General features: G+C 34.1%; 4 protein-coding genes and 1 pseudogene across 9 annotated transcripts; 4 read left to right on the top strand and 1 right to left on the bottom strand.

Moving 5' to 3' along the window:
* Positions 1-10,774: 10,774 nt before the first annotated feature.
* LOC126708710 (SWR1-complex protein 4) lies at positions 10,775-19,460 on the top strand. Of its 4 annotated transcripts, none has more exons than XM_050408586.1 (17): positions 10,775-11,164; positions 11,263-11,349; positions 12,044-12,109; positions 12,197-12,256; positions 12,420-12,476; positions 14,182-14,311; positions 14,566-14,633; positions 14,813-14,905; positions 15,010-15,057; positions 15,636-15,812; positions 16,118-16,228; positions 16,754-16,849; positions 18,368-18,439; positions 18,539-18,572; positions 18,665-18,733; positions 18,865-18,953; positions 19,141-19,460. In XM_050408586.1, the coding sequence occupies exons 1-16, from the start codon at positions 11,051-11,053 to the stop codon at positions 18,909-18,911; spliced, it is 1,329 nt and encodes a 442-aa protein (XP_050264543.1). In that variant the 5' UTR covers positions 10,775-11,050; the 3' UTR covers positions 18,912-18,953; positions 19,141-19,460. The 4 variants fall into 4 exon arrangements, with proteins under 4 accessions (XP_050264543.1, XP_050264542.1, XP_050264540.1 ...); XM_050408585.1 differs by having other exon boundaries at positions 10,776-11,164; positions 18,699-18,733; XM_050408583.1 differs by having other exon boundaries at positions 10,776-11,164; positions 18,515-18,572.
* Positions 19,461-38,432: 18,972 nt separating this feature from the next.
* Positions 38,433-39,932, top strand: LOC126708711 (alkane hydroxylase MAH1-like; annotated as a pseudogene).
* Positions 39,933-46,666: 6,734 nt separating this feature from the next.
* On the top strand, positions 46,667-48,078 carry LOC126708712 (uncharacterized). Its single transcript, XM_050408587.1, has 5 exons — positions 46,667-47,015; positions 47,133-47,251; positions 47,369-47,557; positions 47,650-47,701; positions 47,784-48,078. The coding sequence occupies exons 1-5, from the start codon at positions 46,746-46,748 to the stop codon at positions 47,904-47,906; spliced, it is 753 nt and encodes a 250-aa protein (XP_050264544.1). The 5' UTR covers positions 46,667-46,745; the 3' UTR covers positions 47,907-48,078.
* Positions 48,079-49,496: 1,418 nt separating this feature from the next.
* LOC126709209 (nifU-like protein 1, chloroplastic) lies at positions 49,497-51,681 on the bottom strand. Its single transcript, XM_050409336.1, has 3 exons — positions 51,284-51,681; positions 50,034-50,167; positions 49,497-49,933 (listed from the first exon to the last, which is right to left on the bottom strand). Exons 1-3 carry the CDS (start codon positions 51,603-51,605, stop codon positions 49,745-49,747), a joined length of 645 nt encoding a protein of 214 aa, XP_050265293.1. The 5' UTR covers positions 51,606-51,681; the 3' UTR covers positions 49,497-49,744.
* Positions 51,682-52,789: 1,108 nt separating this feature from the next.
* On the top strand, positions 52,790-66,607 carry LOC126709252 (DUF724 domain-containing protein 2-like). 3 transcript variants are annotated; one of them, XM_050409400.1, is made up of 10 exons: positions 52,790-53,411; positions 54,616-55,035; positions 56,128-56,604; positions 57,937-58,048; positions 61,392-61,532; positions 63,760-63,947; positions 64,418-64,511; positions 64,592-64,696; positions 65,302-65,460; positions 65,534-66,607. In XM_050409400.1, the coding sequence occupies exons 1-10, from the start codon at positions 52,857-52,859 to the stop codon at positions 66,331-66,333; spliced, it is 3,051 nt and encodes a 1,016-aa protein (XP_050265357.1). In that variant the 5' UTR covers positions 52,790-52,856; the 3' UTR covers positions 66,334-66,607. The 3 variants fall into 3 exon arrangements, with proteins under 3 accessions (XP_050265357.1, XP_050265356.1, XP_050265358.1); XM_050409399.1 differs by having other exon boundaries at positions 52,792-53,411; positions 64,415-64,511; XM_050409401.1 differs by lacking the exon at positions 61,392-61,532 and having other exon boundaries at positions 52,794-53,411; positions 64,415-64,511.
* The last annotated feature ends 5,482 nt before the right edge of the window (positions 66,608-72,089 follow it).

Here is a 72,089-nt window from a genome sequence, read left to right as displayed (position 1 = left end):
AAATTCACACAAATTGTTAGGATCTCTGTATATTAGCGTATTCCATGCCAAATTTACATGTAATTTTTATATTCTAAATTTCATTATAATCATGTACCTTCACCCTCTCCATTTCCAAATTCAACGAGAGGAGATTCAATACCACACACACATTGATACTTTGAGTGATCTTCAGTGTTGTTTGCTGGAAAATCTTGGAGCAGTCTTAAAATCTTTAAAAGATCTTTGAGTGGCCAAGGAGACCTAGTCTTGCAATTGGTGGCCCAATTCACGGATCTAGTAGCTAACAAAAAGAAAAGGTTTAAGGAATCAGTTTCTAGCAAAAGTTGGCTAAAAAAATAGCTAAAAGGGGCTAATCAGCCAAAATTGCCCACTTATTAGCCAAATGGGTTGAAAAGTGTTGAAGTCTTTCCCTTTAAACTTTCCTGGATCCTTTTAAATGCATATGCTTTGATTCAATTTTACTCCATGTAAATGTTAGGAACCCGCTGGTTACTAATAGAAATGAATGGAAATTGTATAGGATTTGACCTGATTTGAGGTAGTAACCCTCCAAGAGAAATGTGCAAAGACAACAACTTCATTGTTATTCAGGACAAAATGGGTTTCTGCCCTTTTCGAGCAAATTAATTAGTTTTTTGCCCTTCTTCCCAAACTAAATAGGGAAATGCCTCTCTTTTGAAAATCGACTTTCTCAAAATCGAGTTAAAAAAAAAAAAAAAAAAAAAATTCCTGGAGCCCTTGTAGGAGGCAAAAATTTGTCAAGCCAATTACAAAATGTCACATCAAAAATTTAGTGACAAATTCCAAATTAATATGTCATTAAATTAATTAAGTCAAATGATGACATGTGTCATCCAAATTGACATCACATTGGCATATTAAAATTTGCCAAATGTCATTCGGCCCACAAGATAAAGATAAATTTTCCATTCAAAATTGATAGATAATTATCTTTATTAAAATAAAATTAAATAGAGATAATTATTTATCTTTATTGATTATTATCTTTATCAAAATATGATATTTGTCAAAATAGATAAATAGAGATAATTATCTCTAAGAAGAATTCGGACCAATCGAAAGTCTGCTACATATTTTCAAGCATATCAATTCGTAGTGGAGCTTATCCTCTGAAATCACTATAAATAGAGGACATCCCCTCTCATTTTCAACACGAAGTTTTCAAGACATCAAAGCTCTGGAGAAATTCTGTCTCAAGAACACACGAAGAACATTCAAATAAGTTCTTTGAAGTTCTATTGGAATTAAGCTGAAAAAGCCTCCATAAACTTCAACAAACCTCAAATCCTTGAAGCTCAACGGATCAAGCCTCTAAAGCCCCAAAGAACTTCAACATAAAAGCCTTCATATTCAAAGACTTGAAGAACAATAAATCTCTAATAAGCTTGAAGCTAGAGATTTGTTGTGGAGACCGTTCAATCCATCTTTCAACTAAAGTCAAGAAGATTCCTTGTTCGAGTCAAGTTCAATGAAGATAGAATCAGAGGTTATTCTTTTGTAAAAGAATTGAAATAGAGATTGTACTTGTTATTCATCAATACAAATTATTATTTGCAAACCATATTTCTTTTCAATTGCTTGATTTTCTACAATTGGAAAAAATTTGTGTTTACAGCCCTATAGTGACGTTTTTAAGGACCTATAGCTATAGGTCCTTAAAAACGTCACTATAGGTCCTTAAAAACGTCACTATAGGGCTTAACTCGATTTTGAAAAAATCAATTTTCAAAAGAGGGGCATTTTCCTATTTAGTTTGAGAAGAAGGGTAAAAGACTAATTAATTTGCCCGAAAAGGACAGAAGCCCATTTTGTCCTTGTTATTCAAGATGATAAAAAGATGCATTATATGGATATATTTATAGATTACTAGCCCTAATCTAATTGACCCACATGGCTCAAGACTATTAATTCATTAATCTCCCATGTACTCTTACTAATATTTTGTTTATAAGAAATACTTGATACATATGATTAACGTTCTTCAAAAAAAAAAAGTGATGTTATATATGTGATAGACTACTGACGAACTCACTATTGTCTATCCCGTTGTAACTAACTGTTAACTAACTTTGCTAATCTAATTCAACCATTGGTATCTCAAATTCTCAATATCTCATCCATCTAAGCTATTCTAAAATTCTCTCTTTTCTTTATCACATAAAATAATAATAATAATAATAAGAAGAAGAAGAAGAAGAAGAAGAAGAAGAAGTCCGAATCAAGTAAGGATGGAGTGTAAAACTCATGTTTTACACCATCCAATAAAAAATTGTCACGTCAGTTTTTTATTTAAAACTCAATACACCTTACCACACATAATAACATATCAATAAACTCACAGTTAAGTTGGATTTTTAAATGAGTATTAGAATTGATTGAGTATGATCGTGCTTATTTTATAATATATAATATGATGATATGACATGTTGGGATTGAAAGGGTAAAATTTGAATTTTACACCATATCCTTATAGAATTTAATTTCTTAAAAAAAAAAATTTCTCTCTCAATTTTTTCCATATTCTTTTTAGAAAGTAATTGCATCAAATTAAGTCAATTTAAAAAATATATATATATATATATATATGATGGCCAGTCATGCTTGACACGCTAATTAATGACACTAGTTAGGCCAATTATATACCCTTTTTTTTCTGTTTTTAAAAAAAAAAAAAAAAAAAAAAAACTCTCTTTTTTTCTAATATATATATATAGGTTCTATCCGTTTTGGTTATCAGTAATGAGGCAACAATACCAGAGCTTCATATTCATATTCACCGCCTTGTCAGGTGTTCTTACAAAAGTTAAAGAAAAGAGAATCGGTAAAGAACAGAGCAAATTAATTTAATAAAAAAGATACAATATACAAGTACGGTATATTCCAGGCTTCCACCCAGCATTTGTTGGGGATTTCATTAAATCAATGAGTAATAATGAAATAACAAAATGAATATATTAAGTAAATAAAAATTAGTGATTTAGCATAATAGAATGTTATTTTTAGACAATATTTGTCCCCATACGCAAGTTGCTAAAAGATTTCTACAAACTTATCCCCAAGATACAACCAAGTTTATTGGGTTTTACAAAATAACAATTTTGGAGAATATCCACAGGATTTCTTGTATTTCTTTAGACTTACTATTTATACCTATGAGGACGAGGATCCCGAGTCTAATTTAAACGGGTAGCCAAGGTTATTTCCGAGGATACACCTTGAACCTTGGGAATGAGCACTAGCTGTGTGAGGCGCATTAAGTTAAAACATCAAAAAGGAAAGAAGGCAGACTTGGCACAGAACATGAGAAGTATGAAGGAAGAAGGGTGTAGAAGCCATCCTCTCCACATTAACTACAAGACAACCACTCCCCTAACCGCGTTAATGAGGAAATGACCATGAACGGTGGTGGCACAACTAAGATTGCAAGGTAAAAGCTTAGTAGTATGTTCCAGAGAAGACAGAAGTTCTAGGAATGCGATCTCAGCCCTCCAAGTGTAAGATTAAGATGATTTGTGCTTAGATATAAAAGGAAAAGGAAGATCCATATGTGGGGGAGGACAAAAAAAAGAGGAAAAGAGAGAACTTTGTAACCAAGAACTGAAACACTTATATAAGTAAGAAAGACATACATATATAAAAATGAACCTTCCTCGGGCTTAATCGAGGAATATTTTTCCTTTTAAACTTGTTGCCCTAGTCATTTCATTTGCTCCCTATCTCATTATGATTAACCTTTAACTTATTGAGTGTTCAATATCTAACCCACTCTCTAACAAATCTATTGTGGTGGGCTTATTGGGCCATTGTCCGAGTCATTTTTGGGTTGTGGATCAATCTACACCCTTACAATACCCATAGGGTTATAACCCTTCAAAAGGTACATATGAAGAGTTAAAATGCTTATAAAATTGTTTACAAGACTTAAAACCTTTTCAAACATTCAGAATAGTTATCAGAAAATTTTACAGAAATTCCTGTTCGATCGATTGAAAAGAACTTTTGATCAATCGAACAGGAATCAAGTACCAATCAAAACAGGCAGAGACTTTAGGATAAATTCCTTCACCACTAAGATCGATCGAAAATTTTTTTTGACCAATCGAACATACTGAATTTCGAATTCCACTTAAAAAATTCCAGAACTTGAAATTTCACTTTAAAATGAATACTTTCTAACATTGTATCATTATTACAACATATCCTTGTATATACCTACATATATAACAATAGTCACAGGAAATCCCCTTTACTTTACTTTACAGACCCAAAAGAACAGTTATGGTCTCTTCCAGTTTTATATTAATTGTATCAAAAAGTTTCTCAAAGTTGGATAAAATGTTTGGGATTTGATAATAAGCCTTGGTGCCTGCATTTCTGTACGCATTGACAAGTCTACAATCAATATCAAATGCTTGATCGATAACAACTGCGTACTGCAACCATAAATATTTCTTCTATTTCGATTATATATTCTCTATAAAATTATATATATATATATATATATAAATATTATAACCCGAGAGAAAATATAAAGTTTTACACAACGACCACTAAAATTTACTCTCAAAATTTATTCAATTATGAATCCTTAACATGGTAATTGTTAGAGATATATATTAAACATATATTAGCCCAATGTAATAGATTCAAACCCAATTCTGCTTGTACTAGTAGTCTAAGATTTAGTCGCCTATATATACTCATGTTAGGGTTCATTGTAACACAGGAGATTATTGTACTACACTCTTATACATAATAAAGATGTAGCCCTTAAGGGATTCCTCCGTGGATGTAAGCCTCGTGTTCTCAGTGTTCCTATTCTATGCTTCCCATTCCGCATCCACTCTAACATACACAACATGGTATAACACATCGCGTTGCTAATATTAATAATTTTATTCAACATGGTATTAGAGCCAAACTTCGTTCTTGGCATCAAACAAACATCTTTACACAACAAAGAAGATTCACACGTGCATACCACCATCTGAAGTCACACATATTTCTCTATTGGATCTAGACTCCACGGCATCTCGCAACCACCATGGCTCTGTGCTGTGTCAAAATCCAACAAACTCAAGCAAACTCGTGACATCAATCTCAGATCCGTGCAAATCCAAGCTTCGCCTGATGAAACCAACCACACAGACGTTCCCCACGGCCTCCCGCGAGAAAAACCTAGAAGTCCGGTCTCCACTGAACACTGCACGCGCCACCACGAGCTAGCGCAGTTTCCACCAACTTCTCCATGCGCTGCCGCGGATTTCACAGGGTCAGATCCTCCTATGGTTACACGCGCTGCCATGACGGCCTCGTAGCTCGCCGATCTGCCAAACCACCGAAGTCCGAGCATCAATCTCCCTCGCACGCGCCTTCGAAAGTTCCAGACACACGCCGGTGGAATAGTCACACGTGCCGAAGAGCTGCTGCTGATGTCATCTGACGTTACCGGATGACGTCACCTGTCCACGTCAACTTGCCACGCACGCCCTAGTCCACATCATCAGCCACGTCAACAATGTCACCTCGTCAGCACCACGTCCCCTAGCTGATCGATTGACCCGGCCGACCCAACCCGAACCACCCAGATCTGACCCGTGAGCACTGACTATTGACTTGACCAGGATCCGTTGACTATGACTTTTTGCGTTGACCTTTGACCAAAAGTCAAAATTTCCGAAATGGCCTATCTTGCTCAATTTTTCGCGTAGATTATGATTTTGGGCTCCGTTCCTGCATTTGAGACTCCGAAATCGGTCAATTGGCACATTCTTCATTATGGTTTCTTCAAAGGCATTCTTCACGACATCTCCAAGTGATCTTCTCATGCTTATTTAACCTCAAGCCTTCATCAAGCTTCCGCCTTGAGTTTGAGGGAGGGTGTTAGAAATATATATTAAACATATATTAGCCCAATGTAATAGGCTCAAACCCAATCCTGCTTGTACTAGTAGTCTAGGATTTAGTCGCCTATATATACTCATGTTAGGGTTCATTGTAACACAAGAGGTTATTGTACTACACTCTTATACATAATAAAGATGTAACCCTTAAGGGATTCCTCCGTGGATGTAAGCCGTTAAGGCTGAACCACGTAACCCTCGTGTTCTCAGTGTTCCTATATTATGCTTCCTCTTCCACATCCACTCTAGCATACACAACATGATACAACACACATCGCGTTACTAATAATGTTATTTAACAGTAATTAGGATTGACTATATGTATTTTATTTTTTTTAATCATTTTAGTCTATCCAAAATTATACTTTTTTTCATTTGTTAAAAAAAAAAAAAAAAAAATCGCACTTAGCGCACAAAGCTCAACTTAAAAACACTTTTCATTCAGTTTTTAAGATGACAAATAAGGATTTTTTAGTATAGACAGAAAAGGAGATGATGAGTTAGGTAAGGAGGGCAATTACTAATTGCTGATTTCTCTTTAAAATAATAACAAGGGTAGCTAATTTAGCACTGGGTCTTACAAGGTCAAGAACTTATAATAGAGGGTACGTTACTAATATCAATGAATAAAGCTCAGGTCAGGTAGGATAGCACCTAACTAAGTTGAGAAAGTCTTTATATATATATATATATATATATATATATATATATATATATTGGGAAACCTCTTGTTTCATCCAAGGAGATTTTGTTTCGTGTGGCAGATTTTCTTTCGACTAATGAATGAAACAACGTACAACCTGCAAATAAAATTAATTGAGGAACAAATTAAGTCAAAAAGTGACAAACAAATAAGTTCAATGGAAAGTGTGTGAAACACTTTCTCACACTGACTCTAGCAAGTAGTAGTGTGTCACAAAATTTAACTGTTATAGCTTGAGGAAGAAACTTCAGCTTGCTCTCTTTCTATGTGAAGTAGATATTTTCTGAGACGGTTCTGGGCTTATTTTTGTTGAAATTGAAAATACTGTAGCAAAATAATTTTTAAATGTATGAATAGTATTGTGGGATCCATTTTAATATTTTTTAAATGCATGAACAGTGTATGCACAGTGTGTAAACAATGCATACACTGTTTATAACAGTAAATGTTGTCTCTCAAAGTCAACAAATGCCAAAAAAAAAAAAAAAAAGAGGAGAAAACGCGCTTTGAAAATGCAGACGCCGGATTAATTGCTATCCAAACCCATACTAAGTGCCCGTTTGTTTCAGCGTTTGAAACCCAAAACGCGCGTTTTCAAAAAAAGCCAGCCGGAAAATAGTGTTTGGTAAGTATAAAACGCAACTTTTTGGAAAAAGTTGCGTTTTATATTTGTGAAGAAACGCGCGTTTGAGTTTATGGAGCTCTGGAGGTCCATAAACAAAAAGTTCATGCGCGTTTTGATTTTGATTCGTTGGGCTCTTTCAAAAATTACCAAATTATCCTTGATAAATCATCAGTTCTCATCTCATCTCTCTGCTCTCCCAACAAATTTCCAAATCCAAACACAAAAAAAATCTATAACAAATTCCCAAATTTGTTAAGGAAAAAAAAATCAATCCCTTGCAAATTAGGATTCCTCAAAATGCAAAACAAAAAAACATCAGAATATAGCAAAATGATAGAATTACAGGACAAAATCGAAGCTGAATGCGTCAACAACACCGAGCTCTGGGTTCGATCAAATCGGCGAACCCCTCCCAATCAAACCCGGACGACTCTGACTCTGACTCCGACTTTGACCCCATTTTCAATCTCCAAGCCCTTCCTTCTCAGCCACTCGCCATCTCCGAACTCCACCGACTCATCTTCGTCGCGCACTCCGATGGATTCTACGTCGCCAGAACCTGAGTGGGAATGCTATCGATTCCGCCAAGAACCAAAAGACGAAGTGCTAAGGAAAAAAAAAAAAAAAAAAAAAGTAGACGAAGAAGGAGAATGTTCTGGTGTTTAGAGGAATGGCAGAGAAGGAATAAAAAAAGGAGGAAAGAAGGATTAAAAAAGAAAACAATACCGGTACGTGTGTGGAGGAGAAATTTAGTGGGAAAAAAAAAGGAAAAAAAAAAAAAAAAAAGAATAAAGAAATGCGGTGTGGAGGATAAAAAAAGAGTGGAAAAAAAAGGAAAAAAAGAATAATGAAATATTATCACAATTTTTTCACAATAAATTTTAAGGGGTCGGTTATTATTAGCTAATATTGGTGAGAAAAAAATAATTTTTTTAGAAAGAGAAAAAAATAATTTTAATAGTATGTTAAAATTAAAATTAGTATCAATTTTTATCACAATATTTTTACAATAAATCTTAAGTGGTAGGTTATTATTAGCTAATATTGGTGAGAAAAAAATAATTTTTTTAGAAAGAGAAAAACATAATTTTAATAGCACGTTAAAATTAAAATTAGTATCAATTTTTATCACAATATTTTCACAATATTTTTATAATAAATCTTAAGTGGTAGGTTATTATTAGCTAATATTGGTGAGAAAAAAAAAAAATTTTTAGAAAGAGAAAAAAATAATTTTTTTAGAAAGAGAAAAACATAATTTTAATAGCACGTTAAAATTAAAATCAGTATCAATTTTTATTACAATATTTTCACAATAAATCTTAAGTGGTAGGTTATTATTAGCTAATATTGGTAAGAAAAAAATAATTTTTTTAGAAAGAGAAAATTTGATTTAAATATGATGAAGTAGTTGATTTTTAAGTATGAACCAAACTCACATAAAAAAAAAAAAAAGTATAAAATAAACTCCCTTATATATACATTGTCTTTTTTGGTAATTTATCCCTCAAACTGCCACTTTTATAAGTGCTAGCCAAACACTCAGCTTTTTCATTATGCACTTTTTAACAGCTTTTACTAAACACTTAGTTTTTTGAAACTCCACTTTTTCATTATGCACTTTTAACAAAATTCCACTTTTTCATTATGCACTTTTACAAAAAGCTGAATTAAACTCACCCTAAGTATCAAAGGTTTTTTCAAGGGCAGGACCCATTAGATCTGCTGCCATGTAGACCCGATTGCAATAAAACCCAGGCCCATAATATGTTATAGTTATAGGATCCATGATGTAAGTAAATATAGATTTTTATCAAAAAAATATTTGATAAAACTAGTTAATATTCTAATGGAGAAAGTTAGGAATTTCAATCTCGCACATTTTCCACTTAATTATAATTGTAACAAATTAAATCACACCTAAAACTAGTTGATATTCCTTACCAAGTCTCACCATAATGGATTCTCAAAAAAAAAAAAAAAAAAAAAAAAAAAGGTCTCACCATAATGAACATGTGGACGGCTTTTCTTTTCGTTAAGTGTACAATAAATTCTCTATATTTCTAAAATGCAAAACTCACTTTTTAAATTTATCCAAAATTCATTTCAGTCTTCTAACTTGACTTTCGTTCATTTTAGTTCTCTAAGTTTCAAATTTATTCAATTAAAGTCTTTTCGTTAACTTTTACTAAAATTTTTTGAAAAAAAAAATCTAGAAAATATCCTTCAATCATTAATTGAATTTTTTTTAATTTAAAATTTTTTAAGAAAATGTTAAAAAATTGAAAAATTAACCACAACATATAACAAAAGTTGATGGAAAAACCTTAATTGAATAAACTTGAAACTTAGAGGACTGAAATGAATTTTGGTGAAACATCAAGGGTGAATTTTGCATTTTAGCCTTTCTAAAACTAGTTTCATAGGTTATAGCAAGCACTAATATTTAATATCTTAAGAATTTAAAGAGTGGGAAGTTGAAGTCTTAAATTCTTAATAATAATTGATACTATTTGGTATATGTATTCCATTTTGGAAAATACTAAAATTATTACAAATTTTAGTATAAGCGGCCACAAATTCTGTGATAAGAATATGATTGGTACCATTTAAACAACATGGTAATAAATAAATTTAAATTAATTTTTGTAATTAGTGACTGGTCAATTTATTAAACTTATGTAGTAAAACTTATAGTATCCTTAACAAGTTAACATCACTCATTACACTCAAAGTTACCTAAGGAGTTTCAACTAACTTATTTTGTAAATTCATTTTGCATTTAGGTTGTATTTGTTTTGGTTGTAAAATATTTTTAACTGAAAATGTTTTTGGAGAAAAAAATTTGTTTTCTAATGTTTGATAGTGTTTTTGAAAATCATTGGAATAACATTTTCAAGTTTTTGCCTTGTATTGAAAATAAAATTTTTCATTAACATAAATTCACCATACCAATAGAAAAAGAGAGAGTGAACCTATTTGGTTTCGGTTATGGTGGTATGATCCAGGGTTTTAAAAATTAGACCGAACTGGTTAGTCTAACTATAAACCGCAAGCCAATCCAGTTCGAAAAAAAGGCTAAAAACCCAAAAAAAAAGGGGTCAAACCCAGGAAAAACCGGTCAAAAATTGGGAACCGGAAGCAAATTTGATTTTGCTCTTGGTCTGGTTTTTAAAACCATGATATGATCTGGTTGTGGAAGGTCCAATCTCATTGTTGATGGTCCTAATCCATGAAGGCGAGTGGGGGCAACATGCAAAGGAGGTTGAGGCTTATGGTAGGAGGGGCCTCGCGAGCAGTCGAGTTGTGTCTGTAGATATAATAAACAACTATTTTACGCCCCAAGTATAAACCATTTTCAACCATACCAAAGTAACACCTAAAATTGAAGTTTCCGTTGAAATAAACTCGACTTGGTTAAACTTAAAAGTTAAAACTAAACTATCTCTAAAAAAAAAAAAATAATAAAAAAAAAAAAAAAAAAAAAAAAAAAAAAAAAAAACTCATTGAATAATCATCATGAAGCGGTGCGGTTAGTCACCCGCATGTAAACGAAGCAAACCGCAAACCCAGTTCATCGCTCTGGTCTGATCCAAACTTTGGCGCTCGAACCGAAAACGAGCCCTAACTAAGCAATTCATTGATCGAATCTCTCAAACAAAAAATTCCCCTAATTCCGCATGCACTGTGAAATTTGAATTATCAGCGAATAAAGCCTCTCACTGAAAATAGAGAGCTAGCGAAGAAGAAGAAAAACCCTAATTTTATTTTCTGGGTTGGGGTTTTTCTTCAACAATGGATGCCAAAGACATCCTGGGCTTGCCCAAGAACTCTCTCCCTATTCCCCAAGAGAAAAAATCTAGACCCCCAAAGGACTCTCAGCGAAAGCCCGATGGCATTTCTCGTGAGGTATCTCTATCTCTATCTGTGTGTGTGAATTCTGGTTTTCTTCGCTTAAATTTGTTGAATTAGATTAGATTTTGTGTTGGGGTGTTTTGGAAAAGTAGGTGTATGCACTTACGGGTGGTTTGGCGCCTCTAATGCCCGCGATCGATTCGTCTCAATTGAAAAAGCAGCCTCCAAAGGACGAGAAGGTAAATTTTTCTGTTGTTTGTGTAATTTTTCTATAGGTTTTGGTAGTTATGTTGAAGATAATGTGTTGGGATGAGCTTGAATATGCTTTTTTGTCAAAGTTGAGGTGTTGCTTGCTTTAAAGTTAGGTTTTTGTTGCTTATTAAATGCTACATTGTTGGATAGGTTATTTTCGTCTTCTTTTTTAATATACTGGGTTTTAAGATTTTACTTTTGGTTGTTGGTGGTATTAAATTTTGATCTAGAGTTGAGGTTTGCCAGAGCAGCTCCTGAGTTTGATGTGATGTTTAAGTTAGCATGTTCATGGGAAAATTTGTAATGGAAACTTGGGTGATTATGACTTTGGTTTTAGCTGTTAGTATTACTTTGTAGAGACTGAGCTTATTTCTTTGTGTCCGGGTTGCTTAGTTGTACATTCATAACTAGAAGGTGATGCTGTCTTATCTTTCAGATTGATAAGGATAAGTATAATTCAAAAATTGCATATTGGTTCTCTGCTCTTGTCAATTGATAATAGATGTACAAGAATGTTTCCCAGTTGTTATGGCTTTTCCGTTCTGATATTATTTGTTTACTTTGGGTTGATCTTCTGTTGATATATTAAATTTGGTAATTTTTTATGATATACATGGTTTTCGTTTATTGAGTTTATAATATATGATATGATTTCTAACAAATTTGGGATTCTGCCTTCAGATCACTTGGCAGTGGCTTCCTTTTACAAATTCTGCTCGAAAAGATACTTTGCAGCTTTATCACTGGGTAGGTTTGTGTGTGTCTGGATATTTGTCTAGTGCATTGTTATAAGGGGAGTATTAAAGATATTTTCCCGTCTCTTTTACTTGGCAGGTCAGGGTTGTAAATGGTGTTCCACCAACAGGTGACTATTCCTTTGCCAAGTATAACAAGGTATACAAGCATACACTCTTATCTTTGTGCAGCTAAGCTAAAAAGAGTTTACTCTGCTCTTTTGTTGTTTTTTACCCTTTCATTAGTTTTCCTGCTATACATGTACCATTAACCCCATTCTCTTCATTTGATTGATATATTTAATTTATGTGATGTGGAGCAGTCTGTTGACATTGTCAAATACACGGATGAGGAGTATGAGAAGTACTTGAATGATCCTGTAGGTATCAATTTAAGGTTACATCATTTTAATTTTCTTTTCCTCTACTTAATAGCAAGACATCTTTTAATTAGGCAGAAAAGGCAAATACATATATATCATTGCGCACGTCATGATTTTAGTTTTAAGCACTATAAAAGTATTCATTCATTTGCAAAGTTGTGTTAAAATTGCAGTATTTGGATTTAATGTTCCAGTTATACACCATTTTTCATACATTTTCATTTACATTATCATCTCTTGATTGTAGTTGTGCTTCTTTTTTTTTTGATAGGTAATAAGACTTTTATTAAAAAAATTGAACATCATGTTTACGATGGTGAACACTTTGAACAATGAAACAAATACAAGAAGATCAAGAGCTAAAAGAAATAGAAACTAAAAAATCAGCTACAGCAGTACAATTCGTACACCCCCAAATACGAGCCCAAAGAAACAGAGTATTGGGAGGTGTAGCCGTAATAACACCAGTTTTTATATGTCTGTTGGCTTTACCTTTTTTTAAAAGTATGTATGTGTGTAGTTCAAGTTTTCGCCCTATTCACCAAGGAATTTTTTGGTTGCTTTTGGCGGATTGCTTACTACTAGGTTGGATCGGATGTCAACCTGTGGAGGCACCATTTGTTACTATTGGACAAATTTCTCCTTTTGTTTTCTTCTTGTTTTTTGCCATAACGCCCATTCTGGGACGAGTTGGAAGAGGAATTCCTAATTCTTACACGGATGAGACTGATCACACCTGATCAGTGAAAAATTCTGACACCAATCATTTACTTCATATTGATTTGTGACTAGGTATCAGCATGTATTATTCCATATTGCAGCTGATAGGAATGTAACAGTGGCAGATGATATAGGTTATTCTCCTGGGCATGTTACTTGGTCATCTAGATTCCTTAGGTCAGGATAATATGGTTCGCTTATAGAACAAAGGAATTCATGGTTAGGCCATATTACAGTGTGTTGAGAAAAGTAGACTAGGAACTATCTTTTCCTTGGTACAGAATCTGGCAGGTGAAACCACTGCTTAGAGTTGCATCTTTCACTCAGGTGGCAGCATTGCAAAATTTTTAAACAATTGACAATCTAAGGGAAGTATAATTATAAGACATTGCTGTTGTATGTGCAAAAAAGGCAGTGAGACTGTGAATCATTGACAATTCCATTGCTCCATAAGAAGAGACTTTTGGTCTTCTGCTTTCTCTATTTTGGTGTCATCTGGGACATGCCATTCTCTGGTAGACTTGTTGGCTTGTTGGGGAGGTCAATTGGGGAAACACAAAAAATATGATTTGGAATATTGTGCCATTGGCTCTTATGTGGTGTATTTGGCATGACTAAAATTCTCAAAAAAAAATTTAGGATGAGAAATTGCAGTTTAAGAAATCAAGCTTTTGTTTCTTAGAACACAAGATGATTGGATAACTGCAACTATTGTCTAGCTTTTTCTTCTGTGAGATTTTGTAGAGCTGCTAAACTTTAGATGTCTTAATTGCCATGTGTACCTCTGGTGTGCTAGGATGGTGTACCCTTTTTGTGATTTTTTCTTATATGTTTATTATTTATTAAAAAAATCAGTATGTATTTTATGTTTCACAGGACTGATATTGTATTGATGTAGGAATATCCTGTCAAAGTGTTTGTATCTTGTGGCATTATGTTTGGATTAAGTACCTAAAGCTCTGTCATATTTCATCTTTGTCAGGGATGGACCAAGGAGGAGACAGATCAGTTGTTTGACTTGTGCCAACGATTTGATCTCCGCTTTATTGTGATAGCTGACAGGTTCTCATCATCTCGGACCGTGGAGGAATTGAAGGATCGTTATTACAGTGGTATTGATCACTCTCTGTTACGTTTATGCTGCTGATTTTATGGTTCAAATTTATTGAGTCTTATACCAACGAGCTATAGCTCAATTGGTGCTTCCTCCTCACATAAAAATGGGATGGAGGAAGAGGTCATGTGTTCAAGACCCACTGGTTATGTATGTGACTTAATGATCTATATACACATACATATAACATACACACACACACTCACACATCTGACTGCTTTTCTTCATAACTGTGGCATTTTCTGTGTGTAGTTTGTCGAGCCATAGTGGTTGCTAGAGCTCCAGCTCTTGGAGACATTTCTGGGAACCCTCTTGTTAAGGTTTGATAGCTTTGTTAATGCAATATACACTTGAATATTTGTCTTTTAGGTTAGGTTCCCAAGTTGATCATAAATTATTATTTTCTTTAGTTGACTGTATACTGTTTAAATTTGATGTCTGCTATATGCCTGTATTTCAACATTCTTCTGTTTTAGTATCTGATTCCTCGTCAATGTAGGAACCTTACAATGTTTCACAAGAGATAGAACGCAAGCGAGCATTATCCATGGTCCTCTCTCAAACAAAACATCAAGAGCGAAAAGATGCTGAGGTCTAAGCGAATAAATGCATTGCTAAAATTCTATCTATGCATTTCTGAGTAGTTGAATTGTTTAAGTAACTTGTCTGTTGGATATCCACTCTCCCTTTCCCCAGGTTCTTGCTGAGGCAAAAAGAATAACTGAGTCACGGATGGCTGCAAAGGTAAGGTGTTGATTATTTATGCCATTTTGTTTCTTTTAAGTTACTGGTGACATTCAAAGTTATGCATGAAAGAGGAGACATATTTAAACTTAACTGGCTCTAAGGATTAGTTCTAATCTTTTTAATTTTGCATCAACCCTAATTTGGTATCAAACTGAAGGTGGTAACTTGAAGCTCCCATGTTGGGTGAGAAGTTGGTATCTCTGTGCTTGTAAGTTCTAAAGAAGCTGGCTTTAAAGCTGTACCATCAATGACTTCTTCAGTCTATACTCCTTTTCTTTTTCAGAGGCTATCATTTTAAAATGTTTCAATTGTATTTCCTCATCTTTGGAACCTGCACTCCACACTTCTGCCACAAACTATTCATGGAATACAGCATCCAATTGCTTAATCATCTTTGTTGTCGTTGTTAATAGAAGTATTGTGAATGGTTATTAATGAGTTGTTAGCTATCATGTTGTGAGATTATAATTTATATTATGTAATTATAAAGGAAGGCATGAGTTACTGTGTATTGCACGTGTTATTGTGTATGTGTTCTACAGATTAGTTTATTTGCTTCATTTATGTGTTTTCAGGTAGCTGAAGAGTCTGAATTGCCTGTCCCATCAAATGCTGGTCCAGAAAGTGCTGAGAGAGCTAGTTTTCCGGGTGATACTGTATCACCTTCATCCAATGTTCAGCTTCCCTCTGCAACAATTGCATCTTCAGCATTAACAGCGGACAATGCCTCTACTCTAGCTTCTCTTCGCATGGTACAATTAATAGTCTGTTTGTCAGTTATGTGCTGTGTGTGCGTGCACGTGTGTTGGCATGTGTGTGCACAATCATGTCAATACCTCTCAATTTACTTATAGTTCAACTTTTTGTTTCTGATATTATTTAATTAACTGTTTTGTATTTGCTTCTCTTTCTCTTTTATTTTTTACCAATAAAAAAAATTGAGTTTAATGTGCCTCACCTTAAAATGTTTTTTTTCCAGAAATTTGTTCACCTTGAGTCTATTGCCAAATTCATCTGTACTTGAAAACATGCTCTCACTGATTGTGAAAATTTTCAGCTTCGAGTGTATTTGAGAACATATGCACTTGACCAAATGGTGCAAGCTGCAAGCTCATCTGCTGGACTTCGGACAATAAAGCGGGTTGAGCAAACTTTACAAGAACTTGGGGTTTGTTTCTGCTCCCTGAACTATTAGTGCTGTAGATATACTTATTTCTTGTCATATCATGAGTTGGTGGATAGTATAATATCCATGTGACCAGCAAGATTGAGGTTTTATCCCATTAAAGTTAATTCCTTTTCTTCATTTTTGTTTGTGTAATATTGTTATTGCAGGTTCGGTATCATAGATATTTTCAAACATAACATGTTCATGCAATTGATATTATCTTTTAAGAAATTATTTTGAAAATGCGAAATAAGACAAACAACATATATCTTGATATTTATAAAGACCCAGAAAAAAAATCCAAGGACTACCATGTATATTCATCCTTTTTTCTTTTTAATATTTGGTATTCTAAGAGCAACCAGACTCTATCCTTAATTTACAGGAATATTTCTTATGGTTAGATACTTTTTGAATTGCTAAATCGTTGTTTCACTCTATGAGCAATACTCCTGTATCTTTTTCTTTTTTTTTTCCCCTAAATATTATGAAAAGGGTATAATACTTTGTCCTTATCATTTACAGGTCAATCTAAAACCAAGAGTTCCAACCAAATCAGTTTGTGCAGAGCATCTCGAATTAAGAAAAGAAATATTGACTCTGCTGAATCTTCAGAAACAGGTATCACAAATGTTTATTCTTTACATTTAAAATAATTTCTTCTGTCGACATCGTCTTCTCTGTATTTATTTATTTTTTTAAGGTAGCAAACGTTCCTCTCTTACATTGGTCATGTGCACATGTTTATGCATTTCTTCCTTATCAAATGAATTGAAATCTTGCTGTTTTGTCCAATTTGAATTTCTTAGTGTTCTGGACAAGCATCTTTATCAAGTTCATTTGCCCTCTTATTTTTCTTTTCATTAAGGCAAATTTGTAGTAATTGTGGCTCCTTGCTTCTTTATGTATATATCAAGCTTATGTCAAGTGTAAGTAATTCAGCCAATAAATATATATATATATTTTTTAAAGTTTATCTCTGCTTACTATTATTGCTTGGTTTGTTAAGGTTCTACAATTTACTAAATGACCTTTACCAGATCCTTTAAATTTCAGACATAATGCGGGTTATTCATCACTCAGGAAGTGATTTGCTGATTTAAGGATGTGAATTGAAAACTACTTTTGGAAACTGAGGCGCATGTCTATCTGGATAGCAATGCCTCCTAACCAACTGCATCCTTTGGGGGGCAGTTGGTCATAACCCTGGTTATTTTCCATGTTTTGGGCAGTCATATTCTTACTGAATTGATGGCTCAATATCCAGTTTCAATTAACATTCCATGATGAAGTGATTAAAGTGTGGACCAAACTCTGCATTTATGCCCCCCCCATTCAGGCCGAAGCATCTGCCATTCTCTGGGCAGTAGAGCTTGCTGCCAAAGAGCATTGGGACTGTGTTATCTTTGAAGGGGATGCTAAAGCATGCTACGATCCTTTATCTTCCAATATCACCCCTGACTGGGCTATATGTTCTATCATTAGTGACGTTAAGATTCTAGCTAAGGATTAGCAAAAAAAAAGATTCTAGCTAGGTCCTTTTTGAGTTCTTTTGTTTGGGTCAACAGAAAATGCAATTCTGCTGCTCACGCAACTGCTAAGTTTGCTTTAAATTCCTGTTTTTCTGTCTGTTTTAATAAGGCTAATCTTCCAAGTGCTATCAAGTCAGTTTGTAAGGAAGATTATCCCCCTTGTTTTGTTTCCTTTGTTTAATTCCATTGCAGATTATCAAAAAATTAATAAATAAACATTCCATGATAAATGTACTTTTCCAGTTGCTGCTCAGTCATTCTAAATATCTCACACAGAGGGAAATGCTAGATGTTTGGGTTATGTTTCTTGTTTTAACATGAATTTATGAATTCCTGAAATATAAGCAAGTCATACTTATCCCAAAAAAATGAAAAAATGAAAAAGAAAAAGAGAGAGATATAAGCAAGTGGCTTATGCTAGGGATATAGAACTACTTGGGAAGGGTACGACAAATATTTTTTCATTTACTCTGTCAACCTAAATGTATTCTCTCAACCTAGTATCTTGCACTTTTTTGTAAATATATAAGCATGACAATACAGAGTAGTGTTTCGCATTCCTCAATTATTGATCTTTGACATTTTATCTTGAATGTTTGATAACCAGTTGCAATATAAGGAGGCAGAAGGTTCATCTTTTCGTGATTGCTCATATGCTGATACACCAAGCACGCCTAAGGTAGTAAATTATTTTCTCTTCATTCCTATGGTTTTGTTTCCAAATCTTGAGATTTTGATTCTCAAATGCTAACAGCGTTCAAACCGTGGTGGGGATCAGGATAGGACCTTTGTTCCTGACATGAGTTTTGGAGGTAATATTGGACATTGTATCCCTCGTCTTTGCATTATAAATGCTAGACTGCATGGTTTTTTGTTTTCTTATTGAGGTAAGTCATTTTTATAGTAATACTCAGAATCATGTATTATTGGTATATCAGGAGAAAGAGTTGGCAAAAGGGACCAGAAACGCAAGGTACACAGTTATCTACTTCCTGTTGTTTAATGGTTCCCCCCCCCCCCCCCCCCCCCCCTCCTCTCCTTTTTTGCTTCTCTGCATTCTTTGCTGAATGTAATATAATCTTTCTTTTTAATTGTAACTTTAAGGCACCTGGAAGGTTATCAGATGCTCCATCATCGCCAGCTCAGTCTAAAAGGCCCCGAAAATTAAAGGCGTCAGATCTATGAATCTAAAGGTAAGGAAGCAAATGAACTTTCAAAAAAGTAGAATGCAGAATACACCTCCACAAACCACCACCCCCCCCCCCCCCCCCCAAAAAAAAAAAAAAAGGTAGAATGTAGAGTTCATTGTGGTTGTGTTATTGTAGAATGCAGAATATATACTGAAGGTAACTATTTTGGTTGCTGAACCTTTCTATGCAGAATATCGAGTATGATGTTTTGTGGCAGTCAGAAGTAGAAGCACTAACTCATGACCAACTCATGTTCCTTATAGGGAAGTTTAGTTTGTGTAACTTACCTAAAAAATAAGTTTAGCTCAATTATCATTCTTACTTTAGTTAAGTTTATGCCGTGATGTTTGTAGCAAGGTGGGGAAATAGCGAGCTCTGTGAATGATGAATTTCTTGTACATAAGAAACTAGTGGTTGACCCGTGTGAGGCATGGGAATAGTTCTTGTAGAAGTTTTTATTTTTTTAGTACAATTATACAATGACTTATATTCAAGCATACTAATTTCTCATCTACCCTGAATATATGATTTATACAAGATTCTGAGAAAGAACAGCTTAGCCAGATAGTGGAGACTTGAGAAGTCACCGGCATGATCATAATTCGAAGGCAAAATGGGGAAAAGATCAAAACCTACTTTATACTATGTATCGAGCCTTCAGTTCCGGAAATGAACTTTGTCTACCTCATAAGAAAATGTCCAATCTCAGGAACTTTGATTACTTGCAGCAATTGATAGCTTGATATACAAGTCTGAAGCCAACGACCGTGTTGGTCTAATGGCCACTCCTAGGTTGTGGGGGTCTTGGTTTGAGACACGGGGTGGCGTATATTAGTAATTATATAAATTTCTAAACGAAGCTCTATATACACACGTACACACACAAGCCTCAACCTCATTTCCTCCACCCCTTCAACGGGGGAATTTTTGGAAAAATGTCCATGAATCCACCGCCCACAGCGCACTTGAATCCACGCTCAACTTCATAACATGTTTGGACGTTAATTTGTGATTGACTTTCAACACTTACACAGAACCATGACAGGTACTTGCTAGGGGGAAAATTAGGTGAACTAATTACAAGGTGACACCTAAACATATTGTGGATTTGGGTGTGTCTAACCAATAAGCTTTCATGAAACCAATAGTTGTTTGGTAATCCTCCTTTTATTTCATTTAGATTAGATTAGCTACAAATTTTAGATTCTAGTTAGCTCAATCGATGAAGCTTTTTATCATTGAATAAGAGATTTGGGATTTAAACTCTACCTATACCATAAACCAATTGATATCTTAGCAAGATAATAAAGAGCAATTATTAATAAGTGGATGTAATAAATTGTAATTTTAATGTATCTATATTTTTAAAAATTACTACAAATTTAAATGTGTCCCTTGCAATATCATTATAATGTACAATGTTATATTTTATATTTATATATCATGAAATTGTGAGAAAATGATCCATTTAGTGCCCGTTTGGTTATCACATTTTGGATTTTAAAAAAAAAATTTATGTTTGCAATTTCAAAATGTAATTTAGGGTCCGTTTGATAAGAAATTTCTAGTAACGTTTGTATTTTTTGAAAATACATGTGAGTGAAAATGTGTGTGAAAATATATGTAATGTTGTTTAAACACTAAAAACTGTTATTTAAACAATAATAACAAATAGGCCTTAATGGTGTTTTTTTTTTTTTTTTTTTTTTTTTTTATAGGATTAATGGTGCTTTTTGTGTCCTTTAACGTGATTTTTTTTCCCACTTTTTTTTTTTGCATAGCATTAAACTCCCAAGTGCATCATCAATTATATACACACCTATGAATTTTGAACCCATGATCTCACCTTCCACTTTACAAGGGACTAGACCATTCGTTCAATGAAATCTCTCGGAAAACAACCAAGTGCTTGACGAAAAACAAGTTCATGATAACATGAGGGCTTGAAAGTTGAAAACTACCAATTCATATGATATTAGTAGCAGAAATGTATTAATGACGCCCTAGTACAAATAATTAGCCAATTGAAACTAAAAGAAAATTAACTTTAAACTTGTAGTAGGGAAATCTGTTTATCGTGCGCTTGGGCTGGGATCAGAGTCAATATAATTCAAATCGAAGATTTTAGAGTTGTAGTAGAGAAAAGGGTAAGGGGCTGAAAATTAACTAAAATTGGATAAGATTTAATTATAGCAAACTCACTTGAGTTTTTACAAAATGACATTCTTCTCCACACGTGTTATGAAATGACACTCCCTTTGAAGTTATTATAAATGTAAACACCTAAGTTTTACTAACATAATATTCCTTAAAAAAAAAAATGATATAAGGAAGGTGTGTCTCAGCTTTTAACTAATCCTTACACGAGACACCTAGGAAGCCTCATGAAAAATTCAGAATAATTTATATATAACTCAAGAGGATGCAGTGGTGGCTCTACATGCAAGCCAAGGTGGCCACAGGACCACCCTGACTTGGGAAAAAAATGTATATATATATTTGCCAAAAAAATATTATATACTAAACTTACTTATTGTGACTACCTTAATACAAATTTTGAACACCCTGACTTGAGAATTACAAAAATTTGAGTTCAACAAAAATAAGAGTAGTGCTACTATATTCACAACATTTTCACAATAATTTCACAAAAAATCTAATGTGATAAGCTATTATTGATTCTAATTTAGGCCAAGTACTAATATTATTTTTTTACCCACCAATAATAGCTTTTTGCATAAGATTTATTGTAAAAATGTTGTGGACATAGCATTACTTCAAATTAATTCTACCCCAAACATAATTCTTAATCCTTTTTTTAAAAAAAAAGCTTAAATAACAACAAATATAAACCAAACAAAAACAATACAAGACCAAACAACAAGAAGTGAAAAAATTATTCAACAAAAAACCTATTATAAAAAAATCTATAAAATTTGTTACTTGTTCAACCTATTTAGTAAAAGTAATTTCTAATTTCATTTATTCTTAAAAAATGGTACCAAGAAAAATAGTGTAATAATTTAAATTTTTTAATAACCACCTTAAATAAAATTCTTAAAGCCGCCACTAAGAGGATGTGTGTCATTCATACAAGCCTCACGGATATGGGTGTCCATAATTGCCAGATTAGACTTCTATAATTGTTATGTAGGGACCCATATGTATTAATATTTATTTCTTTAAATTAAAAAAGCTCTACTAGTATACTTTCTTAGCATTATTTTCAAGACATCATTTGTTTAATTATAGGTTCTTTCCTTTTTATTGCAGGCATGCAAGTTGAGAAGTTGGAAGCATATGAGAATTAGACTAGCGTTTTAGTTTTTTTTTTTTTTTTTTTTTTTTTTTTTTTTTTAATTATTTATTTTGAAAACTTGGAACTATCTGAATACTTGAGAATTAGATTGGTGTTTTAGTTTTTATATAAGAATGGTGTTCAATTTGGAATTGAACAATTGTGTTTATGTTTTATTTTGATCTGGTTATTAAATTTTGATCAACACGAAAGAGTGCATCCAAATTTATTTTTTTAAATGAATACTGTGGGGATAAATGAGCCGAGTAGGAATATTGGGTCGTGGGCCTTGTCCGAGGATGTAGGATAACTCGAGGAGGGTTGAACAATAAGATAAGCTTGTACAGCAAAGGGACGAGGATAAGAACAAGTAATGACAAACAAGGGATGTCTCCTGAGGATCCACCCCTCCTTGGGAAATGTCCTAGGGGGATTGAAGCTCGGTTGCCCAGAAGATACCGTGCAAGAGGGCATTATACCTCTAACGATAAGCTTCAAATAAAAGAGTCAACAGTGAACCAGTAAATATCTGAGAAGAAAGCTACTACCACCACATTAAATATTCCACACCTAACCATCTGGCTACATTTATGTAGAAATGATGTCTGAACAGTGACATTGAGCCTTACAGCGGTATACAAAGGTTTCATGAGGGCTCTGATGGGACAAGCATCCCTGATCACTTACACGATCAACAGATGGAAGGCTAGGATTGAAAAGGAGTAAAACTATATAAAGAAAAGACCCCCTTGAGAACTAAGGGAGGTAATCACAGAGAAAGAAAGAAAAATTGGAAGAAAGAGAGAGAAAGAATATCTTGTACTTTAAAAAGCTTGAGTGAATATAAGAACAGTGGATCCTTGGACTTGATCGAGGAGCATTATTCCCTCTTTAAACTGGTTTTCTTATCTTTTTGGCGTGAATCCAATCCCTTGTGGCCCCTACATGATTTGCTAAGTCTTACCTGTAAAATCCACTCTCTAACAAATATATTGTTTTGGACTTGTTGGGCCTTCATCCATTGCTAGTAGGCCGAAGGTCTAACGCCAATCCTTACAAATACTTATTTTAATAGTTACAAACTGTTGAAATTGATCTCAAGACAACTTTTATCAACGATTGAGTGCATGTGGATAAAGGAAATAAGCATACTATACTCTCAATATTTATGTGCATATATTTCAATGGTTTTTAATAATAGTTTAACATTTAATAACCATTGATAAAGGTAGAACACATTTTTCAATGGTCACATAGGTTGTAGAAAAAAAAATCTCAACATAGGTTTGAGTGACGATCTCAACGGTCATTTTTACCGTTGAAAATACTTTTTTCAACAATTTATAGTACTTTTTTCAATGGTTTCTACAGTTGAAAATAACAAAATTTCTTGTAGTGTAAAATCGTATAATCATTGTGATGCGTTACTCTAACTAATTCAATTAATCACATAGTTTTTTTTCCTTGCATATATAATGGATGATGAATAAAAATAAAATAATATAGTAAGTGTGATGAGTTCACTTTTATAAGATGTTATATTTACTAATTTAATTGTTAAATTTATTTTTTCTTAAATGATAATGGAAAAATTTTACTTCTTATATACTACTAAGATACTAGTTTTGAGTCTTTTGACATAATAACGGCACATAGTAAAGTAAAAAAAAATTAATTTTTATATCATCTCATTTTTTTTCTCAACCAAGCAAAATAAATTCATATTAAACATACTAAAAAAATGAAATCTTTTTCATCCTTCCATTTTTCTATCTTCTCACATATTTTTTTAATCCTACCATCCATATAATTCCTAAATATCTATCTGTGGGGACCCGAGGATCGAGGAAGACTAAGAATGCTCTGACCATTATTTGTTCATTAGGAGAATGCACCTTAAACCCGAGGAGTGGGTTTGCACGCGAAGAAGGTGGGAAGGGACAAAATATCTCCTGGAAGCCCGAGTGGAGAAAATGGCATTGAAGGAAAGGGTCAAGATATTTGAAAGAAATTTCCTGTGAGAGCCTACTTACTACCTCCGCATTAAATGACCGGCAACAGCTTTATTAGCTGCATTGATGAGGAAATGACACATGAAAAGTAGATTGCTAGCTAAGTAGCCCCTTCTAACACCTTCAACAAGAGTTTAATGGGACAAGTGTCCTAAGGAGAACATAGAAGGATGCAAATGGAGGGTTAGGATGCAAGAAGTATAGAAGTATATAAAGGAAGAGAACTTCCAGATGAAGGGACCAAAAAAAAGGAAGAAAAAGAGATTAGAACAAGAACAGTAGGGAGAAAGAGAAAAAGGAGAGTGCATATCCTTGTGTAAGAATTTGTCCTCGGGCTGGCCTGAGGAAAACATTAATACTACTTGATTTTCGCTTCTAACTCATTCCTTTTTACTTGAATCTTCGGACTTGAACCCGGACCTATTTTTCCCACTCTCTTTATAAATTCTATTTGTTTCGGCCTAATTTGGTGGTATAGGCCTCACTATTCTAAGTGGGTTTGGGCCCCAAACCTTTAAGTCCCTACACTATCTATTAAAACAATAAATATATGCATGAAAGAAACTCTTTGTATAAGAGCATTCCCATTAGGGAATGTAAAATCCATATAAATGTATTTTAGATGATATTGTAGTAAAAAATCACCAAAAACACACCTACATGATTCAGTGCTTTATTACTGTTCAAATTTATAAATGACATTGTAGCAACATCTAAAAATTAAAAACTTATATTTTATTCCATCTCAAGTCTCTTTCTCCTCTCAGGTCTCTCTTTGTGGCAAAAGAAGAAATCTCTCTCTCTCTCTCTCTCTCTCTCTCTCTCTTTGCACGTTAGAGCTTCTTGTTGTTAAAGAAGGACGAAATCAATGGAGCCAAGTTTAGGTATGTTCTGCCTTCGTTGGGTTTGGGTTTGGCCTCAACAACATTGATCCCAAATTGGTTTCAGTTTGGGTCTCAAAGACTAGTACGTTGTTATGGTGTTGATTGGGTTTGTGTTGATGGGTTTGAAAATTAGGTTTTCCGTTGATGAATTTTTCGTGTTGTTGACCAAGTTTGATTTGGCTTTATTTTTTATTTCCATTAATGGGTTTTCCATGCTTCCATTTTTTGACCAAGTTTGATATTAGGTTTGGGTTGTAGTTGAAATTATACACATTTCAGGTTTGAGAAGTACTTTAATACATATTTACAAGAACAAAGGGGATATTCAAAACTATACAAGTTATCGTGGAATTAAACTTATTAGTTGCATTAATGAAAATTTGGAAAAAAATGATTAAAAAAAAATTTAAAACATGAAACAACAACATGAAAGAATCACTTTTGTTTTATACCATGATATACCATGGAAGCTATTTTCTTACTTAGATGTCAAATCAAAAAATATAGATAGGCGTATAAAGTTCTCCAAATGGTGTTTTGATCTAGAAAAAGTATATGATAGGGTCCCTAGAGAGGTTATGTGGTGAGTTTTGGACATGAAATGAGTTCATCTAAAGTATATTAAGTTGATTAAGGATATGTATCATAGAGCTATAACTAGTGTGAGAACAAGTGAAGGCATCGGAGGTGAGTTTCCTATCACTATATATTTGCACCAAGGATCAGAATTAAGTCCATAGTTCTTTGCACTAGTGATGGATGAGATCGCTAATTCAATTCAAGAGGAAATCCCTTACTATATTTTTTTTTGTATATGATATAATTTTTGTGGATGAAACTAGATATGAAGTTAATGCCAAGTTTAAAATTTGGCAAAATGCTCTAGAATTAAAGGCTTTTGATTAAGTAGGATTCAAATAGAGTACATTTTTTTTTTTTTTTTTTAAAGTTTAGTGAAAGCAGAAACAAAGATCAAGGGTCAATAAGACTTGATGGTCAAAAGTTACACTAAAGAGCAAGAATTTTCAATATCTTGGAGTAATTTATAAAGATGTGGAGATGGAAGGGGAATCATAAGATAAGAGCATGATGGATGAAGTGGAGAAGCACATCAAAAGTCTAGTGTGATTGTGGAATACCTTTCAAGTAAGGTTAACTTTTATAAGATTATCATAGACCAATTTCGCTCTATGGTACTAAATGTTGGGCTACTAATAAACACAATATCAAAAAATGAATATAGTTGAAATGAGAACGTTAAAATGGATAAATAAAAAATACACAAAAAATAGGATTCTAAATGAGGAAAGTATCTTAAAGATAAATGTGTTCCCTATTGATAGAAATATGAAGGAGAGTTGCTTGCATTGGTTTGGTCATATTTAGAGGAGAGTGATCAATGCATTGATGAGAAAAAGTGAGTTTATTCATGTTGAGAGAACAAAAAAAAAAAAAATGAAAATGTAGAGGAAGATAAAAGTCAACATTAGTAGAGTAGTGGAAAATGGCATGTCAATTAAGAAAGTAGTAGAGAGTATGACTTTTGATATAATAAAATTGCGCAAAAGAATACACATAGTTGACCCTAACTAATTTGTTGAGGATTGATAGCCAACTCCAAAAATTTGGGACTAAGGCTTGTTGTTGTTGTTGTTGTTGTTGTTGTTGTATGTGTACATGTATAACAACATAAATAGATTTGAGATTAGATTGTGAAAGTTTGTAATTAATAAGTTCATAAGATATGAAATTATTATTTGTAATTTATTGATAATAGAAACAATCAATTTCAAGTTAAAATTATTAACAATACGAGTTTGGTGAATCTTATTTTTATAATTTAATAATAAAAAAAATCACGTTATTTAATTGACCCTAACTAATTTGTTGAGGATTGATAGCCAACTCCAAAAATTTGGGACTAAGGCTTGTTGTTGTTGTTGTTGTTGTATGTGTACATGTATAACAACATAAATAGATTTGAGATTAGATTGTGAAAGTTTGTAATTAATAAGTTCATAAGATATGAAATTATTATTTGTAATTTATTGATAAGAGAAACAATCAATTTCAAGTTAAAATTATTAACAATACGAGTTTGGTGAATCTTATTTTTATAATTTAATAATAAAAAAAATCACGTTATTTAATTGACCCTAACTAATTTGTTGAGGATTGATAGCCAACTCCAAAAATTTGGGACTAAGGCTTGTTGTTGTTGTTGTTGTTGTTGTTGTTGTATGTGTACATGTATAACAACATAAATAGATTTGAGATTAGATTGTGAAAGTTTGTAATTAATAAGTTCATAAGATATGAAATTATTATTTGTAATTTATTGATAATAGAAACAATCAATTTCAAGTTAAAATTATTAACAATACGAGTTTGGTGAATCTTATTTTTATAATTTAATAATAAAAAAAATCACGTTATTTAATTGACCCTAACTAATTTGTTGAGGATTGATAGCCAACTCCAAAAATTTGGGACTAAGGCTTGTTGTTGTTGTTGTTGTTGTATGTGTACATGTATAACAACATAAATAGATTTGAGATTAGATTGTGAAAGTTTGTAATTAATAAGTTCATAAGATATGAAATTATTATTTGTAATTTATTGATAATAGAAACAATCAATTTCAAGTTAAAATTATTAACAATACAAGTTTGGTGAATCTTATTTTTATAATTTATTAATAAAAAAAATCATGCTATTTAATTAATTAAATCAAACTTGTTCATGAATCATGGTTTTACATGTAATCTAATTTGGCATTGATCTTAAGTCTAGCTCCTATTTTAAATAAAAATAAATGAATGAATTCTAAAATTTTAATGCTAAGCTCAAATCAACTCATTTTCATTTCTCACGTCTATGGTGAGAGTATGGACTAGGGCCAACCCCAACGTTTCAGAGACTTAAGGTGAAATCTTCAAATGGGACCTTTATATTATCACTTAAATAATATTTAAGTAGCATTTTATATATATATATATATATATATTTAAATCCTTTCTTTTTACATTTTAATATGATTTTTTCTTTTTGAGAAAATGCAAAAGTTATAACAAATTTTAGTAGAAACTGATGTTGTAACGGATATGATTAGTGACATGAGGCTTACAAAAATGCCAGAGATACTATAAAATTTACAACATGAGAATTACAAAGATATATCACCAATCACAAAAATTCATTCAAAAATGCATTTAATAGTTTGTTGAAGTCCACCTATCATATTCATTGTCATATCAAATTATAAAAGTTATGAAATAAAATTTATAGTAATTTTAACATTTTTCTATTTAAATTACTTGTAATTAGTAACACGTCTATTTATAAGACCTATTTATTTAAATTTGTCTTATATCTTTTTCTAGCATTACTTAATTCTTTGGGTCTTCTTAATAGTTAAAAAAAAATGTAAACTAAATTTTTTTTAATACCTCCCAATTTTTTTTTAAAACAATTCCCCCCCCCCCCCCAAAAAAAAATTTGGGCCTTTCTCTAGTAGAGGTACCCTAGGCAATGGCCTACGTGGCCTAGGCCTAGGGCCAGACTATGGACCCTAGAGATCCAATGGTGGTGCAGTTTTTGTTGACAGTGAGATTAATAATTGGAAATGAGTTTTGCAATGACAACATGTGGAAGAGGGCAATAGAAAAAGAAACTACTGAATTTCATTTAAGTTTGTATTCTAGTGTTAGCACCAAAAAAATAAATAGACATAATTTTTCAAGGACAAAGTTTAGCTACAAAATTGGGCTACAACCTTACTCAATATATTTTTATTGGATATGAATTTTTATAAATTCACCATTGAATTATATTTTCTTCTTATATACTTCATGCTTGCAAAATTTCTAGAAAATTAAAGATAAATAACTATGTCATCAGTAAATTGTTTAAGAATGTGTATTAAAAATGTAAAAAACTTGCAATTCAACGGTTAAATTTTCAAAATTTGTAGTAATATTTATTTTATTGAATAAGATTGTAGCCTAAAGCTACAACCAGTTTTGCAGCTAAATTTTGTCTATTATTCAATTCTAATATCTTACATTCTTGGAAATAGATTCATATTCATCATTTACATCATAATGATTAATGACCAATAAAAAGAGGTAAAATATAGTTAACATCCTTTAGATTTGGATAATGCTAACCAAGTCTAAGATATTTCAAAATTGACTAATTTGGTCCCTAATCACCGTGACAGATAACAAAAAAATGAGTAACGGTTTATGGATCAAGTTAGTCAATTTTGAAATGTCTTAAACCTGGTTGACATTAATCCAAACCACATAGCTGTTGACTGTATTTACCTATAAAAGAAAGAGTTAGCAATCATTTTTGTTTTGAAATCGGTTATTCACATTTATAGTCATATTATCACTTTGTAAATTTTTTCTAATAAAATCAATATATATATATATATATATATATGTGGTTTAAAAAAAATTTTATATAAGAAAACAAAAACCTCATGATGTGGGAGAATTTGTCGATCTGCCATGTAGCTCTTTGTTAGAGTAATTTTTCAATTAGCTTTCCACCTGACCTTTTTTTAATATATTTTGGATTATAATATTTCTATTAGTATGATATTACTATTTGCATGAAGTGTTTAACCTACAACTATGTTTTTCAACAACATAAATGTGATATCATAAATTTTCTATGATATTTCTATAAGACAATTAAACATTAATATGGTATTAAAAAAAAAACTATACTAACTCCAATCCATTAAAGTAACAAAAATTATGATTAAACAAACAATCAACTTATTACACCACATCTTTCTCAAAAAACTAATTTCTAATTTACTCTATAGTCTAAATTCTTCATCCCTTTAATTTTGTATTTTATCATTAATTTAACAAAAACTTCTTCTTGTTATCACAACATTTGTTGATGTTATTACTTTAAAATATTTTGAATATTCTATATAACCTTCTCACATAGGATCTTACAGCATTATCTATACATCGCACAGACCCATTATTGGTTTAGCCTAAAAGCCAAGATGTAATCCATAAAATTTGCCAACTAAGCGCTTTTGATCCCTAAAGTTTAAAGTGAGCACTATTGGTCCCTGTAGTTTAAAAAATGAGCACTATTAATCCCTCCATTAACCTCTATTGGTTTTTTTGCCTATGTGTCTAACGGAGCAATGACATAGCATGTTTTAAGTAAGGTGGCCACCGTTTACTACTAAAAAAAGGTACACATCACAGCAACTTAAACTAATCAAATCCCAAATTCGCAATTGAAAGCTAGAAAGCTTGCCCCTGTTTTTGCTTTTTGGCACAAGAGATACTACTGCAGATTAGTAGGAGAAAGAAGAAGAAACAAATGGACGTGAAAATGGAAAATTATCTGTCAAACCCATTCCAGTCGTTTTTCATCCAAGGCTGCAATGCATTGAAACTGAAAATTTCTAGAGAAAGAAAGCAAGGCTCCATTTGGTAACGGTGTTTAAACAACGAAAACTATTGTTTAAATATCATAACACGTATTTCCACACACTTTTTCATCCATACGTATTGAAAATCTTTTACCAAATGCCCCTCAAGCCTTTGGAAATTCAATCCTATTCTCCTCTATAAAAAGCGGATTCCCTAAAATTTAAAAGACCTTCCTCCTTGGAGTTCTTTTTTCTCTTGAACCTTTGAAGATTCAGCCACAATAACTGCCAAATCTATAAAGATTCTTTTATATATTGTCATTTGTTTTCCAATTTATTAATGGCGTAAATGTACTTTTAGTCCCCACATTTTGGCTTTTTTCCCCCACATTTTGGCTTTTTTCCATTTTGGTCCCTACATTTTAATTTTACCATTTTTAGTCCCTAAACCAATTAACGTGTGTTATTTTCGTCATTTCCATCGGTCAACTGACAAAAATATCTAAGGTGGCTAACGGAGGAATTAAAATATTATAAAAAATGCCACATGACACATCAGCATATAAGTTTAAAAAAAATTAATTTATTAATTTCAACTAAATAAAAAAGTAAAAACGGAATTAAAATCCAAAATTTACATGAATTAAGATCTGAAAGTTTCTTGAACATGAAGACCAACCCAAAAATTTTAAAACCCAAAAAATTAACATAAGATCCAAACCTGAACATTATTCTCAAATCGGCCACACACTTTTTCTTTTTTTCATCTCAAACTCAAACTCAAACTCTATTCTCTCATCTCAAACTCAAACTACACGGCCACACACTATTCTCTCATCTCAAACTCTCTCTTCCATCTCAAACTCTCTCCTCTCATGGCTCATACTCGAGCTCTCTCTCCTCTCACGGCCGATCCATCTCATAGCTGAAGACCCATGGCCAAACCTCATGGTTGAAGACCCAAAGACCCATGGCCGAAACCAATGCCTATCATCTCATTCTCTTTCTCTCTCTTCTCTCATCTCTCATCTCAAACCTGGGCTCTCTCTCTTCTCTCATGGCCAATCCATCTTATGGCTGAACCCCATGGCTGAAACCCAAAGACCCATGGTTGAAGGCCCAAAGACCCATGGCCGAAATCTCATCATCTCTCTCTTTGGCTAGGATCGTTTAGAGGAAATCAAATCTGAAATTGATGAGGATTGGCTTGTGTTTTGGTATTTTTTGGTTGTGTTTTGATATTTTTGGCTTGTGTTTTGGTATTTTTGGTTTTGGTCTGACTGGTTTGGGTTTTGGTATTTTTGGTTTGTGCTTTGATTTGACCATGGTTTGGGTTTTAGTATTTTTGGTTGTGTTTTTTATCTAACCATGGTTTGGGTTTTGTTAGTTGATTGTGTTAGCATTGCTGAGTTTGATCATGGTTTTGTAGGTGTTTTTGTCTGTTTGGTTGCTAAGAAAATGCAAGAAAATAGAAGAAAATCTTGAATTTTTTAATTTTCTAGGCAACCATGTTCTTGGAGAAGAACATGAAGAACAATAAAATATTGGCGTAAATGCACTTTTAGTTTGTTATTGTGTTCTTTGTGTTTTTAAATTTGAGTTTGTGTTTGGTTCTGGGTTTGTGCTTTTATGTTCTTGTGTTGATATTTAAATATGTGATCATGTTCTTGTGTGTTCTTGTTCAAAATGAATTAGATCTAAATTTATGTAATTTATTGTTTTTAATTTTCTTTTTTCTTTTTTTATTTAGTTAAAATTGATACATTATTTAAAAAAAAAAAATTAGATGCAGATGTGGCATTTTTTATAATATTTTAATTTCCCCGTTAGCCACCTCAGATAGTCGGTTGACCGACGGAAAGGACGAAAATAACACGCGTTAATTGGTTTAGGGACTAAAAGTGGTAAAATTAAAATGTAGGGACCAAAATGGGAAAAGACCAAAATGTAAGGATTAAAAATGCATTTTCACCTTTACTAATTACAAGGTACAATATAGATCTAATATTACAATTTATTACCTTTCACTTTTGGTCAGGAAAGCAAACAAATGAAATAAAGAAAAGGCAACTACGACAATATTCCTGTTGTTTTGGAGATAGATCACGAGATGTTCTTAGCTCCTGTTAATGGACTTATCTCTAGAACAATCCCATTAAAAGGTCTTTTTTTTTTTTTTTTTTTTTTCTCTCGCACAGTGTATCTTCAAGGCTTTCAACCAGAAACTAATTACTGTTCGCACCGGGTGGGCCCACGAAGGGGTAAAGTGCTAGCCCAAGAAATTCTTTTCAAAGTGCAAGTAGCAGGACTCAAACTAGGGAGCACACCCAGTCGAGCCCAGCACAAGCACCTTGAGACCGAGAGCCCAATCAACTCGGCCAACCTCCTAGGTTCCATTAAAAGGTCTCTCTCTCTCTCTCTCTCTCTCTCTCTGGTTAGATTCGTTTCTAATAAGGGTGTTTGGTATGTTAAAAGACCCATATATTTGGGATGACCAGTTTCTGACATGTATATTCACTGTATTGTGAATATGTGATACTTACTTTTTTTATATAATAAAATGGTGGCCACCCTCAATAAAACATGCTATGTCATTGCCTAATTGAAGTTAATTGAAGGATCAATAACACTCATTTTTTAAACTTCAAGGATCATTAGTGTTCACTTGAAATTACAGAGACCAAATGTGCTCAATAGGCAAACTTAGGGACCATTAAAGTAGTTTTACCATTTATATATCCACCTAATTAATGAGTAGTATTTCTTATATTAAAAATGAAACTTCAAAAGAAAGAATCAAATGGTAGTAGATCAATGCAAATTGAATATATTAAAAAAGAAAGGGAAAGAAATCATAGACTGGGCAAGGTAGCAACCCATGAAGGCATGCCCTACTTTCATTGAAAATAATGTTCTATTTGTTTCAGTATTAACGTTTTCTGGAAAATAGGTTATTTTTCGAAGAACAGTTTTTTGAAAACTATCTTATTTTTCAGTGTTTGGTAACGATCTTAAAAATGAGCTTGAGAATGTTTTATGGTGTTAGGTATGCACAAGTTTTTCGTAACATTTCTTGTATAATATAAAACATGTATAATATGAAATTTATGTAAATCCAACTAATGTAATCAACATTAAAAAAAAGAGTATGAATTTGGTTTTCAAACTAAAATTTTCACAATAGATATGGACCGTAACGTACAATATATATATATATATATATATGACCTATATAGTTCTCATATATATAAGCTCCATAAGCTCATAATTCAAAATATCCATACTTCTCATAGTTCAAAATAACTATAAGCTCCATTTTAAAAGAACAATACCCAAAGCAATGACAAATGTAGCTGCCCACATTATGGCAGCCGGAAGTGATGGGTTATCCATCTACATTCCCCCAAAAAAAAAAAATAATAATAAAATAAAATAAAATTGATGATTATGAATTAAATGTGTACTTAAAGAAAGCACTCATATATACAAGAGCACCAATTATCAAATAGAATTTGGAAGAGAGTAATGAAAAATCTTGGAAGAGAGGAATGAACATATATACAAGAACATGTATTATCTAATATACAAGATTGAACACCAATTACACATTAGACTTGAGTATGGACGCATATCACTTTATTACACATGTTTCAGACGGAAGGAAATTTGTGCTTGCACAGCAAATGGCACAGCTTGCTCCGGTTTGTTGACCAAATTTTATTAGATGATTCTAAGGCCTTTGGAACAAGAAATCAAGCTTAAATATGCCTGTGTCATGCATACATGGATAAAAAAAAACATAATTAAAAGCTATATTTTGTCCATAAATGATAGGAACAGAGATTCATCCCAGTATAATTTGGAATTCATCCTATGACCTCCTAATGGCTTACATCCTAATATTTAAAGCTAAAAAATTATCTCTCAATTGGATACTTATTCAGCAACTAACTAACAAATCCTAGTAGTATGGTTATAACAACGATAAGAGCAACTTTGGTGGCAACTTCTCACGTATGGCAACATAAGAGCACTAGACTCATCATATGTGCTTTGCACATGTAATAATTTTCTTATTTATTTATTTTTTTTTTTGGTTTAGTGTTATAATGTTTAAAAGTGATATATAAATAACCGTGCGTATTTGGTTTTTTTAAGGTAATATAGAATTGTAAGGACACAATTCGTAACGACCCGTAATAATGTTGGGTTCGCACGTGAAAATGCCCAAACAATATCATTTATAGAGCGTGGGTTTGAAAGGCTAGGCCTTGGTCACAAGACAGTGGTTTTTTGGTGGTGTTCATGCATAATTAAATCGTGTTCGCCCTAGGAATCTTTCTCCTGGAGGCGGGCTGGGAGGCTTTGGTTTTTGGCCATTTTTCCCAGCCCCTTTTTCCGGATTGCTTGTTCCTCTTTTTATATTAGCCTGTATTCCTTATCCTTCGTCCACGTGTAGAATCGACTTTTCCAAGACTGATACTTGTCCCATCAGCCCATACCCAGAGTGGTTGGGGGTGGTTGTGAAAGTTTAAGAGCATGGTTCTGTCAGGTGCAGAATATTGAATGGCAGTAAGGGCAGCTTTCCCTTTGTCCTTGGTCGTTAAACTATCCAGCGTATCCTTCCCTATTGACATAGATATTTTTAGATTTTTTCCAAACTGTTCCTATACCGTTTTTGTCCTTCCTTCCAGGGGGACCTCGAACATGCCGAGGACTGAATCGTCCTCGGCTGTGTCCCAAGACTATTTTGTACTTGTATTACCTATCCTGGGCTATAATCTTCCTCGGCTCGGGCCTTGGGCCCCAATGAATAAATGGGTCAGGGCCACAAATTATTGGGCCCCACAAGAATGATGTTTAAAAATAAGATAGAAATAGTGCCCTAAGTTTTAGGCTAAATGGAGAAGATAAAGGGAAAAACATAAAACTTAGGAAAAGTAAATTACTTTTTTAACCAGGTTGTGTTTTTTAATTTAAAATTATTTAACTAAATGATAGAAGTATTTAGAGAGTTTAAGAATTTGTATGAGGGTATTTTAGTACATAAAAAGTTGAAAACCAAACCAAGAATCCTATTATTATTATTTTTTTATGGGACAAGAATCCTATTATTAATAGTATAGATTCTAATCAATATAATTTGATAACATCCTAATCAACATTGGAGCATTCTAAATTTCTAATCAATATAATTTGACAGCCACACTCCTAATATTTTGGTGGCAACTTCTCATGTATAGCAACATCCTAATCAATATATTTTGACGATACTAATTTGTGGGAAGAGAAGAGACGAGGCAAAGGGAGTGACAGTGCAGTGGCGGACCATCACAAGGACTGAAGGGGGCCTTGCCCCCCCCCCCCCCCCCCCCCCCAATTTTTGAAAAAAATGAATGAATATTTTTTTTTTGAATTATCCTAAATAATTTGAAAATTTTTAAAAGAACCTTATCATTTTGGCCCCCATACCCAATAATATACATATATATTTAAGAAAGTCTAAAAATAAACATAACTCTCATTTAAATAGAAAAATAATGCTAGAGATACAAACTATTTTATAAAAAATATTACAAATGGCAGATGTGATGAGTAGTAATTGGTAAATAAAAAAGTAATATTAATGCTACTACAGTTTTGTGTTTACAACATAAAAGTAAAAGTTCAGTGTAACTAAACTAGACAAGAAAGAGTGAAAGACAAATTTGAAGCTTCCATAGGCTCCTTACCCATGTATAGTGCTCTTGTACGTGTTCTTTACTTTTTATTTGCTTTCTTTTGATTTATTTACTTTACTTTTCATCTGCTTTCTTTTTTATATTCCTTATAATACATTATTTGTTATTATAATAATTAATATATTATATACCGTATGGCATTATAATTTATAAATGTACTTGATTAGTTTGATTAAAATATAAAGTATATACTACCATATTAACACGTATTTAGCACTTCAAAAAAAAAATTAACATGTATTTAATTGTTGTTTATAGCACATATTGAGTTATGAAGTATTGTACATTACTATTTTAGATTTCATACACACACAAAATTTTTTATAGATTGCCCCCCCCCCCCCCCCCCAAAGATAAATTCCTGACTCCGCCATTGTGACAGTAAGGTGTGAGAAGAGAGAAAAAGCAAAGGAAAGAGAGAATAAGTGAGAAAGCTTACCGTGAGAAAGAATGAAAGTGCCAAAAAAATTATGTTCCTGCGGCAAAGAAAAAGATAATATTTAGAGATTAAATTTAATAAGGACTTGGTGCAAAAACCTATATTTACACCCTCCAATCATTTCCTGACACATCAAATTTGTCTAAAGATTATAATAAAGTCTAACACATTGGATCACGTGAAATTATTGTATACTTTCAGAATACCATAAATATGTACTCAATTTTCTCACATGAATGGTAGGACCCATCATTTATGTAAGAGAGGGGACTACGCACTTATGGTACTCCAAGAGTACCTAATAATTTTCCTTGGATCACAATCTCATAATCTCATTAAAAAAAAAAAAAAAAAAAAAAAAAAGACAAAAACAAACAACTAAACAAAGAAAAGAAAAACAGTTTACGCCAGAGAGAAGGGAAGTGACAATAATCTTCCGACAAGAATACTAAATCTGAACCCACCATTATTAAGGACTTTGTTGAATGACTTTGTGTTCCATTCCAGAGTACCCAGAAGGAAATTTCTTCAGAAGCAAATCTTTTCCATCAGATCCATGGTGGCTAACTCACTGAGTGTTTTGAAACTACTAATGTAGTGAAAGTGAAACACAATACTCCTCTAAACATAATTAACACAACCAAAAAATGCTTTCTTTTGTCAAGGAAAGACAATAAAAATACCTAATTATGTTTTGGTTGTAAGGATGATCTTAAACTTCTTATTATAAGGAGTATAAGATATTTACCCTTTAATTTTTCATAAACATACACAAAAGAAAATTGATGATGTACGCAGTTGAAGAAATAACATAAAGGAGTTTGGAAAGGAGATCCGTTATTGTTTGGTACGATGTCTCCGATGTCGTATCCGCTCCATCTGGACAATTTTTTTTTAATATTCGGATTTCAGAGTGTAGTGTTAAGACTGTGATCTAGTGGTTTAGGCTATATTCTTACTTTTAAGCAAATCTGATGTGGCAGTATTTACTTGAAAGATGTAAATATAGGCTTTTACATCACATTCTTACCAAATTTGCACTCAATATTTATAGGAGATGTGAACGTATGGGAGAAAGATTGTTTTCCGTCTTTTTTTTGGAAAACAATTTATAGAAAATAAACTTTATTTTATTAGGGTTTTCCGTTGACTAAAAATAGTTTTTCGTTGACCCATTTTTTATATACTACCAAACATTGAAAAATATGAAAAATATTTAGAAGATTTTCCAGCGAAACAAATTAATAACAACTACACTTATTAATTTATTTGACTTTTTTTTTTAAAACATGCCATTTTGCCATGTGGCACTTTTTTTTAGAACTCTATCGAAACATGCTCATTTTATCATTGACTAACCTATGAACGTTTCACACAGGTGACCTTTTCTTATTCTAATTAAATAACAGGTGATGGTATTGATAGGCCTTAATTGCTTTCTTTCCCTTTTTTTTTTGGTCTTCTTAGATTGATTTCTATAGGTAATGGAGGACTTTCATTCCATTATGGGACGATTGTTTTCTATTCTTGAATTAATGTTAGTACCACAAGCCTAACCATCCTACAATTGGCTGTAAAATAAATACACCCACCGTTAGCAATTTGCATGCTTATAAAAGCCATCCACCTTTGGGAGTCTGAGACTTTATGAAATTAACCACAAAGTTTCTATCAACTCCAATGGTCACGCTACTTTTGACTCTAGAGATACTTGTAACAATATTTTTATGCTTCCTTTTTCTTTGTCAATGGAGATGGAGCAAAGCCCAAACCATCACAAATTGGCCTATTGTCGGAATGCTCCCAGGCCTTCTTCAAAGTCTATCGAATGTGCATGAGTATTTTACATGGCTCCTAAAACATAATGGGGGCACTTTCGAGTTTAAAGGTCCTTGGTTCACTGGCATGAACTTCGTGCTCACTAGCGATCCCATGAATGTCCACAACATTTGCAGCAAAAACTTTTCTAACTATCCAAAAGGGTCAGAGTTTCAAGAGGCTTTTGAATCTTTGGGAGATGGGATTTTCAATTCTGATCATGACTCGTGGGGATTTCAAAGGAAGCTATTTCATACATTGTTAAAGGACAACAGGTATAAGGTGTTCTTTGGGGAAGCTGTCAAGGGAAAGGTGGAAAAGGGCCTCATTCCAATTCTTGATCACGTTTCAAGTCTGGGAATTGAGGTCGATTTACAAGATGTTTTCCAACGATTCACCTTTGATAGTGTTTGCTTAACGGTTTTGGGTCACGATCCAAATTGTCTCTCCATTGAATTCCCTAACGTTGCACATTCAAAAGCGTTTAATGAAATGGAGGAAAATTCGTTTTATCGACACTTTGTGCCAAAAAGATGGTAGAAGTTACAAAGAAAGCTTCAGATTGGATCAGAGAAGAAGCTATTACGTGGTTGGAAAGTTTTGGATGAATTTGTATACGAATGCATCTCAACCAAGCGAAAGGAAAACTTGAAGAAGGAGGAACTAAAAATGGACTTGTTTACAACTATAGTTATGGAGGAACAAGAAGGAGAAATGAACAGTAATATTACAAAATCCAACAAGTTTCTAAGGGACACTGCATTTAATCTCTTGGCAACAGGGAGAGACACCGTAAGTTCTGGACTCACGTGGCTTTTTTGGCTTGTTGCAACACACCCATTAGTGGAAGCCAAGATTTTAGAAGAAATCAAGGAGCATTTGTTGGATAACGGAAAGTTGAAGGATTTGAACATAGATGAGCTAAGTAAGCTAGTATATCTCCACGGAGCGATATGCGAATCCGTACGCCTTTTTCCACCTTTACCTTTCAATCAAAAAACTTCATTGCAATCTGATATTCTTCCTAGCGGTCACTCTATCAAGCCAAGTACAAAAATGGTTCTCTCTTTATACTCAATGGGAAGGATGGAAAGCATATGGGGTCAAGATTGCTTGGAATTCAAGCCAGAGAGATGGATTTCAGAGCATGGAAGAATAGTGCATGTACCATCTTTCAAGTTCATACAATTTAATGCAGGACCGAGGACATGTTTAGGGAAGGATATGACCTTCATTCAAATGAAAATAATTGCAAGCACCATCATTTGGAATTATCATGTTCACATAGTTGAAGGTCATCCTGTTTCACCGAGTTTTTCCATTGTACTTCACATGAAACATGGTTTGAAGGTAAGAATATGCAAAAGAATTGTTTGACAAAGAAAGGGAAATGATTTATACACACATCTTGTTACATACACATTTGCATACACATAAAAATTGCACTAGAATCGCGATTTTCAACTTGAAAAGAGCGACTTCAAATCATGTTTTCAGTCTAATTTTGATGTGTGTGCAAGCAAATGTATGTTTAATAAGTTGTGTATAATAAATTACTCACAAAAAAAAAAAATATAGTACTTTCTAAAGTACATCGGTGGCAAAGTAGTTCTCCATGTCATCCAATAAATATTGTTGAAAGTATTGTTTCCGAATAATTATAGTTGCATGAGATACTTGGATTGTGCACTTGCAATAATTCATTAAGCACTTTGTGTAGGAGCCACATGCTTTGGGTTAGATGGAAATTTCAATAAACTCTTTCACAACGTTTCTACATTCTTTCATATCATATGTAAATTGCAGATAATTGGTATGAAAGTATGACCATTCTAATAAACTTTCTAACTCCAAGAGAGAGAAACAATAATTACCCAAATGAAAATATTTGCAGGGGCAATTACTTAAGACTATCATATTCAAGTGGTTGAAGTCAAACAAGATCCTTTATATTTCATTAGAATTGAAGAGAGTATATTTCAAAATTAAAAATTTATTTGATGTAGAAGTCCATACACTTTTTAAATTGTAATATTTAATATGAAATTATGAAAGATCCATTTCAAATGGAGTTGATTCATTTTCAGTTGAAGCAATGTTGTTAATTCCATATCAAAGTTCGTTTTGAATTGATATATAACTGAAATAAAATATTTTGATATTGGTGAATACTGAGTACTAGTATATTGCCAATAATTTAATAAGTATTTGTGATTACTTTAAAGTTGTTAACGTCTAAAAGTGATTGATTAATTTTAAGAACTAAAATAGCTCATAAACTAAAATTTTGGAATGAACAATGGATTTTGAACTTAAATTTTTTGAAAAGTAAGAATTCAATTTTTTATTGTCTATTTTTTATTTAATATACATATAAAAATTCATTCTACCTCTAAAATAGAAAAATAATTATTCTTTTACCAAAGTTTAGTACCCTATCTCTCTCACTCAAATAATTCCTATATATTTCAAGGACTAACGACCAAGGAATTCAACTACCAATGTCAGAATATTCCTTTTTCGACCAAAACTTTTGGCCTAAACTCCATTACCCACGACATTTAACAAGGAGCAACCATTCTCGAATGTAGAACCTATAATTTTAAACAAACATCACAATCGAAGAAGGAGATATTAACTTCACTAGCGGTGTTAGAGTAGACAATACCAGTGTGATCGAAGCCCTTGGTGACAACTCTTTTATAAGTATGAGTACAATATATGTAAAATTCATTTTCCGTAAATATCTTCCTGAGCGTAAAAATAAATAAGACAGCCATAGCAACATCATGCCCTACAATATGCCATAATTTTTGAAAAAAGAAAGGCAACATACCATCAGGTCCCGGTGCTTTGGATGGGTGCATCTAAAAGAGGGCAGTCCTTATTTCTTCTTCAGTGTAAGGCCAAACCAATGATTGTGCAATTTCCTCTGTCACCACATGGCCCACTGCCTCAATCACCTTTTCCATCTCCAAACTGTTTGAGGAAGTGAATAAATTTTTATAGTACCCCTCCACAATGTTGGCCACTTCATCGATCCCCTCTTGTTTGCCATACCCCATCATTATTATGCAGCCCCTCAATATTGTTCGTCCTTCTTCTTTGGCTTGCTCTTTGGTGGAAAAATTTTGTGGTTTTATCCCCCACCGGTAGCCAAATATCTTGATCTTTGTCGCCAAAAAACTTCCTCCTAATGTAGTAGTTCCCTTATCTCCTTCTTCACCCCATTTATTCTTTCCACATTCTGCCCAAAACCTCCACGCAACAAGTCAGCCAACTCTCTCTGCTTGGCATCCAACATGGTTCTAGTATTATCAAAGGTTCGCCTACTCCATGCTATAAGATCCAACTAGCACTTTTTTATTTTTTCAAAGAGGCAATACATTGGATTGCCACGTGGTTGAGCTTGACTCCATGAATCCTGAATTATGTTTTCGCAATTGGGATGTGTCACCCACTTCTCCTCAAAACGTTGGATTCAATGACGTCGGTGTTGAGGGTAGGTTGCTGGATCCATGTCCAACAATATTGGGTCATGATCGGAATAAGACACAGCAAGGCGGTGCACTATGGCCTTAGGAAACATCTCTCTCCACTCTAGTGTGGCAACAAACCTATCCAATCTCTCCTCCATAAATGCTACCCTATACCGACCATTCCTCCAAGTGAACCAATAGCCCCTGAAACCAAGATCAGCTAGCCCACATTGGAGAAGAGTGTGTCGAAATGCTAACATAGGTGTTACTTGTCTAGGATTACCGCCTTTTTTCTCGTTGAAGGACAAAATCTCGTTAAAGTCTCCTAGGCATACCCATGGTAGTGTCCCACATGCATGGAGGTGTCGCATAAGCCTCCAAGTTTCAACCTTTCACTCCTTCTCTAGATGCCCATAAACCCCTGTTAGCCTCCATGGAGGTGAGTTTTGTATACATATATTGGCATCTATGTGGTTCAGGGAATAAGTTTGTGTGTCGACGACCACCTCAGCAGCCCAAAATAGAGCTAAACCTCCCTTTCTTCCTTCACTTGATACAGCTAGCATGGAGGGGTACCCTAACTCAGCCTTTATAAGTTCCATCTCACGAACAGAAAACTTTGTTTCCATGAGAAACAAAATTGTGGGAGCTTTCTGCCTCACCAATTCGGCGAGCACCTCAACTGCGAAGCAGTTCCCAAGCCCCTGGTAGTTCCAGCTTAAGACAATCATTGTGTTTAATGGGGCTAAGCATCAGCCTCCGCCGTTGGTGCTGTGGTTTGTAAAGAATCCTCCACGGTCTTGTTCCGCTTGCTTGCCACTCTGTTCTGTATTCGGTCTCCATGTTCATTAGAGTTGTAATGTCGCTCTGCACCCACTGTTTTCTGACCCACAGAAATATCCATGCATGCACTGGTGGGGGTGCGTAGCAACCTGGTCCAAGTGGGCTTGGGTGGTGTGTTTTTCCTTTGGTCACGTCGACATGGTACTAGGGTTTTGATATATCTCTCACTTGCACCATAACTGGTAGGTATCGAAAATAACTCCTCTCCATGATTCTTGGCCTCACCATAATTCTATATTGAATTGAATGTTTTTGTAACCAAGACATTTATATCATCCAGCTGTGGTGCACTGACTGAGCTTTTAATGCGGTTTTTGGAACGTATTTGATGTTCTGGAATTATCGGGCTGTCCATATCGGGTGCATGGGATGTATCGAACGTTGACTGGGAATCGGTTTTTTTGGTATCGAGTTCCATTGCACTGCTCGATTCAACAGCTAGTGGTATGTGGTCTCGGTTTTGTTCTTCACCGGTGCTGGTCCCTGTTCCCATCGTGGTTCTAGTTCTTGTCATGATTGTGGCTGTCCTTCACTCATCCCGTCCTGTCGCACCCAAGCACCTACTTTGAGCCACTCGCCATACGATTTCTCCCCCAGTTCGTTAGTGGCAGGTGATGCGTATTCCTTAAGATCATGGCTGAGCATCCTGCATTTGAAGCACCATCCATCCAACGAGACACTCGTACCTAAAAGCCACATGCACCTCATCATCTTCAGGACTAATCACAGGACCACCTCGATGAAGCGGCTTATTCAATGGCACTTCCACGCGAAGCCAAAGGAAATAAGCTTACTTAGTTTGGAAGGCTTTGCAGTCCACCTCCACTAACTTCCTTAAGTCGTAACCTATATTGCTCCCTGCCTCTTCAGTTATTAAGTCAAACGGCAAGCCCCATACTTGAATCCAAAAAGGTTGGTGCTTAAAAGTAACGGACTTGACCATTATTCCTTTTTCCCATTGTCGGAGGGCCAAAAGATGGTTGTCGAAGCACCATGGGCTATTGTTCCAGACCCACATTAGCTGACTTTCCAAAGTGAACTTGAATTGGAGGAGTCCATTGCCTACCTCCACTATCTTCAAATCTCTCCCTAATTTCCACATGGCCCTTAACAGGTTCTTTACCGCCCTAATATTGATGGTTTTTGACGTGAGGAAACGTCCAATCAAGCTCAGTGAGAATTCCTCCAGCACTTTGTCCCACCTTACTGGCCGAATTGCCATGACCTTGTCTTCTTCCATTGTTAGCTTCATACTTTGGATATGTTCAAGTACCTCCGATTCCATAGTAATATCTGATGGCTAAGTTTTGAGATGAATATGGGAGCACTTAGTAATGCAAAGAAAGATTCTTACCCTTTCCAAAATTGGAGGTGAAAAGAGAAGAAAATGATAGATCACACTCTGTGAGAAGAAATGCTCCTACTAGGAGGAGAAAAACTGCTATCACATTTAGTGGTAACAAATTCGAATCTCATTCTTTGTCTTTATAAGTATGTGAAGAATTATGATTTGTGGATCAAGAGCTTACAAGTCTAATAAGGATTATCTAGGGCTATAAATGAACTAAAGCTATTGATGAATACCTAGAGCTTGTTTCAAAAAAGAAGTTTGTTTACATATATATATTTTTAGTAGAAATGCAAGCTCAAGCATTGGTTTAGAACCGACTACTAAATAAGTCAAGCCCAAACATATATTTATTTTAATGAACAAGCTCTCAAATATGAGGTTTGATGATGAGTTTTTGAAAAAAATAAGATTGGTGGTATGTCAAAAAGAATTTCAAAATTGGTCTCTCTCCAATGAATTTTAATTTCTTCCAAGAACACTCTATTTTTCATGGTTCTTCATCTATGAAGCCAAAGACACATGTTGTGTGGGTGAGAAATTTTTTCCTGAAGTGAGTGTTATTTGCTTTGTCCCTAATTTAATTCTTTCATTTATTTAGTGAAATTTGTAATTTTCAATTTTTGATTTGGTTTATTTTCAGTTTGTTTTGATTATTCAGATATCCAAAACATTGAAAATTTTCAAAAAGACAATTTTATTTTATTTTTTTAATTTTCACCTATTGAGTTCAGAAGTAAATATTGGGCTACTAAGAAGCAAAATATTCAAAAAATTGGTGTGGTTAAAACAAGAATATTAAAATGGATAAGTGAAAATACGTGGAAAGATTTAATTTAAAATTCCCTTAAAGAAATGAGTATTCCTTATTGATGGAAGTATGAGGCGGGAGAGTCACTTGAGATAGTTTAGTCATGTTTAGATGAGAGTGATGAATGCATTGATTAGAATGAATGAGTTGATTCACATTGAGGGAAAGAAAAAATGTACAAAAGGATGAAAAATAACATTAATAGAGTAGTAAAAAAAGACGTGTAGATTAAGGAAGTAATAGAGGATATTACTTCAGATATAACAAAATGATAGGAAAAAAAAAAAAAACGTGAGGCTGACCCATACTAATATGTTCAGGATTGATGGCCAACTCCAAAAATTTGAGACTAAGGCTTGGTGGTGGTGGTGGTGGTTAGGGGTGGCTCTACATGTATCTTAGGGTGATCACAAGACTACCCTGACTTGCCAAAAAATATCTATATATACTAAACTAACCTATTTTGACCACCCTAATAAGAATATTAATCACCCTGATTTCAGAATTACAAGAATTCTGATTCAATAAAAATAAGAATAATACTACATTTACAACATTTTTACAATAATTTTATAACAAATTTTATGTGATAAGAAGAAATCAGCTACTAATTCTAATTTAGGTCCAATATTAATATCACTTTTTAAACCACTAATAACAAATTGTTGTATATGATTTGTTTTAAAAATGTTGTAAATGTAACATTACTCCAAAAATAATTCTGTCCTCTTATGAAAAATGTTGTAGTCATGAGTTTTTCTTGATAGTACCGGTAGTTATGCTTTTTTTGGGTTTGCAGTGGCAATAATTTTGTTTTCTTTAATGACTCAGCTCACAGCTGTAGCAAATATCATCCATTTTTCTTTCTATTTTCTATTATCATTTCAATTCTTTTACTTTATTACTCTTATCTCAACATTCTCAATCCTCACTTTATTTCTTATCAATCCTTTTTTTTTTTCCTCTTTGTTAGTAGAAAAAAAAATGGTAACACTTCATGTATTTTCGTGTTTTTGTTGTTGTTGTTGTTGTTGTTGTAATATTGATATATTCAAGTTATTTCTTTATTAAATTTTGTATAATTTAAATTTCTCAATGACCACCTTAAAAATAATTCCTAAAACCGCCATTGAGACTAGTTATTGTTGTATGTATATATATGCATACATGCATATTTGTGATTATTTCTAATAATTATTAATATAGTATTTATTAAAAGATATAGTTTTTACTTTTATGTAAATGTGTGACAGAAAGTAAAAACATAATTATTATAAAAAAAAATAAAAGTTATATTATTAAAATAAAAAATAAGAAACAAAAAACAATTAAGCTGGGATCAAAGTGAGTAGCAATAACTAAAAAAAAAAAAAAAAACTGTTTTTTAAAAGCACAATTAAAAAAAGCTAAACCTAAAATTAACCTTAGTAAAGATAGAAGAGCATTTGATGTAGGTAAGAGTTTGTGGTGACGGAAGAACCAAGGTAACACGTCTGCTATTGATTGGACGTAGTGACATAACATGATTTTTTTTTTTTTTTTTTCTTTCTCCATCTTAAAGTGGAAAAAATCTCAGCCATGCATTTTGTGGTCTTGGATTAATGGGCTTTCCAAACTTTACTGGAGAATTAATTTTGGTACTGTCTTCTTCTAGCCGATATTATAGAAGGTGTCTGAAACTATGAATGTCCTAATGTGAGGATAGAAGAATGCAAGCCTTTATTGCTTTTGGGTCCTCTTCCTTTTTTCACAATGCCCCTCATCAAGCTAAGTCCAAAAGTTTTCTACCTAAAACTTATTGCTGCATGAGAGAGCAAAGAAGAATAAGCCTTAGAACCACTTGGCCTTCCATTTCACTCACACTTTTGGGTTCAGGTTTCTTCTTGGGTCCCCTTATTGATGGACTCCATTCTAGGGTGAATCTTGTGGAATACCAAAGTGGCTCAATAGATATTGGTCCTCTCCACACAGACATCTGGGTAAATTGAGTTTCTGAGCACTTTTTTCAGCCCTCTTATTTTTGAACTTGTTTAAAAGTCTAACAGATGCCAGATTATTACAGCCTTACATGTTCTTAAAATGCTTAATGTTGCTAGGTTCCTTTCTTGCTTGGATCTTTTTATTGCACTATTGGATTGCTTCAACTCTTCTTGGATGAAAGGGCCTCCTCAAAGAAATCAAAGGGGACCCCAGAGAAAGCAGCTTTTTCACTGATGTGAGTAATCTTTGATCTCCAAATCGTAAAACAAGTCCAAAACTCAGTGAATGCATGCTTATTTTCCAGTTTGTGACATGTATTACCTGATAATAACTATGTCCTTGTTTAACTCAGAGCACTGGTGCTATTTATTGAACTGAGTGCTGTGCTTTATAAAGCTGGAGTAGCAGACAATGTAGAGGCCTACATATTATTTGCAGCAGCAGAGTTCATCTGGTTTTCCCTGGAAAGGACATGGCTTGGGTTCACCCTAGCATGCATTGTTGGAATTGGTTGCCCACTGGCTGAGATTCCCTTGATGAAGTAAGGCTATCTTCTTTCTCAATGGATTCAGCATCAATTATTAACTGAAAAATCTATAGGTGTTAAAGGATTTGTCTGATGTTTGCATTCAGGTTCTTCCACCTTTGGTATTATCCACAAGCAAACATAGAAATCTTTGGCCAGGTAATAGACCATAGAACTGACTGAGTGCAAATTTCCTTTAAATCTTCAATTTTCTAACATTTGAGACTTCTGTTGTATGCAGGGATTAGTCAGCTGGACAGTTACGTGCTATTTTGTTTACACAATATTTTTGATCAATCTGTCGCGCTGGTTGAAATCAATTAATGCTGCTGCTGCCGTTGACACAGACAATAAGTCTGCCTAGACAACATATGTTTAGTCAGGACTTAGTGCCATGGCTTGAGCCAAAGTTTAAGAAAAGGCAGCCAAGTCGAACTGAATAGAGCTAATGATGTAATCTAATGTGTTTAGTAAGTGAACTAAATTGTATTGATCTACCATAAATGAAGCTATCTTAGAAAAGCATCTTATGGATCCATTAGTGTTTTTTTTTTTTTTTTTGGCTGTGTCCGTTAGTTTTGGTTTAATACATACTGTAATTAGCATTTAGCAATAGCTGAAATAAAGCTTTCCACCAGTTATAACTAAAACAGATCTTTCCAAAGTAGCAGCAATCTACACCAAGAAGATATACAAACAATTTTTTAAAGCTAAATCTACACCCAAAAGAATCAATGGGGATAATAATTTTTACCCAAGGCCAACAATGAAAAGGGTTATTCATCCTGAAAGCTCGAATTTGTGTGAAAACACAAGAACTGTTTAGACTCTCAAATTAAAATTACGGCTTGGTTGATTTTACTCTAACTTAAACTAAGTGCGGAATAAAGTAAATGCGAGCGGATAAACAATATAACTACTCTAAGCTATATTCAATAAATCACAACTTCAAAATGAAAGCTAAAAGAGTAGGGAAGAAGAATGTAAATACAAGATAACATGCCGATGTGTTATTAAAAAAAAAACCGAAGAACTCGGCGAAAAACCTCTCCGCTGCTCTCCAAGCGGTAAATCGATCCACTAGAAAATAAGTTGGAGTACACGAATAACAAAAGACTCTCCAATCCTAGTCTACCCCATGTACTCGAACCCTCCAAGCTCCTGCTACTAACTGACTTAACAAAACCTTATCTTTTCTAGCTATCCGAATCACACAATTCAATCCGATTGCATCTACCAAAAAATGACTTCTTCCAATACTTCTCAGCAGCACCAAAACCTCACTTTACACTCAGGATGAGTGTGGTAAGTGTTTGGACTATCAACCTCTCAAGGATTTAGAAATGGAGAGGTAGGCGTTGAAGAAAACCACAATGAATTGTGTAGAGAATTATTGATATGACAATCTCTCACTTTCAAGGGTAATGACTAGGGTTTTATCTTTGAAAAACACTCCTCAATATATGTGGGTAATGTGGGTATATATAATGTGGCTAGAGACCTGGTGTATCAAATATGACAAATTGGCAAAACAGAATGTTTCGCGGGTATCTCGCGAGAAGGCCTTACTCGTGAGACACTCGCGAAAACCAACTGTCACCATCTGTCATGACTCTTTACATTCCAGTCATGTGCTGAGCACATGCTTCACTTCACGGGAAGGCTTCTCACGAACTACCAGCGAAAACTTCTTTGGTCTTCAATTTGCCTTGAGTCTTCACATTCTCTCACACACACAATCCTTACATGAAATCCCACATAAAATACAGGGTACAAAAGATTAAATAAAATTACAATCAAATTTGGCACGGAATTAAAGCCAACACAAATTAGTTGTAGATCACAACTTTACACATTGAGAACAACATTCATGTAGAGATAAAAAAAAAATGACAAATCTTCTACCCCAAAAAAAAAAGATAAATAAATGACAAATCATCTAGTGAGCAAGGAATATTTGAACTGTGCACTCTGAGCCAGAGGAGCTATCTATTCAAATTATAATATAAGATACATAGTACAATCCAAGACACAAATATGCATTGCATTACATGTACTGCCTTAGCTCATTCATATATGAATTACTTGGACAAGTTGGCTTCAGAAGTTGCAGCTCAACCATGTTCGACAAAGCGATCCTTGTCCCAATGGAAAATGCAGAATATATAACAAATTAGCTGAATTTCTAAAATTATGAACAAACTAGTCAGTAAACACAACATTCACAATATCAGGGAACTTTTCTTTAATTGCTGCTTTAACTCCTGATCCAATGGACTCCGGCCCCATGTACTTTACAAGGCAATCCCCACCTTCAACAGACAACACTTCCACATTCCCACCAAAGTTCTTAATGGCTGGTCTCAGTATGTCAAGATGAGCATTCACTGCCTACAATGGCAGAGCATATAGAAATGTCATGATCACTGAATAAAATTCAACTAATTTCTTATTCTCTTTCCTTATGAGCTAATGTCAGTATAAAACTCACCTCAACATTAGTCTCCTGTACTTCATCATATACTTGTTGAATGTCCTTGACTGCATCTCCAAACTTCTCCTTCAGTACTCGTTCAATCCCCATCGTCATTGTAGTTGTTGAGCTAGGACAGCTCCCACAAGCTCCTGCATATTAGTTCAAAGCCACAGAAATATCAGCTGGGTTTAACAGAGTTACATGTTTGCAACACATACTTAAAAAAGACATAAGAACAAGAATTATATATTTTGTGGAAATGGAAATGAAAACCATTCACCAAATCAACCAATATTGTTTTCCTTCCTGTCTTTTCTTACTGATAATTGGAAAATTTAAGGCTTATCATATTAATCCATCCATCCAGAATAGAGATAGACAACAATCTGCATGTGCATCACCCTATCAAGCAGGGTTAGGCAATGATCTGGATGTACATCACTCTATCACGCAGAGTTACCAGATTCCCCCTTCCCTCAGAAGCGACATCCAATTCAGGTGTCTCAGTATATGGTCTGTTCAGGATCCGATTCCAGTGGTGCCAATTGTGAAATCTTTCCTAATTGTCGAATAAATAAGGGATATTTGGCAAAAAGCTTCAACATCTAGTGATGCTTCATAAAACATAAAAGTTCGGACAATCAGAACAACATGCAAATTGGTAGCCTTGAAATTTACATATTTTACATCAAAATGTTTGATGAAAGCAGCAACACAAGTAATCCGGCAAACCAAAATCCTTAAAAAAATTACTTTGTAGGATAACAAATCAATCAAATTATGAGTTCTAACAATTATGTTAAGTTGAGTAGTAGCACAAACACATTGAAACAGCCACAGAATTTTGGGCTCTTTCTTTCACTACGAACTCCCAAGAAATTTCATAATGTTCCAAGCTTTTGATCCAACTTCCTTTCATTCATTACATGTACATCTATTCTATACCACCAATCACCAATCCAAGGCAACAAATAAATGTTCCCCAATTAACTTGACTTGTGGGTTCAATAAAATAAACTTCAAATGGAACATTTCATGAAACATAGATACAGAAATACTGCTTGTAATCCTACATGATTGATCATACCAATGGTTCATGAGCTAACTCCATGTTTTAAACAACAAATATTGTAAAAACAAAACCATTGAAATTACTTGAACTACAAGCTACACAATAACAAAACAAAAAACACCCCAATACTCAATAAAAATTAACAAAATTATTAAGCTTAGCAGATTAAAAAAAAAGGGGGTGATATTTGCACCTTGGAGTTTGAGAGAAACGACACCATCTTGAACAGAGACAACATCGACATTTCCACCATCAGAAATGAGGTAAGGCCGAACATCCTCGAGAACCAAGTCCACGTTTTGAGCAGTGAGCTCGAATTTCTGGGCAGAGTACAATCCTGGCGAAGAAGAAGAAGAGCTAGTTGTGCTTTGGTTCGAGGCCTTAATGGCTAGAAGTAGTTTTTGGTGGGGTTGTTTTAGAGATATGGATTGTGGGTATTGGTGGGATTTGGATGGGATTTTGGGGAAAGAGGTTGATGGGGTTCTGGGAATTCTTGTGCTTGTTAGAGACGCCATTTTCGGACTTGGAAGTTGGAGGCGTTGCAATTGACTTTGATAAAAAGATTTTATGAAGTTTTGGGAGCTTTTGGGATTTTGAGAAAGTTGAGGGGGGCCGATTAGCTGTAAAATATGAAAAGTAATACAAGTGGACTGGTGTGTGTGACTGTCACTGTCTGTCTCTGCACTGCGTGGTGTTGGAGGAACATTGGTTCACAATCAACTTTACCCTACTTTAGTTTCGATTACCCAAAAAAAAAAAAAAAACTTTACCCTCCTTTTACCATAGGTAAATTTCAATTTTGTTTTGTTTTTAAAATGTTAATTTCGTCAATCAGATGGATAAAACAAAATTAAAAAGTTAGGATAGGAATTCAAATTTTTAAGAGTCAAAATATAATTTAGTTTAAATTTTATCTTAATATAATATTAGTATTCAGATTTTTTTTTTTAATTTTAAATTTGAGGAGAGAGACTTGTATACAAAAGTCTCTATTTGTTTTATTGAACATTATATATGAGATGATTCTCATTGATTTTAATTTGATAAAATAAATGTCATTGGCTCATTGCTTTTCTATAAGAAAAAAGAAAAAAAACCCATAAATATAATAACAATATACATATAAAAAGTATATTTTACCTGTACCAAGTAAAATGGTATAACAATTACTTATTTATTTTAAAGTAGGCTTTAATACTATTATGTGCAATGCTTATTTTCATAATTCATTTACTCACTATCAAACATTGTTTTTCTAAGTTCATAATATTTGCAACAACTTCTTGAAGTTGTGAATTGTGAGTGGTGGATAGTTATTTTCATATGAACATACTCTTTTTTCTTTACCATTTATAGTCGACTATCTCACAATTACGACACACATTGTGTTCCTAAACTTTCTTGATAAAAAATTTATAAAGGCATAACTATAACATGGTTTGTATAATGTATAGTGGTTTTTAAGATCTTGAATCTCTTATTGGATGACAAAAGACTCAATGAGTTGAACTAATAAATAAGATGGAGAAAAGAATTTAAGTATAATTATTAATTAGAGTTATCTTATGTTTAATGTCTATAAACTTGTAGTTGAATTGACGCATGTATTAAACTATAAGGGAAAAGAAAAGAAAAAAAAAAAGAAAAAAGAGAGAAAAAAAAAAAAAAGGGGTTAGGGAGTGAAGTGAGTCTCACAGCTTTGACCGTAAAAAAAGCGTAGATCCCCGAGGGTTTCTCTCTCTCTCTCTCTCTCTCACTCATGAGTCATGACTCAACCCCACCCTACTTGTAATACAACCAAAATGGGGAGCTTCGGAAGTAGCAGCGAGTCACAGCCACAGCCACAGCCTCAGCCTCAGCCACAGCCACAGCCACAGCCACAACCACTGCCACATCAGCTTTTTACAGTAGGCACAGAAGTCGAGGTGAGCAGTGACGAAGAAGGGTTCAAAGGCTCTTGGTACATAGCCACTGTTCTTGAGTCCTCTATTTCCAAGAAGCACAAGAGAGCTCGGGTCGAGTACAAGACTTTGCTAACCGAAGATGGGTCTGAGCAGTTGAAGGAGGATGTTGATTTGTCCTACGTGAGACCTTTGCCTCCCAAAGACGACGTTGCTAACACTAAGAATTTCGTTGAAGGTGAGATTGTTGGTGCTTATTGTAGAGACGGTTGGTGGACTGGTGTGGTTAAGAAGGCTTTGGGAAAGTCGAGGTACAGGGTTTTCTTTGAGAACCCACCTGATGTGATTGAGTTTGAGGTTAAGGATTTGAGGGTGCACCTTGAATGGCTTGAGGGGAAGTGGCTTCCGCCTGCAAAGCAGGTATTCCATGTGGCTTTTAGGGTTTTTGTTGTTGTTGAAAATGGGTTTTAATTTGTGGGTTTTTGTTGAATTGGTCTTTTTAGTTGGTGCATGTGCTAAAAGCTGTTGTCTTTCTAGGTAATACTTTTGTGGGTTTTTGTTAATTTGCTGATCTACATGTGGTTAACTTGTATTCTGAAGGATTGTCTTTTGTTTTGATGGTAATATGGTGTTTTTTTGTTGCTATATGTGCTAAAAGATGTTGTTTTGAGTGGTATTCATTTTGTGAGCTTGTTATATTGCTGATCTACATGTGGTTAACTAGTATACTGAAGAACTGTTTCTTTGTTTTATGGTAATGTGGTGTTTTTCCTTGGTGCATGTGCTAAATACTGTTGTCTTGATGGGAAATACTTTTGTGGGCTTGTTAAATTGTCGACCTAGATGTGCTTAACTAGTCTTCTGAAGGATTGTTTCTTTGTTGGACAGTAATGTTGTGTTTTTTGTTGGATTATATGCTACTGTTATTGTTGTTTTATTTTTTATTATCTGTATTAATTTGGTTGGCTTGTTAAACTGCTGATCTTGGTGTGTGTATTGTATGTTTGTTTAATGGTAATATGCTTTTGATTGTTCAATTGCTTATCTAGATATGTTATGTGGTTAATTAATATTTTGGAGGGATTTTTATTTGTTTGACTGTGGTATGGTCTTTCTAATTGTTTTGGTGGGTGCTAATCTCTTGGGTTTGTTCATTTCATGAACTAAGTAGTACTTTTGATATAATGAAATGGTATGTCAAAAGAACACACACACACACAATTTTAACTGTGTTGTAGTGATTTATGAGCAGACAATGTTGTCTTGAATCTCTTGATAGAGTTTTGTGTGTGAATTATATGGTATCTTCATAGTACTTAATGTTTAGTACTAATTTTACTTGGTGTCATCAGATTCTAATTTTTACTAATTTGTTGAAATGTATGCACTGTATTTATACAAATGGTTAGGGATGATACTATTTATACAAACGTATGTATTTATGATACTATTTTTTTTTTATCCTCGGTTTTAGTGTGTTTCAATTTATCTATTGAATATTTTGTTTGTATGTTACTGAAGATCCCCTATTTCTATTTTGCTTTCTCTTCGTTTATATAGCTACATATCTGTTAACTGTTCAACTTTTATTCCATACGGCTGATTGGGTATTTTGGTTCTAAAGAAAAAGGCAGAGTCAATTTTTAGCTCAGGAACGGATGTGGAAGTGAATATCAAAAAAGAAAATTTACGTGATGCTTGGTTCCCTGCAATTGTCATTAAAGAAAACGAGGATGACACATTCATTGTGAAGTGTCAGAGCTCGAGAAATGGTGATGAGGCTGGGCTTGAGAAGATTACTGTAGATTTACTTCATATTCGGCCTCGTCCTCCACATCCTCCTGTGAACAAGAGATATGACGTGTTGGAAAAAGTGGATGCATTTTGGGACTTCGCTTGGCGGCCTGGTGTGATTGTGAAACTTTATACTGATACAAGATATCTTGTCTTTTTCAAGCTTGCGAATGAGAATAAGATAATTAATCAGTCAGAAATAAGACCCCATGTGGAATGGAAAGATGGAAAATGGGATACAGGATCAGAGGTATGGTCTCTCCCTCTCTATGGTGGCAATGAATTTAGGTTTGCTATTGTTATTGTGGCTGGCATTATTATGCTCTTGACAAACTTATGTATCTCTTTCTCTATTCTTCCAAAAGAAAGTGTAAATGTCATGCTGCCCTTCTCTATTTAAATGATCTTTATGTTTTCATAGTACCTGTGGTGGATAAATCATTCCTTAGAAAGGGGACAGAAATTAAATTCTTTTATACTACACAGTGCATAGGGCCAACATGAGAATATCTTTGTAGGATGGATGGCTTGATTGGATGAACCCACATCTATTTTATTGCTTTTGATAGTTATGAGAGAAGCATGGGAAGTGGCCATAAAAATAAATTCATTAAACAATCAATAATGTTCTTGAATCTCCTTGGAATCATAGTGTGTGTTTGGTAATAGCTTATAAGTGAGCTATTTGCTTTTTAGCTTTTATGTAAAGTTTTTTAAAACCTCACTTTTTCAAAGTACAAGTATATTTACCACACTTTTAGTAAAACATTTTCAGCAAAAAACTAAATAAGTTATTCCCAAACAGTCACATAGTGTCGGACTCATCTAATGCTAAAGTTAATGTGCTAAAGAGTGGTTTCCCAACCTTCATCAGGAAAGGGACAATTGGAAGATTGACTTGACACGTAAACTAAATTAATTTTTATGACATAATATTTGGTGGCATTACTATTGTTTAACATGTGTTTGTTGGTATGAGGTATATTTAGTAACAGGTTATATAATAAATTTTCTAGACTTATCAAAAAAAAAAAATCTAGATGGTTATTGTTTTTCCTAGGAAGTTACTTCCAGCTGCATCATTATTAACTATTTTGTTCTTATAAAGATTCAACTTTGGTGCATGACTTGCTAAGAGATGCATACAAATGACCATGCCTAGGCAATCAAGTATGTTATTAAGTAGGTCTTTAGATAACAGAGATGAATTTAAATTAAAAGTTTAGTGGCATGCATGAGATAGAGTTATTAAAGTTACAATCACTTTTTAATGAATACTTTTATAATCATAAGGTGGTATTACACATTTATTGGTAGCTTAAATAACAAGAGTTTGTTTCAGGAAGTACTGCCTGCTTCAGATGTTCAAGAACGGTCAGGACATGCTCAAAACAATACTGGTAGCCCTGTGATAACCACTCAAATTGAAAGTTCAGGTGTTGCAAAGGATAAAATTGAAAATAGAACCCCTCCTTCTACAAATTCTGTGAAGAGTTTGATGGAGCAGCATCCTAACGAAGGAAAAGAAGTTACTCCTGCCTTGACCCCAAGCATGAAGACTATAAAATTTAAAGTGCCCACTCCTAATGGTGATGCTACACGGACACCTCCTTCAAAAAAGTTGAAAACAGAGAATGCTGCTGAGGCCCCATTATCCATTACAGCAAGTCAGTCAAGGAAGACGCCAAGCAAAGTATCAATGAAAGTACTTTCTGGAATGGCTACTCCAAACAGTGGTGGTAAAGGATCAAAATTATCAGGTGTCATTGGGAATCAACCTTCTTCTAAAACTGAGAGCCTTGGTAGGCAAAGGAAACCTGTGAGTTGAATCTCTTCTTGAAATCATTTTAGTTGTTCAAAACCTCTATGCTGAATTTTCAATCAAGATAAACATGGATATATTAATGTAAGAGCTTTTTTAGGGGAAAGGAAATCTCTCCTATTAGTCCTTCATTTATGCCCTTGCCATATACAGTATACACTCAAATTTTAATCCGAATCAAACGTGAACATATTGAAATAAGAGACACCATCAACCTTCACATGATTTGCAATTCATGACAAAGTCTCACCTTGAAATCTTATCAATTAACCCCTTGTCCCATCCATAATGAGTACTTGTTCTCTTCTCAAAGTTTCTACTCCAAGTTAAGATTGCAAATTCAGAGGCAGAATGTACTCTTGAACATTAGCAAAGCTAACATGGGATTCAGTTATATATCTTACATTTATAGTCTATTTTGCAAGGTAATGTATTTACCCTTGGTTTTTTTCACAATTCTTCTTTTAAAAAAGGGAACCCTGTTCTAGGATTACTTTAGTAATTTTACAGATATGGGTTGTTTGATCTCAAAATGTTTTTGCTTTTAGTGCGTTTTAAATTTTTTTTTTTTTTTTTTAAATGGAAATTGTATCATAGGATTATTTTAGTACTAAATTAAATATATAGTTGCTATACCCAACCCAACTCTTATGGTTTATTGAATTATATGCTAACTTCCAGCTTCACAAGTGTGTGCACATTCCTGCTATTGGTAATTTTCTTCTCTCTTTTTAAAAAAGAAAAAGAAAAAGAAAAAAAGAGTGCAGCCTTCTTTTCATTTTTTATTTTTTGTATCAATTGGTTGCTGATTGATGTCAGCAGATGTAGGCCCCATAATTCGAGATCCTTAAAAAATGAAAAGAGGGGGTGTTGGGGGGGGGGGGGGGTGTGGAATAAAGAATTAAAGAAATTATAAAAAGAATAAGAAGATATGTGGGCTTTGGTGCTGTGGACTATAGTATTAAGTATTCTTATGTGTGCTTGCATATGTCTTGAAACAAAACTTGCTGACATGATTTCTTCCGAATAGCCAAAGAGAGAATTGCTTGTTGAAGTACCACTTAAACAAACATTTGTGTATAGCTTGTAAGACTGTTAATGAAAACCTCATCCATTTGGCTTATGTGGGGTGGATTCTGCTCAAGAAGCAATTTTGTGTTAAAGGTATCTAGTGAGAACACCTTGATTTAAAGTAAACCATTCTATATGATTTTTTTTTTCTTTTCTTTTATCACATTGAAGGGCGATGATAATCACTTATCTGTGCATCAATTTGTTTTTTCAGTGACCTGATATGGCTAACCAGGGCATTTTCCTTTCCTTGTGCAGTGGACTAAGCAACGGGAGCTTGGTAAATTGGACAATCCAAGACCAAATCCTGTAAATACAAAAAGAAGATATACAAAGACACCAGTTAAAGACCCACTGACTTCAGCATCAGGTATATATAGTCCCACATGTACATTTTATGGATTTTTTTTTTAGTTATAAACTTTGGAAGATTAGGGTTAGATGAGAAGGAAGAGAAGACTGAAGGAGATATATTAGAAAATCGGTTTAGGGCTTAATTTTTCAGTCCCTCCACCATAGCATATATTTCTATTTTATCCTTAAGCTAATACAAGACTAACAAGCCAATTATAAAATAACCACATAACAACTAATGCTAACACTCCCTCAAGCTGTTGCATATGGATCAAAATATACCCAGCTTGGAAGATAATCGTGGGAAGGAGGCACTAGCTAATGGATTTGTAAAGATATTACCTAGCTAATCATTGGAGCGAACATTGGGGTGGCAATTTGTTTCATCATCAATAAATCTTGACTAAAACAACAGTTTGCATCAATATGTTTGGTGTGATAATGGAAAACGAAATTGTTGGCAATGAGGATGACAATCTTTTTATTACACATCTCCGTAGGAAGAGGAACACCACCACCAATATCTTGAAGAAAAGAATGAACCCATAACATCTAGTAACAAGGTTACTTTCAACCAAGGTACAATAGCAGAGGTAGACTTCCTATCAGAGCTGCTACTAGCCCAATTAGCATCATTGAAACCAATAATAAACGGGGAAGCAAAAGGCTTGTAGTGCAGTTTGCGCCCAAGTGATCCTACGGAGTTAAAGCTGATTTTCCTGCATGTATTATTTGATTGGATCCTTTCAAATAACACAAGATATGACAGACAACTTCAAAATGGGGTTGATGAGAGGCATGCATAAACTGACTAATCACACCAATGATATAAGTAATGCCAGGGCAATTACTAGTAAGATAAATCAAATTCCAAACTAAACTTCTGTATCAGCAACATTAGTAAACAGTTCACTCCACTCACAATCAAGTTTAACTGTAGAGTCCATAGGAGTCTTAACAAGATGAGCACTCAAGAGTCTTATTTCTGACAGAAGATCAAACACATATTTCCTTTGAGAGAGATTCCCTGAGAGGAACGAGCAACTCCACTTCCAAGGAAATAGCAAAGAGAACCCAAATCTTTGATATGGAATTTTTGACCCAAATATCATTTCTAATCAGCAATTCTGGTGGAGTCACTTCCAGAAATGATTATATCATTCATATATACAATCAAAACAATGGTATACTGATGGAAGAGTGGCGTAAAAAGATTAAATTAGCAATGTTAGAATGCTGAGAATTATACTCAAGCACAACAGAACTGAATCGATCAAACCATACACAAAGGGATCGCTTCAAATCTTATAGAGCCTTTTCTCAGTTGACCTACAAGATGTTCACTACTGGCTAAAACATGTCTAGGTGGTTGATCCAAGTGGACCTCCTCCTAGGAATCTCCATGAAGGAAGACATTCTTGATATCAAGCTGATATAAAAACTAAGTGTGACTAATAGCAACAAAAAGCAAAGTCTGGACAGTATTGCAACGGGACAGAATGTCTCTAGATAGCCTACTGTTTGTTTCCAAGGAGGAAAGTTTTCTTTGTAGATTTCTAGAGGAATTTTGTATTTGAAAAGTCCCTTAATGCCTCTTTTCAAGCATTAATTCCCCAAAAGAATAATGCTATTAATATTATGGATTTTCGGCCCATTAGCCTTATGGGAAGTGTATCAATTATTGGTGGTTGGTGTTGGATAAACTCGTATCTGGGACACAGAATGCTGTTGTTGGGGGTTGGCAGATATTGGATCCAGTCCTTAGCGCGAAGGAATGTTTGGATAATAGAGTGAAGAGTTGTATCCTGGGTGTGATTTGTAAGTGGGATATAGAGAGCGTATGATCATGTAAATTGGGACTCATTGCTTTATTTATTGGAAAGGTTGCGCTAAAACAATATGGTGTTTATTTTAAAGGATGAAAATCAGAAAAGAGAGTTAATCAACCAAACAAATGTTAGCGTTGGAGTCAATGACCCAGGACAGAGAAGATTTTGTTGCACATGTAACATTATCGGAATTGGTTAATGTAATAGTGAAATAAGAGGAAAGAGAAATATGCATTTTCTGAATTAGCTTGCTAAGTTAAAAAATGAGTGTTTCCTGAGAACCAAAACTAGGAGTCATATGTATAGCAGAGCTTAAGTAGAATGTGATTGTGTAGTATTATTTTTGACCTGATGTGCGTAATCTAAATTGCCATACCCCAATAGTAACATTCAATGTGATTGGAGCACCACAATGATCACACTTCTTGTAACCATGTCCAGCATCATGACCGTTACCACGAGAACCACTATAGGAACTACTATCTCCACTACTAGAAACTAAAGTAGAAGACTCTTCAAAGTTATGTAAATAGAGCCTTGGCCTAAGGATGAGTTAAGTAAATGAGAATGAGCATTGGCGGTTGAAGTTAAGGTTTCGCTGGCAAGTTGAAGGTAAGGTTTCACTAGCAATTATGATCTTTGGAACCATGTAGATTAGAATCTAAACAAGACTAATGTAGTAATCATAAATTCCTTCTAATGTTTTTGTTGCTCCAAATTAGTAGTAAAGGGCTGATACTGCCAGAATTAATTCCATGGTTCTCAAGGCCGCTGTAGTACTTAGACAACGATTTTCTGTACTGTTTGGTGAAAAAAAAAAACATTATGCTGATGCAAAAAGATTTTGCAATAAAGTCCTAAATTTGCTTGGAAGAGCTAAAGAGTCACGACTATAGTAGCAATATGGAGTTCCATGCTATGCCACAACCACCCCATAACAACGGAATACTTACTCATCCAATTCTCATAGGTCGGATCCTCTGCATTAGGACATCTAAACACCTGTCAAATATTTTTATTTTTGTTTCCCACTTAAAAGGACTTTCACAAAGTGTGCCCAAGCAAGGACATATGTCAAACTTATCCAAAAAAGAAAAAAGAAAAAGCAAGGACATCTGTCAAATGTTTTGTTGTAAACCATTTAACTTCTTTGAGGTAATTGATTTTGGCACATCATCATTGTTAAGCAAGGATATTTTTTCTTTAGACATCACAATAGACTTTTCTACAGCCATATCAATTACAACCAAGGTTGTCAAAATTGCAATCTTAGATTGTAGGATCTTCCTACAATCCCACTCCCCTGAATCGATTTGGATCGAGTAGGATGTGGAATCACGATGGGATCGCATGCCAGAGCGTAACGCGATCCTATTGCATGGGATTAGATGAATTTGTTTTGGTTATTGGGGCTCCAATTTCGAGTCCAAGCCGAGAAAAAAAGGGCCCTGCTGAGTTTTTTGTCAGCTCAATCCATTGTGTAAAAATCGAATTTTTAATATAAAAAAATCCCCAAAATCCCTAACTCAGCACAATCCGAGAGAGAGAGAGAGAGACTGGTGTGCTTGCTGCGAGAGAGAGAGACTGCTACTGTGCCGAGACGACGTCGCGCCTACTGCCATGCCCAATCGAGGGAGACAACTCCTGTGCCGGTGATGCAACTCCGTGTTGGTGAGTTTTTTCTCTGGTTCCGGTGCCGGTTCTTTAATTTTTCCCCATATTTGTTGGCTTGTTCACTCATCTAGTAATTGATATAGATTTTCATGCTTTTTGCTGGGGCTAAGTTTCTGATCTTAATTTGACAGAAAATGAATTGTTTGGTGATCATTTAGCATTGTTTACTTTACGGGGAAAATAAAAATGGATTTTGGAATTTGGAATTTCTTATAACTTGTTTTCTAGGAAATGGATGGTTTGTTACTTTCAGTCGTGTATCTAAAAATTTAATCTAAGCAATTGAAACTCTTTTTTATTTTTATTTTTTAAAATTTATTTAAAAAAAAAAAACAGAGATACAATACAAGCCTCAGAACTACTCTTTGCTAGTTTTACAAGCTTCTTCAGTCTCATAGTTAAACTCATTGTGTAATGTGTACCTCTTTTTGCCTCTATTTTTTTAAAAGCTGTATGACTGTCTTTTAAGTTCAGGTCAGCATATTTTGCTATGTTTTATACTCTATAGCTTTATGGTTTTTGTTGCATTTTGCTCATAGCTGTGCTTTTAAGTTCATTTTATCACTTGCCCTGAGTTCTTACAACTTATTCTTGCTTGGAACTGAGTTTAATTATCCTTCTCATGATGTATAACTTTTAAGTTTTAACTCTATGTTTAAAGGCTTTCTCAAATGTGAGTTTCATTGTGTAAGTTGAAGTAGATAGTAATTCAAAAAAGGTTTAAGTGTAAGTATTGAGGGATTATTTTTTCTGGGGAAATTTATCGACTTAAGCATTGTTTCGCTAGAACTAGTTTAAACGTGGAGCCATGTTCAAAAGTGCTTGAGGAAGTTAGGAAATTTTTTGGGGAAAAAAAAGGGGGACATTATGTAAAGTTTGTGGTGTTAAGAACTTTGAAATTGTAACTTTGAAGTTTTGAAATTTGTCATTTGGTCATGTATTTATAATTTGGTACTTAGTAGTTATTGCTTTTTATAAGTAATTTCTTTCAAAGTTTACTATTTTCCAATGATTAACATATATTATGAATTATATATATATATATATATATATATAAACTAGTAATCATAAGTCATAATATATAATGAAAAGTAGAATCTTACAATCCTCAATCCAATTCACGAGACCCCCTCACCAATCATGTGTAGAATCCCAATCTTGACAACCATGATTACAACCAAAGAAGAATGCAATATGGTGGTGAGTGTAATGCATATATGGAAAAGATTATGTGGCATGATGACATAGCATCAAAATGCCACATGGGATGCATGGGGGCCTAGCTTGGCCAAGTTGCGCAAGAAGGCCAAGGCTAGTTGAATTTCACATGTGCCACATGGTTATTGTAGCTAAATCCAAATTTGCCAAGTTTGTTATGGTAATTGAAATTGGAGAGAATTAGTTACTGGCACATGTGCATGTTAGATTCTAGGAAGTTGTTGGAAGTCATGTGCTTTATTAAATATTTTTATTTAATTTTATAAGTAAATGTGCTTTATTAAATCTATCATGTGATAAATGTTACAATTGTATTTTAGCATGTGATAAATGTGAGTTAGTTGTGGGTGATGTCGTCTTGATGCCATCACCCGTGACTAAATCCTAGGCTGTAAATATCCATGTACATGCATTGTAATATTCCTTGATTATTTTACTATAAAAGTTCCAGAATTTCAGGTTTTGAGTTTAGTCTGAGGTGTGAGTTCCTCCTCTTCTTCTGGACTTTCCCTTTCTCTCTAGAATCTTTCTCTGTAGAAAGTGCAAGTATTTTGTGTATTGCATCATTTGGTATCGGAGCCTAGCTCTTGGTCTTGTTCCGTTGAGTGGAGAGGAATTCTTGCTCCATCAGATTCAGCCTGCAGAATTTCCTCCTGCAAAATTCATCCAGCCCCATTTCTTTATGCTCAAGTGCCAAGGTTCTTTCCCAAGCCTCATGAATTTCATTTCCCCTCTCATAAGAATCAAATCTATTGGAGTGATATTACACAACTACAAGAATACCCATAAGTTAATTTCATTTCCCCTCTCATAAGAATCAAATCTATTGGAGTGATATGACATGTCTACTAGAATACCCTTAAGTTAATACAAGAATAACTAGTCAATTAATTAATAACTGCATAGTGACATACCACTAACACTAACAGATTGTTATTATTGTTATTATTATTATTATTATTATCATCATCTATTGGAAAGAATGTTGATGCTTTATTATATGCAGGTAAGAAAGGCAATGCAAGTGGTGGCTCTGCAAAAGAAAGTGATCAGGCGGGTGTAAAAAAAGAAGCTGGAATACCTTTTATCTTAGGGTTAGAAGCTAAGGAGATGGGAGGTTTAGTCTCTGGAAATCCTCGACATCTTTCAAAGAAGAAGAATACAAATCATTCAACAAAAGACAAGGGCATCATGGTAAGTGTTATATTGGGATTCACCTTATTTAAGTTAGAACTCAGAAGTAAATTACAGCCAATTATCTAAATGTCAGGGGTATTTAGTGTGCCACTCTTTTTAGGCAAAGTATAGCCATTTTAGTATGGTGTACAATGCATGTGTGTGTGTGTGAGGCACATAGATTTCTATAGCATTATCAATTTAATCAATATGTTGGGGCCTAGTATTCAAATTGTGGATTGAGATTGAACAGCTCTGGACATGATTCCATTTGACATTATCTAAAATAAGATACAATACCAGGTTGTGTCATATCAAGTTGCTAGTAATTCAACTTTGGCTAATCTTCTCCACCGCTGGTTCTGTATCTAGACTTGGTACTCAACACCTAGTGAATGGTCCACCATAGTGATTTGTCTTTTCTCTAATTTCCATTTGTTACTAAGCCTGGTGGAATTGGTTATGATTTTGTTTTTTCTGTGCAGGAGATAGATCAGCAGAAATCTGGGGGAAGCAGCAATAAAAGAAAGAGAGGAAGACCACGTAAATTAGTAATCACAAGCTCAGAAGCTTCACTGGGAGGTATATAATAATTTCAAGCCACAATAATGCACTAAATATTTCTCATTTTTACAAAAACCACTGTGCATTCTGATTTGTAGGTCAGGAGCAGAATGGAGTTGGAGGTGCTGCTAATGAAACTGATGTAAAAGATCATCTAACTCAAGAAGTTGCTTCAGATATGGTTAAAGGGGAGCAGTCTACAGGTATGACTGTGCAATCTTATTCCCCAAGGGGTAGCAGAATCAGCTTGGTACTATGTCTTATGAAGTGGAGGCCACCAATGTGAATAACCCTGTCTTCCTCCCCTTGGGGCCCAAACTAATAAAAAAAATTGATTTGTTCAACTTTAGCTTCTTTTTTTCAGTCCCCAAATAAGTAGCTTCTGAAGATTATTAGAGACCAGAAGCAAGGACCAAGATTATAGTAAGAGATAAAATTTGACTAGCCCCAAGAAGTAATTTGGGGGGGGGGGGGGGGGGGGGGAATTTCCCGCCCCTGGGAAACAACTTCATTACGAATCATTGCATGAAAGAAAATGTATTATCCTGTTGTCCAGTAAGAGGGAGGGGTTGGGGGGGTGGGGGGGGGGAATTTCCCGCCCCTGGGAAACAACTTCATTACGAATCATTGCATGAAAGAAAATGTATTATCCTGTTGTCCAGTAAGAGGGAGGGGTTGGGGGGGGGGGGGGGGTGATTTCCCACCTTCCTGGGAAACAACTCCATTACAAATAATTACATGAAAGAAAGTGTATTATCCTATTGTCCAACTGATGTCTGGAACTGAAGCTATAGCTTGTATTTTGTAGACTCTCATGATGCCTCCAGAAGAAAATTAGCTGAAGTTTCTGGGACAAATTGCACGTCAAATGATGCTGTTATGACAAGGGTTGACAATACTGATGATGATGATCGACCTCTATCAGCATGGTTTGGAGTGCAGAGTCCACCAAATGTCAATGAGCCAAGTAAGCTAGTTTTACATATTAATTCATTCCCTGTTATAGCAATATGTTCTGATTATATTTGTTTTCTGCTTAGGACCATTGTCTGCTGGAACTGCTGATGAACGCAGTGAAGAAAGAGAAGGACCAGTTGATGGAACTGCTGATAAACTCAGTGAAGCAAGAGGACAAGTTGATACTGCACAGCAAGTTCCTGCAACTGTTGATACTGAACAGCAAGTTCCAGCAACTGTTGATACTGAACAGCAAGTTCCTGCAACTGATACAACAGGTGACTCTGCGTTGGATGAGAATAGAAGCTTGCCATTTGTGAAGAGCTCGCCACTCTGGAAGACAATTGAATCTATGGAAATATTTAAAGCATTGCCACAAAATCCACATTTTCGTCCTTTGGTTAAGTGTACAGAGGCATACCGTGAGGGATTGGCAATTGGTAATATGGTAACTTTTTCCAGTCTGGTTGAGAAAATATCCAAGTTGCAATTCGGTGATCCTAGAAGCATTTTCGATAGCTATTTGGAGGGTCTTCGTGACTTGGAAAAGCAGGGATTTGATGTTACACTTTTAAGAAGCCGTATCAATGAAATGATATCATTTAAAGGTAGGGAAGCACAGATTCTGAATGAGTCAAAAGATGCTGAGGGCAAGATATTGCATTTTGATCGTGAGAAAGCAGAAATGGCTGAAGAGATGGCCAATATTTCTAAGAAGATCATTGAGTTACAGGAAAAACGTGCATCAATCGAGTCAGAAATGGAGAACAAGATACGTGAAATTGCCAGTTTGCAGATGCATGCAGATGCAATCAAGGAAGACATTCAGAACAACCGGATTAATTTTGAGAAGCTAGCTGCTGCCCCTTGGAAATCAGGGTGATATCCTCCAAGATCCTGTTGTCTCCCTTACTGTTCATGACCCCAATAGTGCTGCATAACTGTAATGGTAGTTGGTTTAACTCCACAAGTTTAGAGTATTGGCGATAGAAGTAGGCATTTGTTTTGACTCCAACTACGTATGCTTTTATGACTTCCTTTTAGTTTTGTATCTAGCCTTAAGATATCACATACTGGATGATTGATGGCAGGTTTAGACTGGTTAGTGATTGATTGTATTTGGGCTCTTGATTATATATATCTGAGTTTTTATGGTAGTGATTATATATTTATGGTAGTGATTATGTTATAATATTTTTATTGGCTCGCAGTCACCAGTGGTGTCAAGTCTTGGTATTTGGCATAAGTAGGGTTCCCCATTATGCAAGAGAGTAGTGTGTGAGGATGAGTTCATATATATTCATTGGCTTATTTTGTTTAAAAATAAGCTGTGTTAAAGGAGATTAAATTCAATAATGATGTGGTGTAAAACCCTTGTTTTACACCATTCAAACCCAATATGCCATATCATCGTTTTACAAGTAATTAAATAGGGTATGCCACACAATTAATCCTCGCTTATACCCATCAGAAATTCAAAACTTAGCAATGCAAACTCAAGTTCAGACAGTCGTCTGCGGCCTATCTTCCTCTGCTCCAACTAGCAGCATCCCATCCGGCCATCTTCATCAACGACGAGTTCTTGGGTTACATTGAGACCATCATGGCCCATGACTGTGATTGAAGAGAGGTGAGCATGACTGAACTTATCGGATTCTACATATGAATGTCATTCTTTAGAAATTTGTAAAAAAAAATAGGGGTGCTGCCTATTCATGCAGCAAATGTACAAGGTAAACACGGGTGTAACTTCCTGTGTGTGTGTATATATATATTTATAATAGTTTTGATGGGAATGAAAAACAGTTTCTAACTTGAATTTAAATGAATCAGTTTTTTACAAAATGTGAATTACAATGTAAGTCCCAGTGCCAGACCTTATTCAATTTGTAGAGATAATTAGTTTGCCCAGAGGATGCAGTATGGCATAATGGTCAGATCAAAGATGTTGGGTAAGTTCCTCCGACTGTAGCAGTTTTTCATGTTCATATTTCTCTCTTTTACCTTTTTTGTTGCGTAATATTTCTTTTTACTTGAATAATCTTTACAAAATTTTATTAATCCTGTTTGGGTTGTTGAGAAAATGGAGTAAACAGCATTAGAAATAAATGAAAGGAAGAAAAAATTCTACCTTTCACTCAAGAAGAAGAAGAAGAAGAAAGAAGAAGAAGCTAGTAACTTCTTTTCCTGGTGAGAAAGTGCTAGGGAATGCTTTCGAATTTAGGATCAAATTTGGAACTCAAATTCCATAATGTATTTTGAAGCACAATTTAGCATGGTATTCTGTTATAAGGAAAACTAGGACAAGGATATCAATTTAATCTAAAACATTTAAGCAAAAAGTACAGTTGACCTAATCACAATGAGACTGCTTGTGCTAAAAATATCTTAGGAGAACTCACACAATGAATGTTTTAGTCAGTGGTTTGCAGATTTTAAAGGTGAGAACTATTCTATCTTCCTCTTTGTCAGTGTTGTCAAAAATAGATATTCTTATTATTATCTATCATATCTTCGCATGCGTTTGCTTGAGGTTTATTAGGCAAAATGTTTTTTGGCTGGGTCTCACGACATTGTTCACAACCTAATCAAACTTTAAAAAATGCGCATAAGCAGGTCAGCCGTGGGTCTCATGGCACTATTTATAATTTAAAAATTATTTTGCTACAGTGTTTTCAATAATACGTTTTTAGTTTTCAGCAAAACAAGTGGTATCCAAATAGATCCTTTATGAAACTCTATTAAATGAAAAACTCTACCAGTATGTTACTTCTCTCTCACAAGGGAGTGGACCCCTTGTAAGAGAGAATTAACATACACCAGAAACATAATATAACTTCTCCTATTAAATGGTCTGATCTGTTCACACTCTACTCACTATGAATTGTAGATTTCATAAATAAACTCACATTTTGTCACTTCTGCAATTGTGAATCATAGATTGCATCTAACAATAACTTAAATAAGAAGAAAAAAAATTGTGGACAACTTTTGTCACCACTTTTGCAAGTGGTCCCAAGTGATATTTTGATATACGTATTCATGCTAGTAACTTTAATGCTAATATTGGAAAACTATACAATAATATAAATAGGAATTTTTTTTTTTTATCTTTTTATTTTTGATTAATTTCTTATGTTTTTGTCACATAAGTTTTTAGAAAGTCATTATTTCCACATTATGTACATACATATATATATATATATATATATTTATATAGGGTTGGGTTCAAGTTACACCTGGTGTAATTCTAAATAATCTTACACCATTTAATATTTTTTAATTGGATGCGAATATTGACAAATCTACCGTTATATTACATTATTTTTGTATATTCTTCATGCTTGCAAAATTTTGAGGTGATCAAAGATTAATAGTTATGTCATCAATCAATTGTTAAAATTCAAAATTTTGTAGTTTAAAATAATGAATAAAAGATGGGTTTATACATCAAATGGTAAATAACATCCGATTGATATGAAAATTGGCATGCATATTAAGAACATATAGAACATATAATTCAATGGTTGGATTTTCAAAATATTAATTCAATAACAAGTTATTGGGTGGTGTAACTCTAAGCAATGTTATACTACTCAATATTTTTTAATTGGATACAAATATTGACAAATCCACCGTTAGATTACATCATTTTCGTATATTCTTTATGCTTGCAAAATTTAGAGGTGATCAAAGACTAATAGTCATGTCATCAATCAATTGTTAGAATTCAAATTTTTGTAATTTAAAATAATGCATAAAAGATGAGTTTATAGATCAAATGGTAAATAACATCCAATTGATATGAAAATTGGCATGCATGTTAAGAACATATAGAACATGTAATTCAATGGTTGGATTTTCAAAATATTAATTCAATAACAAGTTATTTGGTGGTGTAACTCTAAGCAATGTTACACCACTCAATATTTTTTAATTCGATGCGAATATTAACAAATCCACCGTTAGATTACATTATTTTCATATATTTTTTATGCTTGCAAAATTTCGAGGTGATCAAAGATTACATTATTTTTGTAACTTTTACTTTTTCCTTCCATTGGATATTTTTACAAAAATATCAGATTTTATTTTAATGCTCATTTAAGTGATTTAAGGAAATAATTCCCTTTATGACAAATCGGTTTATTTGCTAAATTTGAAATTTGAATATAAATTAAAATTTGAAAAGTTGCTATCAATGTTTTTAGTTAGGAAAGTTTTCCTATCTTTAACGTGATTATTTAGTACCATCAATTGCTAGCTTTTGGTTTTATTTCATTTTATATACTTTCCTTTATAAACTTTTTCTTTCAAACGTTTTTTTTTTTTTTTTTTTGAATATATTAATTGTAACGTTATGGATGGAAAGTATCAAAAACTTACACAACTATATATTTATATAATTCACCGTTCATGGTTTATAGCATTACAACTTGCTTTCTATTCCTGGTTGTAATTTTTGTGTATAATCAAAGTTTTAAAGAAAAACATTAATGGAAAGTCAAAACTTTTGGAAATATTTTAAATTCTGAAATTTTCTAAACATTTGGTATTCAATTTCAGCCACCTTATGGGCTATTAATTGCAATAGCATTATGACTCTTTTAATTGATTTCAACATATAGTATTTTGGCAAAAGACAAGTTCATGTCCGGCTATTATATTATATATATAGAAAGAAATAAAAGTTTATCATATCACCTTATTTGGATTACCAAGCAATAGACTTTCAAAAATCAATTTTGTTATTGTTCTAAACACTCATCATCTATTGCTTCTTACTCTTAACAAATATTTTATCTTTATTCTACTTTCCGGGAAAAGAAAGTGCTACAAAGATCTTATATCCTATGAGTAGTGTAGGCTCACAAGAATAATAAGCAAAAGTGGCTGGGTTGTTGTATCTTGGGGACAACGTGTAGAAATTATTTGTTTAATTACATCGGATAAACTGTAGACGGCACAATTTGTCTCAAGATAGTAACTTGGTCCACACCTCATCTCCGCCATTTCTTTTGGTAAAATCATATTGTGCAATTTCCAAGGAAAATTTAGGTTATTCTCTCCTTTATTTCTAACAATTTTGAGACAAATCAAATGGAGAACACAAAATCATCATTGGAAAATGGTAATGTTATGTCTAATTCCTCTGGAGGGGTGATCTTAATAAGCCATTCCGCTTCCGTGGTGTTAACTTAAAGAGGTGGAGACAAAAGACTATTTTATCTTATTCTATTGAAGAAGATCTTTTTTTTTTTTTTTTTTGGTAAACTGGATATTGCATTCAACAAAGACTAAAGAACATCAGATACAGGACAAAGCCTGATCTTAGATAACCCATACAAGTCTGCCATGTAAGCATCAAGGATAGAAGGGGGGGGGGGGGATAACTGAAATACAAAAAATTAGAAGATAAAGAGCATCCTATTCTAGCAAGGCCATCCGCACAGCAGTTACCTTCCCTATAGCAGTGAATCACCTTCACTTGAGGAATTTGGGATATCAATGCTCTACAATCAGTCACAATAGCATAGTTAGTAGCATTCGGGCTTCCAGAATTGTTCATCAAATCAGAAATAACTTTAGCATCCAATTCCACTTCAAGAGCATTAATATGCATCTGTTGACACATTTGTAACCCGTCCCTAAGAGCCCAAAGTTCAGCAAGAAAACTGGTAGTATTCCCTATATTCCTTGCAACAGCTTTAACCCAAATACCAGCATCATTACGGATAATTCCTCCTCCACCCGCTGCCCCAGGATTGCCTAAAGAAGCACCATCCGTATTCAATTTGAACCAACCTCTACCTGGTCTCTCCCAACATATGAGTCTTTCAACTCTTGGATTCTTAGAAGAAGATGTTTTTGCACAGAAAGTAAATTCAGTTGCTCTTTGAATAATCTCCTTGTGAATGGACAAGCTCGGGGGAGTGTTCTTTAAAGACCACCCTATTGCGATGATTCCACAAGATCCAAATGCCAAAGGAGAAAAGAATGCTCCAAGGAATTTGAAGATGGCTGGAAGGTTTGATCTGCTTGCAATTTTCCTCCAACCAATCATAGAGATCTGAAGAATAAAAATCAGGCCCAAGATCACCCATTCCCAAATTCTGCCAGCAAGTAGAAGCCACATGACAGTCCCTTAGCAGGTGGATGATGGTTTCTGGATGTTGGGAGCATATCGGGCAAGCAATGTCCACTTGAATACCCCCTTGTAGCAAGAAGTTCCCGAGTTGCTAAACTATCATGGCAGCACATCCAAAGAAAAAACTGAATCCTTGGAAAACCGGGATTTTACAAATCCATTTGCCATTAAAGCAAAGTTGGCCTTCCTTATTCGCTATGCTATAAGCACTATTTAAGTTAAAATCCCCATTGGGTGAAGCTGCCCAAATTAATTTATCTTCGTCATTAACAATACACGCTCGAGGCATAGCTTGAATCTCCCTACACACATTGGCAGGTAACACTACAGAAATCTTTCCCCAATCCCAACCATTTACAGTAGCCATGTCCTTGACTTTAAGGTCATCTTCTCCCCTTATGAGAGGACCATGCATCAAAGATCGAAGAGATTCATGAGATGTCCAACTGTCATGCCACACACTAAGATTGCTGTCTCTGCTTAAACTCCAT

The sequence above is a fragment of the Quercus robur genome, chromosome 12 (genome assembly GCF_932294415.1).
Source record: "Quercus robur chromosome 12, dhQueRobu3.1, whole genome shotgun sequence".
Classification (NCBI taxonomy): Eukaryota; Viridiplantae; Streptophyta; class Magnoliopsida; order Fagales; family Fagaceae; genus Quercus; species Quercus robur.
The sequence above is the reverse complement of the archived record's forward strand: the minus strand, read 5'-3'. Positions and strand labels throughout refer to the sequence as shown.

Bases quoted from the DNA above. Each gene is read 5' to 3' on its own strand.
- LOC126708710 (XM_050408583.1), top strand. From the start codon at position 11,051: ATGGATGCCAAAGACATCCTGGGCTTGCCCAAGAACTCTCTCCCTATT. The intron at 12,477-14,181 runs GTAGGTATCAAT...CATCTTTGTCAG, and splicing joins AGAAGTACTTGAATGATCCT to GGATGGACCAAGGAGGAGAC. The intron at 18,573-18,664 runs GTAATATTGGAC...TCATTTTTATAG, and splicing joins TCCTGACATGAGTTTTGGAG to TAATACTCAGAATCATGTAT.
- LOC126708712 (XM_050408587.1), top strand. From the start codon at position 46,746: ATGCAAGCCTTTATTGCTTTTGGGTCCTCTTCCTTTTTTCACAATGCC. The intron at 47,016-47,132 runs GTAAATTGAGTT...TAATGTTGCTAG, and splicing joins CTCTCCACACAGACATCTGG to GTTCCTTTCTTGCTTGGATC. The intron at 47,558-47,649 runs GTAAGGCTATCT...GTTTGCATTCAG, and splicing joins GCTGAGATTCCCTTGATGAA to GTTCTTCCACCTTTGGTATT.
- LOC126709209 (XM_050409336.1), bottom strand. From the start codon at position 51,605: ATGGCGTCTCTAACAAGCACAAGAATTCCCAGAACCCCATCAACCTCT. The intron at 50,168-51,283 runs GTGCAAATATCA...ACTAATATGCAG, and splicing joins CGTTTCTCTCAAACTCCAAG to GAGCTTGTGGGAGCTGTCCT. The intron at 49,934-50,033 runs GTGAGTTTTATA...CTGCCATTGTAG, and splicing joins TACAGGAGACTAATGTTGAG to GCAGTGAATGCTCATCTTGA.
- LOC126709252 (XM_050409399.1), top strand. From the start codon at position 52,857: ATGACTCAACCCCACCCTACTTGTAATACAACCAAAATGGGGAGCTTC. The intron at 53,412-54,615 runs GTATTCCATGTG...TTGGTTCTAAAG, and splicing joins GGCTTCCGCCTGCAAAGCAG to AAAAAGGCAGAGTCAATTTT. The intron at 64,697-65,301 runs GTATGACTGTGC...TGTATTTTGTAG, and splicing joins TAAAGGGGAGCAGTCTACAG to ACTCTCATGATGCCTCCAGA.